The sequence below is a fragment of the Arachis hypogaea genome, chromosome 2 (genome assembly GCF_003086295.3).
Source record: "Arachis hypogaea cultivar Tifrunner chromosome 2, arahy.Tifrunner.gnm2.J5K5, whole genome shotgun sequence".
Classification (NCBI taxonomy): Eukaryota; Viridiplantae; Streptophyta; class Magnoliopsida; order Fabales; family Fabaceae; genus Arachis; species Arachis hypogaea.
Genome location: NC_092037.1, coordinates 53,726,427 through 53,798,515, shown reverse-complemented (window position 1 = coordinate 53,798,515; position 72,089 = coordinate 53,726,427). Strand labels below are relative to the sequence as shown.

Sequence of the window (72,089 nt, the reverse complement as noted above, 5' to 3'; positions counted from 1 at the left end):
AAGGTTTAGACTTTCCGGATCCTCAAGAGTGGCCGCCATCAGTTCTAGCTTATACCACGAAGATTCTGATTAAGGAAGCTAAGAGATGCTCATCATTCAATCTGATGTAGAACGGAGGTGGTTGTCAGGCACACGTTCATGGATTGAGGAAGGTGATGAGTGTCACGGATCATCACCTCCTTCATAATTAAGCGCGAATGAACATCTTAGATAGGAACACACACACGTTTGAATGAAATAGAAATAATTGCATTAATTCATTGAGACGCTGCAGAGCTCCTCACCCCGAACAATGGAGTTTAGAGACTCATGCCGTCAAAGTGTATAAAATTCAGATCTGAAAATGTTATGAGGTACAAGATAAGTCTCTAAAAGTTGTTTAAATAGTAAACTAGTAACCTAGGTTTACAGAATATGAGTAAACTAAGATAATTGGTGCAGAAATCCACTTCTGGGGCCCACTTGGTGTGTGCTGGGGCTGAGACTAAAGCTATCCACGAGCTGAGGCTTTTCTTGGAGTTGAACTTTAGGTTATAACGTGTTTTGGGCGTTCAACTCCGGATCATGACGTGTTTCTGGCGTTTAACTCCAGACAGCAGCATGTACTTGGCGTTCAACGCCAAGTTACGTCGTCTATCTTCGCGCAAAGTATGGACTATTATATATTGCTGGAAATCCCTGGATGTCTACTTTCCAACGCCTTTGAGAGCGCTCCAATTGGACTCCTGTAGCTCCAAAAAATTCATTCCGAGTGCAGGGAGGTCAGGATCCAACAGCATCAGCAGTCCTTTTTCAGCCTAACTCAGATTTTTGCTCAGCTCCCTCAATTTCAGCCAGAAATTACCTGAAATCATAGAAAAACACACAAACTCATAGTAAAGTCTAGAAATATGATTTTTGCCTAAAAACTAATAATATTCTACTAAAAACTAATTAAAACATACTAAAATCTACATGAAATTACCCCAAAAAGCGTATAAAATATCCGCTCATCAATCATAAAGAACACTATGAATGCATGGAATTTTCAAAAATAATGCATAAATGTTAAAAATATGCAATTGACACCAAACTTAAAAATTGACTCAAGACTCAAACAAGAAACACAAAATATTTTTGATTTTTATGATTTTATAATTTTTTTTGTATTTTTATTAATTTTTTTCGAAAATATTCTTTAGAAAAACGAAAAAGAAAAGAAAATTTTGAAAAAGATTTTTGAAAAGAAAATTACCTAATCTGAGCAACAAGATGAACCGTTAGTTGTCCAAACTCGAACAATCCCCGGCAACGGCGCCAAAAACTTGGTGGACGAAATTGTGATTGCTGATGTGTGGAAAACGATCCAACACAAAACTCACCGGCAAGTGTACCGGGTCGCATCAAGTAATAAAACTCACGAGAGTGAGGTTGATCCCACAGGGATTGAAGGATTGAGCAATTTTAGTTTAGTGGTTGATTTAGTCAAGCGAATCAAGTATTGGTTGAGTGATTTTGTATCCAACAGTAAGTAAATAACAGGAAATGTAAAGGGAGAGGGATGAATTGCAGAAATTAAAGAGAACGAAAAGTAAAGGTGCTGAATCTTAAAGAACAAGAAATTAAATGACTGAAACTTAAAGTGCAAGAAATGTAAATTGCAGTAACTTAAAATGCAAGAAATGTAAATTGCTTGAATGAAAAAGGGGAGTTGAGGATTGGGAATTCAGAATTTCAGCAAGGGAAATTAAATTGCAACAATTAATAAAACAGAAGATGAATTGGAATAAACTAGATCTCAAACAGAAATGGAAATTAACTTGCAGCAGGGGTTCACAGAAGAACCAAAAAGGAAAATGGGATCTCAGGACTCAAGAGACTAGATAGCAAAGTCTAGATCTCAATTGCCTTCCCAGATCCAAGTTCACAAAGCAATTGACAAGAAATTAAAGAAGAAGCAGTAAAGGAAATGTAATTGAACTCAATTATGCAGAAGAGAAATTAAAAAGATCTTGAATGGAGATTGAGACAGAAATTCCTCAATTCTTCACACCCAAGACTCAAATAAGAAAAGTAAAAATGCTCCAGCAAGAACGAGGAAGAAGAGAGATCAATTCTCCTCCCCAATTCTCTGAAATCTCAGTTCCTAGCTCTCAATGAAGTCTCCAAATTCCAAAAAGAAGGTTCAAAAATCAAAAGTAAAAGTAAAGGTGAAGGTAAAAGGTCAAAAGTCCTAATTACATCAAACTATCTCCTATTTATACACTTTCTATTCTTGGATCTTGGGATTTGGATAGGCTTTTGATTTGGTGAAGAAATGAATTAAATTGAATTTTTTATCCAATTTTCAGCCCATGAAAATTTGGCTTCTAGGAGGCTGCCCTGCCCTTGTGGAGGGCAGGGCAGGAAATGGTGCGTGCGGCCCTTGTGCGTGCGTGTTGGTGCGTGTGATGCTGCAGGATGCTGCCCTGCCCTTGTGGAGGGCAGGGCAGAGTTTTTTGGTGTGCCAGATTCTGCTGCCCGTGCGTGCTGCTGCTGCCGAGAGTCCTTGGTGCGTGCCAATCTGGTGCGCTGGCTGTGCACCACAAAATGCTGCCCTGCTGGTGGACGAAATTGTGATCAACAATATTGGGTCTTTGGTATGTACACAAAAACTATTGTGAGATGAAGCCTTTATTATGGCACTGGTTGAATCCACAACTCCGTTCAACTAACCAGCAAGTATACTGGGTCGTCCAAGTAATAAACCTTACGTGAGTAAGGGTCGATCCCACAGAGATTGTTGGTATGAAGCAAGCTATGGTCACCTTGTAAATCTCAGTCAGGCAGATTAAATATTGATTTATGGGTTTGAACATTAATAATAAAATAGAAATAATAAAAGGGATAGAATACTTATGTAGATTCATTGGTAGGAATTTCAGTTAAGTATATGAAGATGTTGTATGGCCCAAGGACGCCTGCCCTCCTACTGCTTCAACTCAATCTTTCTTACTCCTTTCCATGGCAAGCTGTGTATAGGGGTTCACCATCAGCGGTGGCTACTTTCAATCCTCTCGGGAAAATGGTCCTCTGCGGCTGTCACTCGCATGGCTAATCGTCTGGAGGCATCACCCATGGTTGATGGCTACATCCCATCCTCGCAGTGAAAACTACGCTCACGCACTCTGTCACAGCACGGCTAATCACTGGTTGGTTCCTGCGCCTACTGGAATAGAATCCCTTGATTCTTTTGCGTCTGTCACTAACGCCCAGCACTTGCAAGTCTGAAGCACGTCACAGTCATTCATTACCGGAATCCTACTCGGAATACCACAGACAAGGTTAGACTTTCCGGATTCCCAGGATCCTACTCGGAATACCACAGACAAGGTGAGACTTTCCGGATCCTCATAAATGCCGCCATCTATCTAGCTTATACCACGAAGATTCTGTTGGGGAATCTAAGAGATACACATTCAAGCTCTGTTGCATGTAGAACGGAAGTGGTTGTCAATCACGTGCGTTCATAAGTGAGAATGATAATGAGGGTTATCTAATCATCGCATTCATCATGTTCTTGGGTGCGAATGAATATCTTGGAATAAGAATAAAAGAGAATTGAATAAAAGAAAATAGAACTGCATTAATACTTGAGGTACAGCAGAGCTCCACACCCTTAATCTATGGTGTGCAGAAACTCCACCGTTGAAAATACATAAGTAAAAGGTTCAGGCATGGCCGAATGGCCAGCCCCCATGATCTGAGAACTATGCGTCCCAAGATGTCAAATACATTAGTTAAATGTTCTATTTATAATAAACTAGCTCCTAGGGTTTACATGAGTAAGTAATTGATGCATAAATCCACTTCCGGGGCCCACTTGGTGTATGTTTGGGCTGAGCTTGATCAATCCACGAGCTGAGGCTTCTCTTGGAGTTGAACTCCGAGTTATGACGTGTTTTGGGCGTTCAACTCCGGATCATGACGTTTTTCTGGCGTTTAACTCCAGACAGCAGCATGTACTTGGCGTTCAACGCCAAGTTACGTCGTTAATTTCCGAATAAAGTATGGACTATTATCTATTGCTGGAAAGCTCTGGATGTCTACTTTCCAACGCCGTTGAGAGCGCGCCATTTGAAGTTCTGTAGCTCCAGAAAATCCATTTCGAGTGCAGGGAGGTCAGAATCCAACAGCATCAGCAGTCCTTTTGTCAGCCTTTTTCAGAGTTTTGCTCAAATCTCTCAATTTCAGCCAGAAATTACCTGAAATCACAGAAAAACACACAAACTCATAGTAAAGTCCAGAAATGTGAATTTAACATAAAAACTAAGGAAAACATCCCTAAAAGTAGCTTGAACTTACTAAAAACTACCTAAAAACAATGCCAAAAAGCGTATAAATTATCCGCTCATCACAACACCAAACTTAAATTGTTGCTTGTCCCCAAGCAACTGAAAATCAAATAGGATAAAAAGAAGAGAATATACTATAAATTTCAGAATATCAAAGAATATTAATTATAATTAGATGAGCGGGACTTGTAGCTTTTTGCTTCTGAACAGTTTTGGCATCTCACTTTTTCCTTTGAAGTTTAGAATGATTGGCTTCTCTAGGAACTTAGAATTTCGGATAGTGTTATTGATTCTCCTAGTTAAGCATGTTGATTCTTGAACACAGCTACTTTTATGAGTCTTGGCCGTGGCCCTAAGCATTTTGTTTTCCAGTATTACCACCGGATACATAAATGCCACAGACACATGACTGGGTGAACCTTTTCAGATTGTGACTTAGCTTTGCTAAGGTCCCCAGTTAGAGGTGTCCAGAGCTCTTAAGCACACTCTTTTGCTTTGGATCACGACTTTAACCACTCAGTCTCAAGCTTCTCACTTGGACCTTCATGACACAAGCACATGGTTAGGGACAGCTTGATTTAGCCGCTTAGGCCTGGATTTAATTTTCTTGGGCCCTCCTATCCATTGATGCTCAAAGCCTTGGATCCTTTTTACCCTTGCCTTTTGGTTTTAAGGGCTATTGGCTTTTTCTACTGCTCCTTCTTTTTCTATATACTCTTTTTTTTTTCGAATGCTTCTTCTTTTTCACTGCTTTTTCTTGCTTCAAGAATCAATTTCATGATTTTTCAGATCCTCAATAACATTTCTCTTTGTTCATCATTCTTTCAAGAGCCAACAATTTTAACATTCATAAACAACAAGATCAAAAGACATATGCACTGTTCAAGCATTCATTCAGAAAACAAAAAGTATTGCCACCACATCAATATAATTAAATTAAATTCAAGGATAAATTTGAAATTCATGTACTTCTTGTTCTTTTGAATTAAAACATTTTTCTTTTAAGAGAGGTGAAGGATTAATGGAATTTATTCATAGCTTTAAGGCATGGTTTCATACTAATGATCATGAAATAAAGACACAAAACATAAATAAACCCAATACTAAAAACCGAAAAGCAGAAAGAAATAAGAACAAGGAATGAATCCACCTGGGTGAAGGTGGCGCCTTCTTGAAGAACCAATGGTGCTCTTTGAGCTCCTTTGTGTCTCTTCCTTGCTTCTGTTGAATGATTCCTAGTAATTTTGGTGTTCCTCCCCTTAGTTGCTTCCAATATTTGTGTGGAGGACAACTTATCCCCTGAGGTATCTCAGGGATCTCTTGATTTGCAGCCACATGTTCTACCACTGAGCTATGACGGCTTATATTTTAGTCTTTCCATCTCCCAAGACTCAGAGGTGGAAGCTTTTGTCTTCCCTTTGAGGTTTCTCTGGCCTTAGGTGCCATTAATGGTAATGGAAAAGCAAAAAAGCTATGCTTTTACCACACCAAACTTAAAAGATTGCTCGCCCTCGAGAAAGAGAAGAAAGAAGAGAAGAAGAAGAAAAATGAAAATGGAGGAGAGTGAGGAGAGATGGACTCGGCTATATGGGTGGGATTGGGTGGGATAGAATTTTGAATTTTGAAGGTGAGTGGGGTTTATGGGAAAGAGTGAGTTGTGAATGAAGAATAGAAGGGATGACCATGAATGAAGAGAGAGAGGGCGAGGTAGGTGGGGATCCTGTGAGGTCCACAGATCCTGAGGTGATCCTGTGGGGGTTCACAGATCCTGAGGTGTCAAGGAATTCCATCCCTGCACCAAATAGGCATGTAAATTGCCTTGGCACACCATTCTGGCGTTTAAACGCCCATTGGTGCACGTTCTGGGCGTTCAACGCCCATGTAAAGTATGTTTCTGGCGTTGAACGCCAGTTTCATGCTTGTTACTGGCGTTCAGCGCCAGTTTTTCCTCTCTGGGCACATTCCTGGCGTTCAGCGCTAGGATGTTGCTTGTTTCTGGCGTTCAGCGCCAGAATGGTGCTCTGTTCTGGCGTTGAACGCCGGCCAGATGCACCTTACTGGCGTTGAACGCTAGCCCGTGCGTCCTCCAGGGTGAAAAATTTTTTTCTTCTGTTTTTGACTCTGTTTTTAATTTTTTTGATTTTTTTGTGACTCCTCATGATCATGTACCTAATTAAACACAAAAATAACAAAGAAACAAAATAGAATAAAAGTTAGATAAATAAAATTGGGTTGCCTCCCAACAAGCGCTTCTTTAATGTCAATAGCTTGACAGTGGCTTTCATGGAGCCACAAGGTGATCAGGTCAATGTTGTATAGTTGTCCACACCAAACTTAGAGTTTGGATATGGGATCTTAACACCAAACTTAGAGTTTGGTTGTGGCCTCACAACACCAAACTTAGAGTTTGACTGTGTGGGCTCTTCTTGACTCTGAACTGAGAGAAGCTCTTCATGCTTAATCTCTTTTGTCACAGAGGGATGGCCATGTGCTTTAAACACAAGGTAGCCTCCATTCAATTGAAGGACTAATTCTCCTCTGTTGACATCTATCACAGCTCCTGCTGTGGCTAGGAAAGGTCTTCCTAGGATGATGCATTCATCATCTTCCTTCCTAGTGTCTAGGATTATGAAATCAGCAGGGATGTAAAGGCCTTCAACCTTTACTAGCATGTCCTCCACTATTCCATAAGCTTGTCTCACTGACTTGTCTGCCAATTGTAATGAGAACAAGGCAGGTTGTACCTCAATGATCCCCAGCTTCTCCATTACAGAGAGTGGCATAAGATTTATCCCTGACCCCAGATCACATAGAGCCTTTTCAAAGCTCATGGTGCCAATGGTACAAGGTATTAAGAATTTGCCAGGATCTTGTTTCTTTTGAGGTAGAGTTTTCTGAATCCAAGCATCTAGTTCACTAATGAGCAAGGGAGGTTCACTTTCCCAAGTCTCATTACCAAACAGCTTGGCATTCAGCTTCATGATAGCTCCTAAATATTGAGCAACTTGCTCTCCAGTCACATCTTCATCCTCTTCAGAGGAAGAATAGTCTTCAGAGCTCATGAATGGCACAAGGAGATTTAATGGAATCTCTATGGTCTCTAGATGAGCCTCAGATTCCTCTGGATCCTTAATAGGAAACTCCTTCTCGTTTGAAGGACGTCCCAGGAGGTCTTCCTCACTAGGATTTTCATCCTCCTCCTCCCTAGTGCATTCGGCCACTTTGATTAAATCAATGGCCTTGCACTCTCCTTTTGGATTCTCTTCTGTATTGCTTGGGAGAATACTGGGAGGAGTTTCAATGACTTTCTTACTCAGCTGGCCCACTTGTGCCTCCAAATTTCTAATGGAGGATCTTGTTTCATTCATGAAACTGAAAGTGGCCTTTGACAGATCAGAGACAATATTGGCTAAATTAGAAGTGTTTTGTTCTGAATTCTCTGTCTGTTGCTGAGAAGATGATGGATATGGCTTACTATTGCTCAGCCTATTGCGTCCACCATTGTTAAAGCCTTGTTGAGGCTTTTGTTGATCCTTCCAGGAGAAATTTGGGTGATTTCTCCATGATGGGTTATAGGTGTTTCCATATGGTTCACCCATGTAATTGACCTCTGCCATGGCAGGGTTCTCAGGATCATAAGCTTCTTCAGAAGCTACCTCTCTAGTACTGTTGGATGCATGTTGCAATCCATTCAGATTTTGAGAGATAATGTTGACCTGTTGAGTCAACATTTTATTCTGAGCTAATATGGCATTCAGAGCATCAATTTTAAGAACTCCTTTCTTCTGAGGTATCCCATTATTCACGGAATTCCTCTCAGAGGTATACATGAATTGGTTGTTTGCAACCATGTCAATGAGTTCTTGAGCCTCTTCAGGCGTTTTCTTCAGGTGAATAGATCCACCTGCAGAATGGTCCAATGACATTTTCAAAAATTCAGAGAGACCATAATAGAATATATCTAATAGGGTCCATTCTGAAAACATGTCAGATGGACATCTTTTGGTCAGCTGCTTGTATCTTTCCCAAGCTTCATAGAGGGATTCACCATCTTTTTGTTTGAAGGTTTGAACATCCACTCTCAGCTTGCTCAGCTTTTGAGGAGGAAAGAATTTATCCAAGAAGGCTGTGACCAGCTTATCCCAGGAGTCCAGGCTATCCTTAGGTTGTGAATCCAACCATATTCTAGCTCTGTCTCTTACAGAAAAAGGGAAAAGCATGAGTCTGTAGACTTCAGGATCAACTCCATTTGTCTTTACAGTCTCACAGATCTGCAAGAACTCAGTTAAAAACTGATAAGGATCTTCAGATGGAAGTCCATAAAACTTGCAGTTTTGTTGCATTAATGCAACTAGTTGAGGCTTAAGCTCAAAGTTATTGGCTCCAATGGCAGGAATGGAGATGCTTCTTCCATCAAACTTGGATGTTGGCTTTGTGAAGTCACCAAGCATTCTCCTTGCATTATTATTATTATTTTCGGCTGCCATCTCCTTCTCCTGTTCGAAAATTTCTGAAAGGTTATTTCTGGATTGTTGTAATTTAGCTTCTCTTAGTTTTCTCTTCAGAGTCCTTTCAGGTTCTGGATCAATTTCAACAAGAGTGCCTTTTTCCCTGTTCCTGCTCATATGAAGGAGAAGAAAACAAGAAAAGAAAGAGGAATCCTCTATGTCACAGTATAGGGATTCCTTTATGTTAGTAGAAGAAGAAGGGGGTAGAAGAATGAAGAAGAATTCGGAATTTTAGATGAAGAGAGGTGAAGAGAAGTGTTAGTAATTAATTAATTAAATAGAATAAGAGAAGAGAAGAGAAATTTTCGAAAATAGTTTTGAAAAAGGGGTTAGTAATTTTCGAAAATTAGAGATAAGATAAGATTAAAATTAAAATTTAAAATAATTAATTAATTAAAAAGAATTTTTGAAAAAGGGAGAGGTGTTTTCGAAAATTAGAGAGGGAAAAGTAGTTAGGTGGTTTTGAAAAAGATAAGAAACAAACAAAAAGTTGGTTAGTTGATTGAAAAAGATTTGAAATCAAATTTTGAAAAAGATAAGAAGATAAGAAGTTAGATAAGATATTTTGAAATCAAATTTTGAAAAAGATAAAATTTTTGAAAAAGATAAGATAAAAGATAAGAAGATATATTTGAAAAAGATATTTTGAAAAAGATTCAATTTTTAAAATTACTTAACTAACAAGAAACTATAAGATAAGATTCTAGAACTTAAAGATTGAATCTTTCTTAACAAGAAAGTAACAAACTTCAAATTTTTGAACCAATCACATTAATTGTTAGCTAATTTTCGAAAATTTGATATAAAGATAAGAAAAAGATTTTGAAAATATTTTGAAAAAGATTTTTGAAATTTTCGAAAAAAAATGAACAAGATATGATTTTTGAAAAAGATTTTGAAAAGATGAGATTTCTTAAAATTGAAATTTTGACTTGACTTGTAAGAAACAACTAATTTTAAAAATTTTTGACCAAGTCAACCCAAAATTTCGAAAATTTGGAGGAAAATAAGGAAAAGATATTTTTTTATTTTTTGAATTTTTAAAGAAAAACACAAAAATGACCCAAAACATGAAAATTTTGGATCAAGACACAAGATGCATGCAAGAATGCTATGAATGTCAAGATGAACACCAAGAACACTTTGAAGATCATGATGAACATCAAGAACATAATTTTGAAAAATTTTTGATGCAAAGAAAACATGCAAGACACCAAACTTAGAAATTTTTAATGCTTGGAAAATATGAATGCAAAAATGCACATGAAAAACAACAAACAACACAAAACAAGAAATCATCAAGATCAAACAAGAAGACTTATCAAGAACAACTTGAAGATCATGAAGAACACTATGAATGCATGGGATTTTCGAAAAATGCAAGAAAAAATTTTAGAAGCATGCAATTGACACCAAACTTTAAAATTAACACAATACTCAAACAAGAAACACAAAATATTTTTGATTTTTATGATTTTCTAATTTTTTTTGTATTTTTATTAAATTTTTCGAAAATAAAATTTAGAAAAACGAAAAAGAAAAGAAAAATTTTAAAAACGATTTTTGAAAAGAAAATTACCTAATCTGAGCAACAAGATGAACCGTCAGTTGTCCATACTCGAACAATCCCCGGCAACGGCGCCAAAAACTTGGTGGACGAAATTGTGATCAACAATATTGGGTCTTTGGTATGTACACAAAAACTATTGTGAGATGAAGCCTTTATTATGGCACTGGTTGAATCCACAACTCCGTTCAACTAACCAGCAAGTATACTGGGTCATCCAAGTAATAAACCTTACGTGAGTAAGGGTCGATCCCACAGAGATTGTTGGTATGAAGCAAGCTATGGTCACCTTGTAAATCTCAGTCAGGCAGATTAAATATTGATTTATGGGTTTGAACATTAATAATAAAATAGAAATAATAAAAGGGATAGAATACTTATGTAGATTCATTGGTAGGAATTTCAGTTAAGTATATGAAGATGCTGTATGGCCCAAGGACGCCTGCCCTCCTACTGCTTCAACTCAATCTTTCTTACTCCTTTCCATGGCAAGCTGTGTATAGGGGTTCACCATCAGCGGTGGCTACTTTCAATCCTCTCGGGAAAATGGTCCTCTGCGGCTGTCACTCGCATGGCTAATCGTCTGGAGGCATCACCCATGGTTGATGGCTACATCCCATCCTCGCAGTGAAAACTACGCTCACGCACTCTGTCACAGCACGGCTAATCACTGGTTGGTTCCTGCGCTTACTGGAATAGAATCCCTTGATTCTTTTGCGTCTGTCACTAACGCCCAGCACTTGCAAGTCTGAAGCACGTCACAGTCATTCATTACCGGAATCCTACTCGGAATACCACAGACAAGGTTAGACTTTCCGGATTCCCAGGATCCTACTCGGAATACCACAGACAAGGTGAGACTTTCCGGATCCTCATAAATGCCGCCATCTATCTAGCTTATACCACGAAGATTCTGTTGGGGAATCTAAGAGATACACATTCAAGCTCTGTTGCATGTAGAACGGAAGTGGTTGTCAATCACGTGCGTTCATAAGTGAGAATGATAATGAGGGTTATCTAATCATCGCATTCATCATGTTCTTGGGTGCGAATGAATATCTTGGAATAAGCATAAAAGAGAATTGAATAAAAGAAAATAGAACTGCATTAATACTTGAGGTACAGCAGAGCTCCACACCCTTAATCTATGGTGTGCAGAAACTCCACCGTTGAAAATACATAAGTAAAAGGTTCAGGCATGGCCGAATGGGCAGCCCCCATGATCTGAGAACTATGCGTCCCAAGATGTCAAATACATTAGTTAAATGTTCTATTTATAATAAACTAGCTCCTAGGGTTTACATGAGTAAGTAATTGATGCATAAATCCACTTCCGGGGCCCACTTGGTGTATGTTTGGGCTGAGCTTGATCAATCCACGAGCTGAGGCTTCTCTTGGAGTTGAACTCCGAGTTATGACGTGTTTTGGGCGTTCAACTCCGGATCATGACGTTTTTCTGGCGTTTAACTTCAGACAGCAGCATGTACTTGGCGTTCAATGCCAAGTTACGTCGTCAATTTCCGAATAAAGTATGGACTATTATATATTGCTGGAAAGCTCTGGATGTCTACTTTCCAACGCCGTTGAGAGCGCGCCATTTGGAGTTCTGTAGCTCCAGAAAATCCATTTCGAGTGCAGGGAGGTCAGAATCCAACAACATCAGCAGTCCTTTTGTCAGCCTTTTTCAGAGTTTTGCTCAAATCCCTCAATTTCAGCCAGAAATTACCTGAAATCACAGAAAAACACACAAACTCATAGTAAAGTCCAGAAATGTGAATTTAACATAAAAACTAAGGAAAACATCCCTAAAAGTAGCTTGAACTTACTAAAAACTACCTAAAAACAATGCCAAAAAGCGTATAAATTATCCGCTCATCACCTGCCCTCGCGGAGGGCAGGGCAATGTTTCCAAAAGTGAAGCCCCACGTTCGAAACTCGGTGGAGGCACACGCTACTTCTTTTCCTTGGTTTTCTTGGCACCAAAGTAAGGCCTAGTTCCTTGCTTCCTCATGGTGCCGAGTTCGATCCTTGTGGCAAGCATTGGTAAGCTTTTTCCTTGAATTTATTTCTTTGATGAGCCTGATATTGCTCTTGAGGAGGGCAGGCAGAGTTTTTGTTCCCTTTGGTCCTTGGCATCAAATTGTGCTCCGCCCTTGTTGTGGGCAGGGCAGTGATGCTTTTCATGGTTTGGCTCATTATGTTGCTCTCCTGGAGGGCAGTGTGCCCTTGTGGAGGGCAATGTTTGCTTCCTCCTTTTATGCGCCAAACTTCTTATCTCTTGGGCCACGCTTTCTTAAGCCACGCTTCCTCTTTTCTTCTTTTCTCCACCTTCAAATAATCAAAACAACCACTCAAAGTATCACTAAATTCACAAGGCTTATAAATCAATTAAAAATCAATTAAATTTAGCTAAAACCTCATGAGTTAGCATCAATTTAATGGTGGTTGTTTGATTTAAAGAAGTTATGCATTTTCATTCCAAATCACTTACTTAAGATGCAAGAAAGTGCATAAAGACTAATAAAACTAGTGAAATTAGCTTGAAAAATGGGTATATGATGACTTGTCATCAATTGCCCTCTTTGTATTTGCATGAGATTTATTTAATGGCTCTTTGGCATATGTGATCACAACTACGTTCAACTTAACCAGCTAGTGTACTGGGTCATCCAAGTAATACCTTACGTGAGTAAGAGTCGATCCCGCAGAGATTGTTGGTATGAAGCAAGCTATGGTCACCTTGTAAATCTCAGTTAGGCAGATTAAATGATTATGAATTTCGAAAATTAATAATAAAAAGAAAATAAAATAGGATAGAAATACTTATGTAAATTAATGGTGGGGATTTCAGATAGGCGTGTGGAGATGCTAGAATCCTCTCGAATCTCTGTTTTCCTATTGCTTTCATCCAATTCTTCTTACTCCTCTCCATGGCAAGCTGTATGTAGGGCATCACCATCGTCAATGGCTACTTTTCATCCTCTCGGGAAAATGGTCCTATGTGCTGTCACTACATGGCTAATCGTCTGGAGGCATCACCTTTGACAATGGCTACATCCCATCCTCTCAGTGAAAATGGTCCAAATGCTCTGTCACAGCACGGCTAATCATCTGTCGGTTCTCAATTAGGTTGGAATAGAATCTATTGATTCTTTTGCGTCTGTCACTAACGCCCAGCCTTCAGGAGTTTGAAGCTCGTCACAGTCATTCAATACCAGAATCTTACTCGGAATACCACAGACAAGGTTAGTCTTTCCAGATTCCCGGAATCCTACTCGGAATACCACAGACAAGGTTAGACTTTCCGGATTCTCATGAATGCCGCCATCTATCTAGCTTATACCACGAAGATTTTGTTGGGGAATCTAAGAGATATGTGCCCGGCCTAAGGTAGAACGGAAGTGGTTGTCAGTCACGCACGTTCATAGGTGAGAATGATGATGAGTGTCACGGATCATCACATTCATCAAGTTAAAGTGCAACGTATATCTTGGAATAAGAATAAAAGAGAATTGAATAGAAAGTAATAGTAATTGTATTGAAACTTGAGGTACAGCAGAGCTCCACACCCTTAATCTATGGTGTGCAGAAACTCCACCGTTGAAAATACATAAGTGAAAGGTTCAGGCATGGCCGAATGGCCAGCCCCCTAAAACGTGATCAATAGCCTCTTAAGATGAAGAATAAAACAAAACTGAAACCAAAGATGAAACGTGGTCAAAAGACCGAATGGTCAAAAGATGACTAATACACTAGTAAAAAGTCTTATTTATACTAAACTAGCTACTAGGGTTTACATGAGTAAGTAATTGATGCATAAATCCACTTCCGGGGCCTACTTGGTGTATGTTTGGGCTGAGCTTGATCTATCCACGAGCTGAGGCTTCTCTTGGAGTTGAACGCCAAGTTATAATGTATTTTGGGCGTTCAACTCCGGGTTCTGACGTGTTTCTGGCGTTTAACTCTAGACAGCAGCATGTACTTGGCGTTGAGCGCCACTTTACGTCGTCAATTCCCGACTAAAGTATGGACTATTATATATTGCTGGAAAGCTCTGGATGTCTACTTTCCAACGCCGTTGAGAGCGCGCCATTTGAAGTTCTGTAGCTCCCGAAAATCCATTTTGAGTGCAGGGAGGTCAGATTCCAACAGCATGAGCAGTCCTTTGTCAGCCTCCTATCAGAGTTTTGCTCAAGTCCCTCAATTTCAGCCAGAAATTACCTGAAATCACAGAAAAACACACAAACTCATAGTAAAGTCCAGAAATGTGAATTTATCATAAAAACTAATGAAAACATCCCTAAAAGTAGCTTGTACTTACTAAAAACTACCTAAAAACAATGCCAAAAAGCGTATAAATTATCCGCTCAGCATCGGCAAAGATGAAAAGTGACAAAATGGATTAAATGCAAGAAATTATCGAAAGTGACCCATAGAAAGGACCTGACGAGGTCTTAATAAAAATGGGTTGCTAAAAAATAACTTAAAAGATGGACCGACATGAAGAAGTCGGACTAGTCGACCATAACAAAGTTATAAAAAGTAAATCCCTAGAAAGAGGCCTGGCCATTCCTAAAAAAGAGGATTACTAGAAATAACCTAGAAGGGACCGACATGATGAAGTCGGCCTCCCAACCTCAAAAAGGTTATAAAAAGTAATCCAAAAAAGAGATCTAACAAAGATCCAAAATGGATTACTAGAAATAACTTAGAAGGGACTGACATGATGAAGTCGGCCTCCCAACCTCAAAAGTTATAAAAAGTAATCCAAAAAAGAGATCTGACAAAGATCCAAAATGGATTACAAGAAATAACTTAGAAAGGACCGACATGATGAAATCGGTCTCCCAACCTCAAAAAGTTATAAAAGTAATCCAAAAAGGAGATCTGACAAAGGTCCAAGCAAATGGATTACTAGAAATAACTTCAAGCCGAGATGAAGAAGTCGGCCGACAAAAGAAACCCAAGAAGATTTCTTTTTGGTGGTCCCAGGTTTGGTCAAAACAAAAAGATATAAAAAGAGAGTCTGAGAAGGTGTAACGTCAAGCTCTTGGCAAAGCAGCTGGAAAATCTTGATAAAACCCCAGGAGTTCGGATGAAGTTGGGACGGAGCTACATTACACGCCCACAACAAGTCGGTCTCAAAAGGAATGAAAGGAAAAGTAATATTCAACTGGCTGAAAAAATACTCATAGGCATAAAAGAAAGGACGCTCCCCCGGTCAGAGCAGGAAAGCAAACCCTCTCCTCAGAATCCGGCGCTACCAATTCATAGTTCTTTTCCTGATCTCTACTCTTACAGAGACGGTGATGTTTCCTAAGTTCCACACAAAACTCAGCATTCTTCACGGAAACACACATTAACACAAGGGAGTCCTACCAGTCGGACATCCCCTCAGGAACCTTAGAAGACATCTCGACAATATTTTTGCAAGAAGACATGGCCAACTAGTCCTACAAACAAGAAAAGAAAATGGATTACTAACCAAAAACAGCTCGGGCATAATCAAAAACCACTCGGACAAACATGACGCAGAGCAATACAAGCAGTAAAAGGAAAATTCCAAGACGCACACCATGGTCCAGGAGCATCTTTTGGAGGCAGAGACAGAGTAAGGAGGACTCAGAAAAAAGAATATGAGGCTACACCCCAACAACTTTCGGCAAAGAAAAATTCCCTTCCAGACAAACAACAACGCAAGAAGAAAATTAAAACTATCCCAACAAAGAAAACCTTCTTTCAAACAATACTCCGAGAAGAAAGCTACAAACCAGATAAGTCATCAATAAGACACCTCTCGAAGTACAGTTTCAGTTTATAAGCAGAGGAACTACCAAGCAACAAAACATGCCAAGTGGAAGTCATCAAAGACGCAACCTTTTTTCAGAATCAAACAAAGCCATTATCCCCAAAAAAGCTACAAAATTAAATAAAAAGGCAACGAACATGCAAAGCCCTAAAAAAGCCTCAATCATCAGGAGATATGCCAAGAGTATACATAAGGTCAAAAAGGAAGCCAGAAAAATACATCACAGTGACAAGCAAGCACAAAAATATGAAAAGGTTCAAGCTTTCCAACATATATTCAAGCAAAATCAAAGCTTTATCAAGAAATAAGAACAATGCAAAGGAAGAACGATGACAGTAATGGAAGGAAGAACCAACCTGAAAAAAGGAGAAAGCTCCGAAAAAGTTGAAGACGGAAAGACAGAATCCGAAGTCGCCTTTCGAGTGAAGAAAGCACCAACATCCACCAAACAGCGTCGCAGAGAAAAATGCGAAAATGCAAGTCTCAGGCAAAACAGAAAGGAAGAAAGAAAAGGGGGAAGTTACAGCAAGTAAAAAACATAGAAGAGGAAACTGTTTTTTGTGTAGAAATTCAAAATGAAAGAGGCAAAAGAAACGGAGCACTAAAAGAATTAATGAGGTTATTAAAACCCTTGCACATTCTCAAGACAAGGGTGCAAGTGCAAAGCGCGCGCTTCCAAAATAAAAGAAAGCAAAAGAAAAACGCTTCACATTCAAAAGCTTCAGCAGAATCAACCAAAGTGCTCGAGCTCGACTTCACCCAAGAAGGATCGAAGTCCTAAAAACAAAGGACTCGACCTCAAGAAGGAGATCGCACTCAATCAGGGGCACTGTTCATACCCTGGGTCGAGCTGTCCGACCCGGGTTGTTTGGCGACAAAGACAACCGACCTCTTCAGGTCAGAACTACCTGACCTCTTCTCAAAGAGCCCGGCCAAAACACTACAGAGGCCCAAGAGGACCCAAACAACAGGAGCACGACCCAAATCCAAAGGCAGCCCAAGCCTATAGAGATAAGGGCGGTTCTCTTGAAAATAAGGTGACTTCACTCAAAGATAAGATAAGATAAGATAAGATAACTATCTTATCTCCGGAAAAGTCACTCCACACTATTATAAATACACTGGAGCACCCAGGTATAACTCATACTCTGATTCTACTAAAAACCTGCTTAATACCCTTGCTAACTTAAGCATCGGAGTCCCTTGCAGGTACCACCACCCTCCGGTGACAAAGGATCAGCAGCATTACTAGTCCAATAGGTTGGACACGTCACCTCCGACCAGCACAGAAGATCTCGTCCGAGATCGACCTTCAGTTTCAGGTTACCCTCGGAACACCTCCTGACATGACTCTATACGATGGCACGATAGACCCCAGCCATTATCTTAGCAACTTCCGAAGCAGAATGTATCTCACCGACGCCTCAGACGCAACTCGGTGCAAAGCCTTCCCTACTACTCTGACAAAGACGGTAATTAAGTGGTTCGACAACCTGCCCCCCAGGTCCATCTCAAGTTTTAATGACCTGGCCAAAAAGTTCCTAGCCAGATTCTCCATCCAGAAGGATAAAACTAAACAAGCCCCAAGTCTACTAGGGATCAAGCAAGGAGATCGGAAAAGCCTTCGCAATTACATGGAAAGATTCAACAAGGCATGTTTGGATATACAAAATCTACCAACAGAAGCAGCCATTGTGGGCCTCATCAATGGCCTACGAGAGAGGCCCTTTAGTCACTCCATATCGAAAAACATCCCACATCTCTAAATGAAGTCCAAGAACGAGCAGAAAAGTACATCAACATGGAGGAAAACTCCCGATTAGGAGAGAACTCAAAATCCGGATTTGCCTATAAAGATAAAGAGACCAAGAAAAAAGAAGATCAGCACAGGGTGAAGATCGAAAAATACCACAATTACACCCTCTTCGGGTGTCTCTTGTGGATGTCTATCAAGAAGTATGCCATACTGAAAAGATACCCCCACCTCGTCCACTCAAAAGCAAGAAAGGAGGAGGAAATTGAACAGAATACTGTGAATACCATTGAATCTATGGACATCCCACCAACGAGTGCTTCGATTTGGAGAACATTATAGAAAAATTGGTAAGAGAGGGGAGGCTAGATCGGTACTTAGCCAACAAAGTAGATGAGCCAAGAAAAAGAAGAAGGGACGAAGAAGTCGACAAAAAGAACGACCACCTCGCACCCCAGAGAGACATGTCCACATGATACATGGAGGATTTGCAGGAGGAGGAGTCTCCAAATCATATCGCAAAAGACATCTAAAAGAGATATATCATGTTGAAGGAGGAGAAGGAGCACCCGAACTCCCCACTATCACCTTCACTAAAGAAGACGCAGCTGGCATCGTCTCAGGGCATGACGATCCCATGGTCATCACTATCATATTAGCCAATGCTAATCTCCACCACACGCTAGTAGACCAGGGAAGCTCGGTGGACATTCTGTTCAAAATGGCCTTCGACAAACTCGGCCTAGATGAAAAAGAGCTCAAAGCATATCCGAACAGCCTTTTTGGGCTGGGAGACACTCCAATCCAACCACTTGGATATATCTCCTTGCACACCACCTTTGGAAAAGGAAATCGGTCAAGGACACTCAGCATAGACTACATAGTGGTCGACATAGGTACAGCCTACAATGCCCTGATAGGTCGGACCACGCTAAATCAGTTCGGCGCGGTAGTCTCAACTCCACATCTGTGCATGAAGTTCCCGACTATAGAAGGAATCGCAACAGTAAGAGCAGACCAGAAGACAGCACGCCGCTGCTATAACGAAAGTCTGAACCTCAAAGGCAAAGGAGAAGAAATCCACACCATTGAGCTCAGGAGAGTTCGAGGACGGGAAGAACTTCATCCACAGCCTGAAGGCGAAACAGAAAAAGTTCAAATCGGAGATACTCCAGATAAAACGACCAATATTGGCACAATCCTAAAAGGGGACAAAAAGGAGTCCCTCGTACAGTTCTTGCGAAACAATGTTGACCTCTTTGCATGGAAGGCCGCAGACATGCCGGGCATAGACCCGGAGTTAATGTGCCATAAGCTGGCAGTTTACCCAGGATCTCGGCCAGTACAGTAGAGACGTAGAAAGCTCAGACCAGAATGATCCCAAGCTGTGGAAGAATAGGTACAAGCTCTACTGGAGGCAGGATTCATAAGGGAAGTCAAATACTCACTATGGCTAGCTAACGTCGTCTTGGTGAAAAAATCAAATGGAAAGTGGCGGATGTGCACCGACTACACTGATCTCAACAAAGCCTGCCCAAAAGATCCTTATCCACTCCCAAGTATCGATGCCCTGGTGGATGCCTCCTCCGGATACAAATACCTCTCGTTTATGGATGCCTACTCGGAATACAATCAAATCCCAATGTACCCTCCTGACAAAAAAAAAACCTCATTCTTAACCCCGAAAGCAAACTACTGCTACAGCTTCATGCCATTCGGACTCAAAAACGCTGGAGCCACTTATCAAAGATTAATGAATAAGGTCTTCGCAGACCACATCGGAAAAGTCATGGAAGTTTACGTGGACGACATGTTAATAAAGACACACAAAGTGAAGAGTTGTTGTCCGACCTCACTCAAGTGTTCGACACTATAAGAAGGCATGGCACGCGACTTAACCCGGCAAAATGCACCTTCGCAGTAGAAGCCGGTAAATTCTTGGATTTTATGCTCACTCAAAGAGGAATCGAGGCAAATCTGGATAAATGTCGGGCTATACTCGACATGAAGAGTCCGACTTGTATCAAAGAGGTACAACAACTCAATGGAAGATTGGCAGCCTTGTCCATATTCCTAGCCGGATCGGCAATAAGATCTCTACCCTTCTACGTCACTCTAAGGAAGGGAAAGAGGTTCGAATAGACAACGGAGTGTGAGCAGGCCTTCCAGGATTTCAAAAGGTTCTTTGGACAACCACCTATTCTAACTTAGCCACAGGAAGGAGATCCACTTGTATTGTACCTTGCAGTAGGAACTGAGCAGTAGCCTCAGCACTGGTCCGAGAAGACAACAACAGACAACAACCTATATACTTCATTAGCAAAGCGCTACAAGGGTCCGAACTGAACTACCAAAAAATAGAGAAGTTTGCCTATGCTCTCATACTAACATCTCGATGACTTCACCCATATTTCCAAGCCCACATCATCAGGGTTCGGACCAACCAGCCCATAAAAGGCATCTTACAGAAAACAGACTTAGCAGGAAGAATTTTGCAATGGGCAGTCGAGTTATCCAAATTCGACCTTCAATATGAAGCTCGGACAGCCATCAAATCACAGTATTTGGCTGACTTCATTGCTGAGTTTACGGACACCCCAGAAATCCCTACAGAATGGAATCTATATGTAGACATTTCTTCAAACAAAACGGGAAGTGGCACAGGCGTGATAATAGAAAGCGATCAGGGAACCCAAATCAAACTTTCCCTCAAATTCGGGTTCCCTGCTTCAAACAATCAAGCCGAATATGAGGCACTACTAGCTGGTTTGAAGCTGGCTAAGGAGGTTGGAGCTCAAAATCTTACCATCTTCAGCGACTCACAAGTAGTCACCTCACAAATAGCAGGGAGCTACCAAGCCAAGGATCCCACCATGAAAAAGTACTTGGACAAAACCAGGGAACAGCTCGGATAACTCGAGAAATATGAGGTCCGTCACATACCTCGGGAACAGAATGCTCGAGCTTATGCACTCTCAAAACTAGCCAGCACCAAACCAGGGGGCAACAATAGAAGCCTCATACAGGAAATGCTATAGAACCCGTCAATCTCAGAAGAAAAGGTCTTAGCCATAACAGGTTTGGATCTAGGATGGATGACTCCCAAAATCAAGTACCTCAAAATAGAAGCACTCCCTGTAGATAAAAAGGAGGCAAAGAAGTTAAAACGGGAGGCACAGTACTACACTATCGTAAACAATACTCTATACAAGAGAGGGATTTCAACACCATTGTTAAAATGTATGCCGACTTCCCACACCAAAGAAGTTTTAGAAGAAGTACACAGTGGCATCTGTGGCAACCATCTCGAAGCACAGGCACTTACCAAAAAAGTACTCCAGGCCGGATTTTATTGGCCGACTTTACAAAAAGAAGCAACAAAATTCGTGAAGACATATCCACCATGTCAGAAACATGCCAACTTTCACATCGCCCCACCAGAGGAGCTTATCAGCATAACCTCACCCTGGCCATTTGCAAAATAGGGACTCGATCTTCTCGGCCCTTTTCCCCAAGGATCCGGACAAGTCAAATTTCTCAACGTGGGAGTAGACTATTTCACAAAATGGATTGAGGCAGAACCTCTAGCTAACGCCACTGATCAAATAAGTCGAAAATTCCTATACAGAAACATTGTCACAAGGTTTAGGGTTCCATACTCCATCACCACAGACAATGGCACTCAATTTACAGATGCAGGCTTCAGAAAATTGGTGGTCGATCTGAACATAAAACACCAATTCACGTCCGTAGAACACCCCCAGGCCAATGGACATGCAGAAGCTGCTAACAAAGTCATATTAGTCAGGTTAAAACAGAGATTACAGGATGCAAAGGGAGTATGGGCTGAAGAGCTCCCACAAGTCCTATGGACATATCGGACAACTCCACATTCCACCACAAAGGAATCACCTTTCCGATTAGCTTACGGAATGGAGGAAATGATCCCGGTGGAGATCGAAGAAGGATCACCCAGAGTGATCCACTACAGTGAAGAGGCCAACTCCCAACTTCAAAGGGAAGAACTCGACCTACTTCCAGAAATCTGAGAAAGAGCAAGAGGCGTTAAAACGTCGAATGGCTTCAAGATACAATCAAAAGGTGGTGCCACGAGGATTTGCTGAGAACGACCTCATCATAATCCGAAATGATATCGGAACAACTCGACCTGGAGAAGAAAAGCTGGCAGCAAACTGGAAGGGACCCTACCGAGTCATAGAAGTACTTGGAAGAGGCTACTACAAGCTATCCGAACTCGAAGGGCGAGAGCTCCCAAGGTCATGGCACACCTGCAACTTAAGGAGGTACTACAGTTAGAAGGTAGAAAAGATCTTAGGATAAGGTGCACTCTTTTTCCTTAAAAAAGGCTTTTTAACGAGGCACCAAGCCAAGATCCATAAAATACCTAACTTAGAGGAGTAAAACTCCCACATGTATATATTTGCATATTCTCTATTTTGAATAAAGTTTTTTAGATTTTTTACAAATCCTTTATCAAGACGCATTAATCTGAAACACAAAATTTCATCGCCCGATTATAAAGCTATAGATCGACCAAAGTGAAAACCATATTCACTGCCCGATCACGATAAAGACCAACAAAGATGAAAACCGAATTCATCAAAGGTCGACAAAGTGAGGATCGAACTCAATTTCTACGAAATTGGCAAAGATGAAAAGCGACAAAACAAATTAAATGCAAGAAGTTATCAAAAGTGATCCATAGAAAAGGACCTGACGAGGTCTTAATAAAAATGGATTGCTAAAAATAACTTAAAAGACGGACCGACATAAAGAAGTCAGACCAGTCAACTATGACAAAAGTTATAAAAAGTAAATCCCTATGAAAGAAGCCTGGTCAGCCCTAAAAAAGAGGATTACTAGAAATAACTTAGAAGGGACCGACATGATAAAGTCGTCCAACAAAATCACACAAGTTATAAAAAGTAATCCATAAAGAAGAGACCTAACAAAAGTACAAATAAATGGATTACTTGAAATAACTTAGAAGGGACCGACATGATGAAGTCATCCCAACGAAATCACACAAGTTATAAAAAGTAATCCATAAAGAAGAGACTTAACAAAAGTCCAAATAAATGGATTACTAGAAATAACTTAGAAGGGACCGACATGATGAAGTCGGCCTCCAACCAACTACAAGAAAGTAATCCATAAAGAGAGACCTAACAAAGGTCCAAATAAATGGATTACTAGGAATAACTCAGAAAAGACCAATATAATGAAGTCGGCCCGACCAAGACGCCAAAAGTTATAAAAAAGGTAGATCAATAGAAAAAGACCTAATAAGGCCTAAACAAAATGGATTACTAGAAATAACTTCAGGCCGAGATGAAGAAGTCGGCCGACAGAAGGCACGCAAGTTGGACCCAGAAATCCACGACCTCAAAAGAATCAAGCTACAAGTATGAAAGTACGAAGGCAATCAAAAGAGGTCGAACAACAAGGTTCCAACACTCCCAAAAACCTAGAAGGTGTCAGATAGGCGCAGACAAGCATATCACGAAAGAAACAAGTTATAATAATAACAAGACTCAAGAGGCCACCTAAAGTCGACCCCAAAAGCCTGAGAAAATACTTTGTTTTTCAAAAAATAAAGTTGCTAACAGAAAAGCAACTATGAGTATCCAGCAGATAAAAACAACAAACCAAAAAGAGTTCAAGGCCCACAGACTAGGCTATACACATCAAATATTTATAAACAAAAAACTACAATGGATTCAAAGATTCTCCAGTGGAAGCATCCCGGGGTGAAGGAGGACGAGTCTGAAGAGGCACCGCATCTACCGTCCTATTATCCCGGTTCAGAATTTGAACATTTGGATCAGACTCCGGCTGACCGACTTCAGCTGAAGTGGAGGAGGGCAGAATAACAGAAGTTTTGGCAGAGGATACAGCAGGAGGGCTGACGTCATCGTCATCATCATCAGGATCATCAGGGACAATCTTATCATCCTTAACAATATTGTCCAAACTAAAGAGGGAAAGGTCAAGCTCGGGCGCAAGAACTCGAACTTGCTCCTTCAAATTCTCATAAGCAGCATTAACACTGCCTACAAGATGACCTTGAAGTTCGGCATAATCAGCTCAGACAGATTCCAAACTCTCCCTGAGATCCATCATCTCCTTATAAGTAGTGACATAGCTCTCCTTATGCTTCAACGCCGTATCCTCAGCCAACTTCGCAGAGGCCGCCAAGGTAATAGCTCTAGTCTTTTCACCTTCCAACTCTTTCTCCAACCTGGTCACTTTCACCTCGAGCTCCTCCTTCAAACCCTTAATCCGGTCAAACTCTGATTTAGCCTCCTCCATAAAGGCCTTCGTTGCATGGATAGGAAGATCTTGGGCGGTTCGGTACAGAGCTGCCCCCATATGTGCCATCTTGATGCTGCTCCAAGTTATAAAATCCAAATGACAAAGAAGAGAAACATCGTCAGTAGAAATGACACCATAGGAACCGATCTGCTGGTCGACAAACCCAACAGCGTCAAAGTCAGGAGCATCTATATTGAAGGGCTCAAGAGTCCGGGTCTTTTTGAAGGAGGAACGGCCGTAGGAGAAGAAACAGCAGCAGAAGCTTGGGGAGGATCGAGCACATGGACCTGAGGGGTACTGATGGTGTTTTTGTGGAAAAACAAATTTCCAACACACATATCCAACCGGCAAGTATACCGGGTCGCATCAAGTAATAATAACTCACAAGAGTGAGGTCGATCCCACAGGGATTGATGGATCAAGCAACTTTAGTGGGTGATTAGTTTAGTCAAGCTAACATTTAAGTGAATTGTGTGAAGTTGATCATCAGAAAGTAAAATTGCAATGAATTTAAAGTGCAGAAAGTAAAAATGGACAGAAGCTTAAAGAGCAAGAAATGTAAATTAACGGAATCTTAAATGACAAGAAATGTAAATTGCAGGAAATGTAAAAGGGAGTGGGTGCAGGGAAATTAAAACTTCAACAAGAAAATGTAAAGTGCAATCAAGCAAAGAAGTAAAAGATGAAGTAAGTGCAGCAGATTCAAACAGAAATAAAAAATTGCTTGAAGAACAAACAGAAAGAAACTTAGCTCAATTGTAAAATATAAAAGAGAATTTGAGGATCCAAGAAGAGCAATGAACTCAGGAAGCAAATCTGGATCTCAATTCTTCTTTGCTTAATCAGAAAATATATTGCAGAAGAAACTGAGGTTTAAAAAATAGCAGAGAAGATTAAAACCCAATCCTTAGATCAATTGAGAGGAAGAGTGGAAGATGATTCTCAGAATTTGAATCAATGGAGCTCTTCAACCTCAATTCAAGATCCAAACAGAAAAGCTAGAGTTGCAGAAGAAACAGAGTTAAAACAGCAAATGAATTTTGAATTATGCAGAAAGATTAACAAGAGATCTCAAGGTGGAATTGAAACAGAAGTTCTTCAATTCTCCACCCAAGATCCAAAACGAAAATGAAAACTAAGAGAGCTTTCTAATGGAGCTGCACTCCAATATTCTCTAATGAGGCTCCTCCTTTCCGAGCTCTAATTGATGCCTTTATATAGGCTTTACAAAATAAAAAATGAAAATGAAATTAAAACAAATTACAAAAATGAAAATCCTAATTTAATTGATCCATGTGCCTTTGAGTGATGATGTGGGCTTTGCTTGCTTTGGATTTGAGGAGAAGTGGGTTTGGTTGGCTTTGATTCAATTTGGTGAGGAATTGAATTAAATTGAATTTTGGCCCATATGTTGCTCCCAGGAGGCTGCCCTGCCCTTGTGGAGGGCAGGGCAGAAAATGGTGTGTGTGGCCCTCGTGCGTGCGTGTGGTGCGTGTTGGTGCTGCAGGATGCTGCCCTGCCCTCGTGGAGGGCAGGGCAGAACTTTTTGGTGCGCCAGAATGATGCCTGTGCGTGCTGCTGGTGCTGCCGAGTGATGCCTGTGCGTGCTGCTGGTGCTGCCAAGCCTTCCCTTGGTGCGCCAGAATGGTGAGCGTGTGTGCATCACCAAAATGCTGCCCTGCCCTTGAGGAGGGCAGGGCAATGTTTCCAAAAGTGAAGCTCCGTGTTCGAAACTCGGTGGATGCACACGCTACTTCTTTTCCTTGGTTTATTTTTGCTTATTTTTGGCCCTTAAAGATGCCTTCTGTTCCTACCTCAATTATATGCCAAATATGGATTGCTATATATCGTTGGAAAGCTCTAAATGTCAGCTTTCCAACGCAACTGAAAGCACATCAATTGGACGTCTGTAGCTCAAGTTATAGCCCTTTGAAGGAGGCATGGTCATGCTGTGAGCGGCCAGATTTTAACTTAAGCGAAAATTTGCTCCAACCCCACTTTGTTTCATCATGATTCTGCCCTGCCCTTGGCAAGAGCAGGGCAGTGTGCGTGTTGGTTGCTTCCTCCTTTAACTGCTTAGGTCATAACTGCTTTTACTTTATATCATCATTGTAAAATAATAGTAGTCTAGGTCATAACTGCTTTTACTTTATATCATCATCATTTTTCAAACCACCATAATAGTATACCCTAAGGTTGACAATTTCTTCATTTTTCTTCAACAAAGTTGGTGTGGTAACTCTTCCATCACATCGCACTCCCCTGGCCTTCTCTTTCCCAAATATGGATTGGAAAGCTCTAATTGCTGATTCTTTAGACTTTTCATTCTCAGCTTGCAAATGTGCCTATATTAATTTGAAAAAAAATAAGAATAATTTAAAAAATAACTACACAATTGGACTAAAAACATATATCATTTGACAATATCAAAGTAAATAGTAGAAATTAAAAATAATACCAGGAGTCTTTAACTCAACTGTAAACGTAAAAGTAACAACAATCGATGGACATTTATAAACCACCAAGAAACCTCATCTTTGAATGATGTTGGATTTGTAATACTGGCAATGTTCATTACCTCACAAAAGTCACCAGAAATCTGCTTAGATTTTGCTTGTAAAGTCGTATGGTACTCATGCAACAAGCACTGGTCAAGAGTTTAAAATATACCCTCTCGTATCTGCATCAGTTAGACGGTTTACATTATAGTAAGCTGCTTTTTGTATGGAAGGAAGAAAGCATAGTAATCAAGAACTCAAATGAGTTTTGACAAGAAAAAGTTAGACGGTTTACATTATAGTAAGTAGCTTCTCGTATGGAAGGAAGAAAGCATAGTAATCAAGAACTCAAATGAGTTTTGACAAGAAAAAGAAACTCACTGATCTCAGGGAAACCTTCAAGTTCAATGGCAAAGCTTCTTTAAGTCTATTTAGGGTAGAAATGCACCATGCATCATTTGTTTCACTTGCCACTCTTTCCTAATGGAAATTTAAGTAATTAGATGGAAAAAGAAACCGTAAACTGTTACCAGAAAGTTAAGCCACTCACAATAGATAGATGTTAATCAAGACTAGCTGGTACAAATAGAGTTAACGAGATAAGAGACTACAACTAAGAGCAACACTAAAGACATTTTAGCAGCAGAATAAATGAAATTCTAAGATAAAGTTGTGCTGGAGGTACTTAAATTTAATGGAAGATGTAAAGCTCACCAAAGAATCAACAATCCGTTCCATTGTGTCATGGCAAAAGCATTTATCTACAATTTCAATCCTGAAGAAAATGAAACGTAGAAAAAAGTGCTATCTTAAACTGTGAATCAGAATATAAGAAACAAAGTTAGTAAAGAGAGCATCTAAACAGCTATAGGAATTTTTCATTTTCAGAGAACTAGTTTCCAAATCAAAATCAGAACAACATTAGACATGTATCTTCTCAACACACTCTTGCAGACTACAGCATACACATATCAACATGTTCTACCTTACTATCGTAAAATGAACAAGAGGCACAACCAGTCACACATTTAATCTACAACCAAAATCCATTACATATGAAGCATTCAACTATTCATAATAATCCAGTAAACTTTTCAGGCATTCAAAGTTTAAAATATTTAGTTTAATAAAATATTCCCTACCTCAGATGTCACAACTCGCGAAAATCACTAAACGCAGTAGCTCCATCAGTGGTTCCAATACCAGCTCCCATGGCAGCAGCAGTAGTGATTCTGGGCAGCTCCAGTGCTGGTTCCCGGCGGCTGAGGACTCTGACAACTTGCAGAACCTAGAGGCGAGGCAGAACAGAGCCGTTTTCCTCAAATCCCAAGTAGCAGCTTCCCTATTTCCTTTTCCATTCACGTTCCTCTCCATGGCCACGGTGAAACAACGGCGGCACCCAGTGGCTCTCCATCCTCCACGTGACCTTTTCTCCTTACAGAACATGAGCAAGAGTGTTACAGTTTCAAGAATGGAATTGGGAACACAGGGGAAGCTGCTGTCGGGCAATAGCAGTTTAGCTTCCCTTCAGGCTTGATGGTGATTGAACTGTGACGGCGAGGTTTCCTTCGACGGCAATAGTGACAATGGCGTGCGGCGTTGGCGTCGAAGACTCCAGTGCGGCGACGAGAACGAAGCTTCTTCTCGGTCAGTGGCTCACAGCTCGCGGTTCCCTCTCAACGTCTCTCTCTCATCTTTGTTCCACAGCAGCGGCCTCAACTGGCGCCAACGGCGGACTTCACCCACGGCGATGGGGACGGCTCGAACAACAGCGACGGCACACGACGGCGCGCAACGACAACAGCAAATCCCTCTCTGCGCGACGTTGACTCTATGCCTCCCTCTTTCTTCGACTCGGACCTGACGACGGACTCCAAGGCGGCGGCAAGAAGCTCGACGGCGTTTGGTCTCCATAGTGACAGCGGTGAGACACCGGTGATGGCGAGCCGGACAGCGACTGGACGGCGACGTGGCGCAACTCCCTCTCTTCCTCTCTGTGGCTGGTGTGGGTGTGTTGTGCGTTGAGTGGGTGAAGGAGAAAGGGGGGTGAAGGCTGCGTGTTTCAGCCTCTAGGAAAAGGGGAAAACGAGGGTTCGGTTCCAATTTGGGAATTAGGGTTTCTGATTGAATTTGGGGATTTTGAGATTTAGGGTTAGAAATTAGGATTTTAGAAAAGAATATGAATAGATATGAATAGATATTTTGATAAAATTGGAGGGTAGAATAATTTTAAAATTAAATATGCTCTATTAAAAATATTTAGGAATATTATGTATCAATATATTTTTAAACTCAATCAATTATTTTTAATTTAAAATATAAAATGAATATATTAATCACATTTTTATAAAATATAGTTAAAACTCAATATTAATTATTCAAATTGAATGATATAATTTTCCATTATTTTTCTATCACCGAAACTTTAATTTCAATTTATAAAATTACTAATTATAATAAAAATTATACATAAATATTAATTGACTTAAACTTAAAGTATTTATAAAAATTAATCTAATCATTTCTAGTAAATTAATTCCTAAGAATTCAAATTAATAACATAATTCATTCAAAATAAAATTTATTTAAATTAAATTATACAATTCTTTTTTATTTTTTAATTACTAAAATTATAATTTTAATTATATCAAATATCTAATAAAATTTATATAAAAATTCTAATTAATTTAAACTTCAATTATTATGAAACTCTATTTAATTATCTTTAGCAAAATAATTTTCTTAAAATACATATTTTGATAAAAATAGGTGGATAGAATAATAATTTTAAAATCTAATATACTATATTAAAATTATTTAAAAATATTATTTATCAATAAATTCAAATAATTATTTCTAACAAAAAATATATATTTGTTATAACAAAATAATTATTTATAATAAAAATATATAATATTTATTATAAATTTATTTTAATTTTATTTCTTTATATTAATATTTATTATATATTTATAATAAAAATATATAATATTTATTATAAATTTATTTTAGCTTTATGTGTTCAAAATATAATATTTTTTATATATTTATAATAATATATAATATTTATAATAAATTTATTTTAATTTTATTTTTTTAAAATAATATTTGTTATTTATTTATAACAATAGTTTTTGAGTATTTTATAAATTCAGTATTTATAGAAAAAATAGTTTCAATTTATATAATTATCTGAAATTAATTTTATTAGTATTGTTTAATTTGTATAATTATTTAAATAATATTAGAAAATGGTTGTTTCATAAATAATTGTTGTAATGGTTATAAAACCGTTCTTTAAAATAGTCAAAGAGAACGGTTTTATTTTGTTACTATAGCATAATGAAAAAATGAACTTCAACAACAACACTGTAAAAACCGTTGTCTAAGACCATCTAATGGAACGGTTTTAAAGTGTAGCATTTCGGCAACGGTTTTAGTGCATTTCTTTTGTACAATTCTTTAAACAACAATAAAAAACCGTTGCTTAAAGCCAAATCATGGTAACGATTATAAAATCGTTCTTTAAAATAGTCAAAGAGAACGGTTTTAATTTGTTGCTAGAAATTGATGAAAAACTGAATTCAACAGTAACACTTTAAAAAACCGTTGTCTAAACCTATCTAAGAGAACGGTTTTAAGGCGTTGCAAAATTTGGCGTTGCTAAAGGCCATATTTGTTGTAGTGAAAGCTACGACTTCTAAATGCTTTGTTTTCAAGTATTACCACTTGATACATAAGTACCACAAGCATTTAATTAGAGGACTTCATTAAGCTCATTTTTCTTTTCTTTTCTTGACTCTCTAATCATTGATGCTCAGAACCTTGAGCTTTGAGGGAGTGCTTTTTCACTTGAGCCTAGCCTTGACTTCTAAGTATTTTGTTTTCAAGCATTTGGCTTGATACATAAACACCACAAGCACTTAGCAAATAAATTGCCATTGGTACTCAGAGCCTTTAGCTTTCTCATTCTTTCCCTTTTTCTTTTCTTGCTTTAATTGTATTTGCTTCTTCAAGGTTTTCATGATTTCAAAAGATTTCACAAAATGTACTAGATGAAAAACCTCAATAAAATCCAATGCAATTGAGCAACAATCAATCATACTAGCTTTCCAATACTTGTATGCACATGCTAAATTCTTCTTTAATTCCTTGTTTGTTTATGATCATGATGTTTTTTTTTGCTTTTGAACCCACAGGATTCAAGTTGGTAGTCATAATGGTACAGCACCATGTTATAATTCAAAATTCAAGCTATGCTTTATTCATACACACATGTAAACAGAAAAGATGAAGACAATCATGCAATTTAAGTGTTGGAAACAAATGAGAAGAAAAGGAACTCTACAACCTTGTAGTTCATCTTCATTATTGTTGTCCTTTTTCCTCTATTCTTCCTCTTTCCCTTGCCAAACTCAGAATGCTTGCTCATCCTCAAGCAACAATTAGAATAATGGCTATGGGGCTAAGATGGATCATGAATGTCTTACACAATGAAATGTTAGCATTACATGTGTTGCAAGCAAAATTAAAGATAACAATCAAGGCACGGAGAAACAAAAACACTATGATTGCAAACATAAGATGGTGTGCATGATACATTGCATAAAAAAAATAAGTGGCACACCAAACTTAATGTGACACTCTCACTTGGAATTGATGCAAGTATCTAGTAAACATTGAACCAAATTTTGTTGCATAGCAACACCAAACTTAGAATGCAACCATATGTCAATTTTATTTGAACTAAAACTAAACAAAAGAAACTGTTATATGTTAAATACAATCACCAAATGAAGAGTCTGTCATGAATAAGGATGTTTTGGTGATGTATTAACAAAAACAGATAATGAAAGAAAGCATTAAAAATAAGTAAATAAATGAAACAAAGAGAAAACAGAAATTATCCAACTAAGAAGAAGAAAAATAACACTGCAAAAGGCAATATGATTATGCAGACAAGTGATGTTGCTTGAATGATTTGCATAGAACATAAGTGGCACACCAAACTTAGAATCTTGGTGTGTCACTTTCATTTTTGATTTGATGCAATCATCCAAAAAGATTGAAAATAATTTGTTGCAAGGCAACACCAAACTTATAATGTAATGATATGCCAATTTATTGAAATTTAAACAAAGCATGGAGAAGAAATGTACCTACTGTCTACCTGTTCTTCACTTTCTTCCTCTTCTTCCAGTTTGTTAAGAGGAATGACCTCAAAGGAGGAGAAGTTCTAGCTATTGTCCCCTTTCTTGGTTTCCTCTCAGCAAGCTTTCTTTTGAAATTGGCTTGATTAAGCTTGCTTGCTTGATCAGGGGGAGGATTGTTTGCAGTTGACCTTCTCATGAATGTTGTCCTTGATATCTTGGTCACAATCCTCTTCTTGGTGTTTTTGTTAATTGCCTTCACTTCTTTGGATTCAAGTTTTGGTTGCTGTGTGATTGTTGGAGTGATTTCTTTATCAAGAGCCTCTTGCATTGGTGGTTCCATGAGCTTTTTGACAAACCCCATTTGTAGGGTTTATCTTGTATTAACTTTAAGGGATTTTATCACCTTTCACCCACATTTATTCAATGAAATAGCATGGTTTTATAACTTCTCCTTTAATTGTGCTTAAGAGTGAAAACATGTTTTTTAGGTCTTAAAATAGATAAATATAATTTACCTTGATCCCATTAGATGCCTTGATATGTTTGTTAAGTGATTTCAGATGTAGGAGGCAAAGATTGGATCAAGAGAATGAAGAAAAAGCATGTAAAGTTGGAGAACTCATGAAGAAATGAAAGAACCGGAAAGCTGTCAAGCCGACCTCTTCGCACTTAATTGACCATAACTTGAGCTACAGAGGTCCAAATGATGCGGTTCCAGTTGGGTTGGAAAGCTAACATCCGGGGCTTCGAAATGATATAAATTTTGCCATATGTTGCTTCGCGTTCAGGGGCGCGCACGCGCACTTTGCGCGCGCGCGCCGATTCTGTCCGTGGCCCACTATTATGAAATCGTCCCCAGCGGTTTTAGGAGCCATGTGGGCCCAATCCAACTCATTTCTGATGCTATTTAAGTCAAGTATTGAAGGGAAATCAAGATACTTTAGATATTTTTGATCATTAGCTTAGTTTTAGGAGTTAGAGTTAGTTTTAGAGAGAGAAGCTCTCACTTCTCTCTAGAATTAGGAATTAGGGTTAGATTAGGATCTCATAATTCTAGGTTTAATTCAAGTCTCCTTCTAGTTCTACCTTCAAGTGGTGATTGCTACACTTTGGTTCTTCTCTCTATCCCTATTATCTTGTTGTAGTTTCTCTTATTTTGTTTCTAGGTTTTGTAATTGAGATATTTTGTTCTTTTGTTTTCCTTTAATAATGCAATTTGAGATAATTCATGTCATTGTGATGTTGTTGATTGTTGTTTTGTTAATTCTTTGTAATTGTTGGTTGTTGATTCCTTTTATTCTTACAAATAAAAATGCTTTCTTTCATTACCCTCCAAGTGTTTGATGAAATGCTTGAGAGGATGTTAGAGTAGGATTTTATGTTCTTGGCTTGAGAAGGTAACTTAGGATTTCTTGAGTCACTAGTGTCCAATTGATTGCTAGTTGATAGCCATTAACTCTAGCCTTCATTAATCCAATTAGTGGAAAGCTAGGACTTATGAACTAGGATTGATATAACTCACTTGACTTTCCTTTGTTAATTGATTTAAGGATGACTAAGTGGGATTAATCCTTGCAACTACCATACTTGTGGCTAGTGATAATGATGAAAACCCTTGACAACCAAATCTTGCCAAGACCATTTTGTTAATAAAGTTTTCTTACCATTTACTATTCATTTTTCTCCTCTAAAACCCCAAATATAACTCACAACCAATAACAAAACACTTTATTGTAAATCCTAGGGAGAACGATCCGAGGTTTAAATACTTCGGTTTATAGATTTTAGGGGTTTGTACTTGTGACAAACAAATTTTTGTATGAGAGGATTATTGTTGGTTTAGAGACTATACTTCGACGAGATTTCATTTGTAAAATTCTATACCGTCAAAAATCAAATCGTCAAAATGGCGCCGTTGCCGGGGATTTGCAATGGTGTTGTGTTATTGGTTATTGTACATATGTGAATATTGTGAATAGGTTTATCTTTTGTTTGTTTCTTAATTTTTGTTAGCTTTATTTTGTTTTTCCATAATGAATTCTCACTTTGGCTATGAGTTTGGCTCTAATTGTGTTGTAGGGAATGTGAACTTCAATGCTAACATGTACCAAGGATGGAACACTCCAAGATGGGAGGAGCCTCAAGGAATTGATCACTCCCATTGGCATCAACCTCTGGACACTTATAGGTATAATTCTCATCCTAATGCATGTCAATTCAATGGTTATGGTGATTCCTTTTATGACAATCAACCACCACCATATACCTATGAATCTTATCCTCAACATGATGCTCAACCATACTCACAAGCCCCATATCACCAAAACCCTCCATATGACCCCAATCCTTATCCACCATACCCACCACCTTATGAGCCATATGAACCATACATGGAACCACCACCATTCCAACACAATTACTCTCAAGAACCACCTCAATGCACACCATCTCCATACCCTTACCAAGAAGAACCACCTTCCTACTATAAACCCTCTCTCCAAAATAATGAACCCTCTTATCCACCTCAAGCCCCATTAGATGACTCTCTCACATTGCTACTTCAAGGACAAGCGGATATGCAAAGGAACACCTTAGAGTTTGTGACTAACGTGACCAAGGTAGTGCATACTTTAGCCTACAAATGTTTGAACACTCAAGGTGCTTCCATAGCCACATATGGAGAATCAATTGAAGAGCAAAGCATGAAGGAGAGATTGAAAACTCCGGTGGGGGATGAGGGATGCTATTTTGTGTTGGAACAATTGGAGGAGCCTATGATCATTGAAGAAAAGGAAGAAGTGGTTGAAGATCTAGGGGATGTTGAAAGTCCATGGGAACGAAGCATCATGGAGAACTCTTCTAAGAAGCTTGACATTGATGTTGAGGAGGGTGCGCAACCTCCAAAGCACATCACGGTTGAAGACTTTGAAGAGGTTGATCAAGAGATGGATTCAATTATTGATGAGTTCCTATCCACAATTGAATCCTCTCCCATTGAGCTTGACATAGAGGGTAAGGAAGAAGATACCTCACCTCCCATACCCTTGGTAAGCCACGAATAAAATATTAAATTGGAAGGAAGCTACCAAGAGGAAGAGGTTGAGGTTAATATAAGTTGTCAAGAGGTGGAAGTTACAAGGAAAGAGCACAAGAGCGTAGACATCGCAATGGCTAAGTGTGGGGAGGCCCCCCTTCCCAAGCCACCATCACCTAACATAACATTCAAGTGGGTAAAATTTCTATCCCTAAGCTTCACTTTCTCACTTGAATATGGTTTGATTGAAAATGATGGGCAACTTAGAGCTCTTTGTGGAGTTAAGAGTAAGAGGGAGTGGTGTAATGGTTGGAAAGAGAATGTTAGGCTCATTAAGGTTAAACCCTCAAGGCATAAATACTATGGTTGGAGGAATGCTAAATTGTATGGGTCTAGAAGGAGAATTTGGTGCATAAAGGAGAATTCTATATGCCTACCACCCAAGTTGAATCATGATGATCAACTAGAAGTTGGGTGTGAAAATAAGATATGGGATCCCGGATCACAACATGAAGACCAATTTTGGGAGCTCATATCTTGGGTAGAACTTTGCCCAAGTTTGGTGAAGATGGTTGGAAATTCTGTCAACCAATTGAGAAGCAAAGATCCTTGGAGATTCAAGGATGAGTACAAACATAAGCCACCATGACAATAAGCTTCTCAAATGTCCAACTTAAGGACTTAAACTAAAAGTGCTAGGTGGGAGACACCCCACCATGGTAAACTCTTTCCATCCTCTTTTAGTTTTGTTTAATAAGTGATTTGAGTTGCCATTGTAGGTAGATTTTCATTTCATATTGATTTGTTTGTAAAGATTGGTTGTTAGTATGTTGTATTCATTAGTAGTAGATGAATAAATCCTAAAATTGAATTGTATTTTTGTGAATTGTTTGATATTTGATTGAATAAAGAAGAGTTTTGGACATTATAGGGAGCTTTTGGGCATTTTTTTTCTGCTTTTTGAAAAAAAAACGAAAAAAAAAACAGCCATGGGCGCCCAAGCACGCTGTGCGCGCGCGCGCACATTGTACTTCTGCAACTTCTGGTACAAAAACCAGAGAGTTGTGCGCGCATTGTGCCAGCATTGTGCTGGGAGCACAAGCTCATCTACGCGTAAGCGCGCTGTGCGCGCGCGCGCGGATCGTCCCAACCTCATCCACGCGTAAGCGCGCTGTGCGCGCGCGCGCGGATTGTCCCTGCTGCATCCACGCGTAAGCGCGCTGTGCGCGCGCGCGCGGATTTGCACCCTGCTTTTCTCTCTCCTCCTTTCTCCTTCTTTCCTCTTCTCTTCTTCTTTCTTTCTCATTTTTTTCTTCTTCCTCTCTTGAAAGATTTTTTTTCTTTTCTCTTTTAATATAAAAAAAATATTTTTTTAATAATAAAAAAAAAAGAAAAAAAATATAATAATAAATAAATAAATAAATAAATAAAATACTAAAAAAATAAAAAAAAAATTTAAAAATAAAAAAAAAAGTTTTTTTTCTCTTCTTCCATTTTCTTTTGTCTATTACATTTGCATACTTTTATTCTTTGCATTTCAATTTTGTTTCTATAATCCGTTCTCATTTTATTTTCTAAATTTCTCATTTTAATAATGGTGTTGAATTCTCTCACTCAATTGTTGAGAATTTCTTGCATTTGTTTTGGTGCTTCATGACTTGTTACATTAATTGCAATATTTGTCAACACACAAGATTAGTGCTTTAGTCCTTCCTAATTCATTACCCTTTGTTTTTTTTCTTGTACCGCTTCATCATTGAATTAGGATAGAATCAAATGCTTTCATGCGTATCACTAATCTTGTTTGTGTCACTCCTTATTTGATCTTGATGCTCCATATACTCTCCATGCTTTAACTTTACTCTTGCATCAAGTATTAGTTGATATGCCCTTTGCTTAAATTGTTTTCTTACTCACATGTTGTAGCTACCATGTAGTAGAGAACCATACTCTTATTTGGCATTAGCCCCCGCCTATGTTCTAATTGCTTTGATGTCTTTGTTATAGGCTTAATTTTCTTTCTTTTTCTCTCCTTCTAGGTTGGCCACCAAGAAGGAAAGGAATGAGAAAGCTTTCGTAGGGGGCAACAAACAAGTCATCCGCACAACCTTTTGAAGGAGCTCATCAATTGTAGCAACCCGTCCACCTTGCTCTTCTTTGCATGCACCGAGGACGGTGCAATCTTCAAGTGTGGGGAGGTCGTTCGACCGATCTCCATGGGTAAAAATTTCCTTTTTCAACACCAATGTTAATTAGTTATTGCATGGCATGATAGGTTGCATGTTAGTTAGAATTTGTACATATTTTTACCACTTCTTTCTTATTAGGACTAATTGGTTATGGTGATGATTTCTTTCCCAAGAAACCGTTTTAGGGCAACCTACCAATTTGAAAACTTTTTGTTGAACTTGCTTGAAAGAATGTATTTTGGAACATGGTTCTTGAGCTAAGAACACAAGCTTGTGAGATTTGAGCCTAATAGTGTGGTTACATCTTATAACCACTTATTTTCCCTTCTTGTGTGCATTATTCTCTTTCTATGAATGTAATCTTTGATTTGTTTGATTCTTTATGTCCATTATTTTGTGTATTCATGCATTTATATGATTGAGGCCATCATTTCATTTAGCTCACTTATCCAAATAGCCAACCTTTTATCTTCCTTTGTTAGCCAAATTTGAGCCTACGATTAACCCACTTGTTCTTAATTTTAGCACATTACAAGCTTAAAGCGGAAAACAATAAATTTCCTTATTTGGATCTTTGATTAGCTTAGGCTAGAGTGTGTGAGTATCATTCAAGTGTGGGAATCTTGGGACATTGGGTGAATAAAAAGGGTAATTTTGTATTGTTATTGAAAAATATTGGGAATTGGGTACATACTCATGTATTGATTAAATGTATAGACCTTATGCATTGATGTTCGTGTGTATAGTTTGAAAGAAAAAGAAAAATGAAAAGAAAAAAAAAAGAAATAAAAGTGAAAAAGAAAAAGAAAAGAAAAGAAAAGAAAAAAATGTATATAGAAAAAGAAAGAAAAGAAAAGCAATAAAGGGGACAAAATGCCCCAAAGTGAAGCTCAAACAATAAAGAATCAATGCATATGGAATGTGAATCAAAAAGGAAATGCATGAGTATGTGAAAAAGTGAGGAATGGGTAGTTAGATTAGTACTTAATTGTATAGGTCATTATATAGGTTAGGTGGGAAAGTTTAAGTTAATCAAAGATTCAAATCCTAAGTCCACTAGCCATATGTGATCCTACCTTGACCCTAACCCCATTACAACCTAAAGAAAAGACCTCATGATACATGTATGCGTGCATTGAATAATTGTTGATTGTTAGATGAAAAACAAATCTTGGAAAGCATGATTAGGAGAGAATTGAGAGAATCAACCCCAAACACCGAGCGACTAGAGTGCAAACACTCCCGGTGAGGGTTCGATGCTCAATTCCTTGATTCCCGGCTTTCATGAGCGTTCTTCTTGCAAGTCTACTTGAACTTCATTTCATACTTAAATTGGTAGGATTCATGAATCGTCATATGACCTTAGCCCTACCCGTTTATACATGCTCTTGGAGGATTGATTTATTTTTAACCAAGTAGGTAAAACCATTTTGCATTTAGTTGCATATAGTTTAGGTTGCATATAGCTCATTTACATAGAATAGATATTGATGCCCTTTGCTTTCTCTTGGCTTAAGCATGAGGACATGCTTGGTTTAAGTGTGGGGAGGTTGACAAACCCCATTTGTAGGGTTTATCTTGTATTAACTTTAAGGGATTTTATCACCTTTCACCCACATTTATTCAATGAAATAGCATGGTTTTATAACTTCTCCTTTAATTGTGCTTAAGAGTGAAAACATGTTTTTTAGGTCTTAAAATAGATAAATATAATTTACCTTGATCCCATTAGATGCCTTGATATGTTTGTTAAGTGATTTCAGATGTAGGAGGCAAAGATTGGATCAAGGGAATGAAGAAAAAGCATGTAAAGTTGGAGAACTCATGAAGAAATGAAAGAACCGGAAAGCTGTCAAGCCGACCTCTTCGCACTTAATTGACCATAACTTGAGCTACAGAGGTCCAAATGATGCGGTTCCAGTTGGGTTGGAAAGCTAACATCCGGGGCTTCAAAATGATATAAATTTTGCCATATGTTGCTTCGCGTTCAGGGGCGCGCACGCGCACTTTGCGCGCGCGCGCCGATTCTGTCCGTGGCCCACTATTATGAAATCGTCCCCAGCGGTTTTAGGAGCCATGTGGGCCCAATCCAACTCATTTCTGATGCTATTTAAGTCAAGTATTGAAGGGAAATCAAGATACTTTAGATATTTTTTATCATTAGCTTAGTTTTAGGAGTTAGAGTTAGTTTTAGAGAGAGAAGCTCTCACTTCTCTCTAGAATTAGGAATTAGGGTTAGATTAGGATCTCATAATTCTAGGTTTAATTCAAGTCTCCTTCTAGTTCTACCTTCAAGTGGTGATTGCTACACTTTGGTTCTTCTCTCTATCCCTATTATCTTGTTGTAGTTTCTCTTATTTTGTTTCTAGGTTTTGTAATTGAGATATTTTGTTCTTTTGTTTTCCTTTAATAATGCAATTTGAGATAATTCATGTCATTGTGATGTTGTTGATTGTTGTTTTGTTAATTCTTTGTAATTGTTGGTTGTTGATTCCTTTTATTCTTACAAATAAAAATGCTTTCTTTCATTACCCTCCAAGTGTTTGATGAAATGCTTGAGAGGATGTTAGAGTAGGATTTTATGTTCTTGGCTTGAGAAGGTAACTTAAGATTTCTTGAGTCACTAGTGTCCAATTGATTGCTAGTTGATAGCCATTAACGCTAGCCTTCATTAATCCAATTAGTGGAAAGCTAGGACTTATGAACTAGGATTGATATAACTCACTTGACTTTCCTTTGTTAATTGATTTAAGGATGACTAAGTGGGATTAATCCTTGCAACTACCATACTTGTGGCTAGTGATAATGATGAAAACCCTTGACAACCAAATCTTGCCAAGACCATTTTGTTAATAAAGTTTTCTTACCATTTACTATTCATTTTTCTCATCTAAAACCCCAAAATAAATAAATCCATAACCAATAACAAGAACACTACCCTGCAAGTCCTTTGAGAGACGACCCGAGGTTTAAATACTTCGGTTTATAGATTTTAGGGGTTTGTACTTGTGACAAACAAATTTTTGTATGAGAGGATTATTGTTGGTTTAGAGACTATACTTCGACGAGATTTCATTTGTAAAATTCTAAACCGTCAAAAATCCAATCGTCACTTTTCCTTCATGTACTTCTCTACTTCAGTTGAGTGTGACTTCTCTTGAATGTCTTCCTCCCTTTCTTCTTCATGATTTTCAATTAATTCCTCTGGGAGGGAATCTTTGTGTTTCATTGTCACCTCAAGTGGCTCTTGTGAATGTAGAATCCTTGGCTCATGTCCAAATACTTCCACCACCTCTTCCTTTTTCACTGAAATTTCACTTGACACAAAGGCTTCCTCATCTTGCTTTTCCACTTCCTCACCCACAAATTGGTCTTCATCCTCTCTGTTTGATGGTTCTAAGTTCCTCCTTGTTTGCTCTAAGGGCTCATTCATCTTCTTGAGGATGATTTCTTTCCAGGATTGGGGTTGTGTGTATCTTTCCACGAGTTTTCTATGTATTTCAATGGCTTGAAGGTAATCCTCATCTGGTGGTTCAAGAGATGAAAGTTGAGAGTAATTTTGGTGACGTGGATATGTTGTGGTGAAGTTGTGTTGAGGGGTGTGGAATGAGTTGTGTGATTGATGGGGTGACTTGTATGGATTTTGGTGGAAACTTTGTGTTGAGGCATAATTAAGTGATGAAGAACTTTCAAATGAGAAACTGGGACGTGAGGGTGGATGCTCTTTCATTCCTTGGTGATACTCCCATCCATCATGAGGATAATAGTATGAATCATTTTGTGGTGGTGAGAAATATCCCATATGATTATCTTGTTCATCTTGTGGCTTTGAAGTGCATCTCCATGGATTGGAGTGCTTAGAATCTGTAAATTCTTGGTGATATTCCCAACCACCATTAGAGATTTGTGATGGTGGGTGATATCCCAGAAAATTTGTTTGATCACAAGATGAGTTGAACTCTATTTGAATTTTGTAAAACACAACACCAATGAAAATTGAAATTACTCATATCAGATATGAGTTTTGCTTAGTGAGGCAAAAACACAAACACCTTGGTTTCAACCTTTAAAACAGAGAACAAAAAAAAGAAAATGCTTGATCTAGACTTCTCACCCACTTAATCATTGTTGATCTAATCAATCCCCGGCAACGGCGCCAAAAACTCGATGGTGTTTTTGTGGAAAAACAAATTTCCAACACACATATCCAACCGGCAAGTATACCGGGTCGCATCAAGTAATAATAACTCACAAGAGTGAGGTCGATCCCACAGGGATTGATGGATCAAGCAACTTTAGTGGGTGATTAGTTTAGTCAAGCTAACATTTAAGTGAATTGTGTGAAGTTGATCATCAGAAAGTAAAATTGCAATGAATTTAAAGTGCAGAAAGTAAAAATGGACAGAAGCTTAAAGAGCAAGAAATGTAAATTAACGGAATCTTAAATGACAAGAAATGTAAATTGCAGGAAATGTAAAAGGGAGTGGGTGCAGGGAAATTAAAACTTCAACAAGAAAATGTAAAGTGCAATCAAGCAAAGAAGTAAAAGATGAAGTAAGTGCAGCAGATTCAAACAGAAATAAAAAATTGCTTGAAGAACAAACAGAAAGAAACTTAGCTCAATTGTAAAATATAAAAGAGAATTTGAGGATCCAAGAAGAGCAATGAACTCAGGAAGCAAATCTGGATCTCAATTCTTCTTTGCTTAATCAGAAAATATATTGCAGAAGAAACTGAGGTTTAAAAAATAGCAGAGAAGATTAAAACCCAATCCTTAGATCAATTGAGAGGAAGAGTGGAAGATGATTCTCAGAATTTGAATCAATGGAGCTCTTCAACCTCAATTCAAGATCCAAAACAGAAAAGCTAGAGTTGCAGAAGAAACAGAGTTAAAACAGCAAATGAATTTTGAATTATGCAGAAAGATTAACAAGAGATCTCAAGGTGGAATTGAAACAGAAGTTCTTCAATTCTCCACCCAAGATCCAAAACGAAAATGAAAACTAAGAGAGCTTTCTAATGGAGCTGGACTCCAATATTCTCTAATGAGGCTCCTCCTTTCCGAGCTCTAATTGATGCCTTTATATAGGCTTTACAAAATAAAAAATGAAAATGAAATTAAAACAAATTACAAAAATAAAAATCCTAATTTAATTGATCCATGTGCCTTTGAGTGATGATGTGGGCTTTGCTTGCTTTGAATTTGAGGAGAAGTGGGTTTGGTTGGCTTTGATTCAATTTGGTGAGGAATTGAATTAAATTGAATTTTGGCCCATATGTTGCTCCCAGGAGGCTGCCCTGCCCTTGTAGAGGGCAGGGCAGAAAATGGTGTGTGTGGCCCTCGTGCGTGCGTGTGGTGCGTGTTGGTGCTGCAGGATGCTGCCCTGCCCTCGTGGAGGGCAGGGCAGAACTTTTTGGTGCGCCAGAATGATGCCTGTGCGTGCTGCTGGTGCTGCCGAGTGATGCCTGTGCGTGCTGCTGGTGCTGCCGAGCCTTCCCTTGGTGCGCCAGAATGGTGAGCGTGTGTGCATCACCAAAATGCTGCCCTGCCCTTGCGGAGGGCAGGGCAATGTTTCCAAAAGTGAAGCTCCGTGTTCGAAACTCGGTGGATGCACACGCTACTTCTTTTCCTTGGTTTATTTTTGCTTATTTTTGGCCCTTAAAGATGCCTTCCGTTCCTACCTCAATTGTACGCCAAATATGGATTGCTATATATCGTTGGAAAGCTCTGAATGTCAGCTTTCCAACGCAACTAAAAGCACATCAATTGGACGTCTGTAGCTCAAGTTATAGCCCTTTGAAGGAGGCATGGTCATGCTGTGAGCGGCCAGATTTTAACTTAGCGAAAATTTGCTCCAACCCCACTTTGTTTCATCATGATTCTGCCCTGCCCTTGGCAAGAGCAGGGCAGTGTGCGTGTTGGTTGCTTCCTCCTTTGATTTGGTCATGGGCCACGCTTTTAAAAGCGTGGCCTAAGGCTCCAAAGTGTACTCCAACTTCAAAGTGTGTCCCAAAGCTCTTTTTTTCTCCCTTTTTTGTCCTTCTTTGCTTCTTTTTCTTCTTATTTCCTACAAGATTTATAAAATTAAAATATCAAGAAAATATATCATTTAAGTACAAAAGCATTCAATATTTAAGCACAAATCATCAATTTCTTGTATGAAAAAGCATAGAAAAATAGGTATATGATGACATGTCATCAGGTACGAATCATCTTCCTCGGTCCAGGAGAGCCCGGCACCAGCTGTTTGGGAGGAACACGAGAAGACCCTTCCCCAGCCACTCTGATCGATATGTTTTGGGCCGCAGTAGCCTTCCTCGCCTTTTTAAAGGCTTTCATAGAGTCATTGTTCTCTGCCATCTCTGAAAAACAAAATCAACCATAGAAGCAGATTACAAACTGGAAAAAGAAGGAAGCAAAGTAAAAATATAGCAAAATATATTGATCAATACCCAGCACAGTTCGGACACGGGATGGATCCCCCAAAAACTTCTTGGTATCAAGATGGGGAGGTTCCCCCCAAATATCCTCCAAGACATTTACAAAAGCCTGCTCGACCTCGTCAAGCATCTCCCACGTGTATCGAGACACTACCACATTCTTTTGCCAACACAAGGGGAAGGCAGGTTCATTATTTGCTTCTAAGAAAAATGGTCGAGCTCCCTCAACAGCTCAGACCTTAAAAAAGTAATTCTTAAAGTCCCTAAAGGACTCATCATACATAGCAAAAACTTTATGCCCCTGGGCAAATCTAAAGAAAATCTAAAAGGCTTTCTTTTTCAAGGAAATCACGGGCTTAGTCAAAACAAAAAGATAAAGAAAGAGAGTCTGAGAAGGTATGATGTCCAGCTCTTGCTAAAGCAACTGAAAAATCTTGATAAAACTCCAGGAGTTCGGATGGAGTTGGGATGGAGCTACGTTACACGACCACAACAAGTCGGTCTCAAAGGAAGTGAAAGGAAAAGTAATATTCAACTGGCTAAAAAAATAGTCATAAGCATAAAAGAAAGGGCGTTCCCCCCGAGTCAGAGCTGGAAAGCAAACCCTCTCCTCAGAATCAGACGCTACCAATTCATAGTTCTTTTCCTGATCTCGATTCTTACAGAGTCGGTGATGTTTTCTAAGCTCTGCACAGAATTCAGAATTAACTACAGATACGCACATCAAGACAAGGGAGTCCAGCCAATCAGACATGCCCTCGAGGACTTTGGAGGAGGTCTCGACAATATTTTTGCGAGAAGACATGGTCAACTAATCCTACAGCAAAGAAAAGAGAGAGGAATTACTAAATAAATAGCTCGGGTACAACAAAGAAAATAGCTCAGACAAAATAGATATAACTCAATCTAGGGCACACATGACAAAAAGGAAATCCCAAGACACAACCCACTGGTCCAGGGGCATCCTTTTGGAGGCAATAACAGAGCGACAGAACAAAGACTTAAGGAAATTATCAAAGTTATCCCAACAAGAAAAACCTTCTTTCAATCAACACTCCGAGAAGAAAATTACAAACCAAATAAGTCATCAATAGCCACCTCTCAAACTACAATTTCAGTCTATCAGCAAAAGGAACTACCAAGCAAGAAAACATGCCAAGTGGAAATCATCAAAGACGCAACCTTTCTTCAGAATCAAACAAGCCATTATCCCAAAAAGCTATAAAATCAAATAAATAACAAACATGCAAAGCCCTAAAAAGCTTCAACCATCAGGAGAAACGCCAAGAGTATACATAAGGTCGAAAGAAAGCCAGAAAAAATACATCACAGTGACAAACAAGCACAAGAATATAAAAAGGTTCAAGCTTTCCAACATACACTCAAGCAAAATTAAAACTTTACCAAGAAATAAGAACAGTGCAAAGGAAGTACAAACGAAACGGAAGAATAAGAAAGAAAAGTGGGAAAGTTACAGCGAGCAACAGTGAAGAGAAAACAGAAAAGAGAAAGTTTTGATGCAATTCAAAAAATAAAACAAGAAAGCGGGAGACAAAGAAACAGAACGTTAAGAAATTAATGGGGCATTAAAAACCCTTGCATGTTCCCAAGACAGGGAACACCTATTTTTAAAATCAAAGAAAAAGAAGAAACGCTCCGTATTCAGAAGAGGGTCTCTACATAAAAAGAAGTCGACAAATGCTCGAGTTCGGCTTCCCCAGAGAAGGACTGAAGTCCTCAAAAAGGAAGACCACGCTCGAGCAGGGGCACCGTCATACCCTGGGTCGAGATGTCTGACCTGGGATGATCGACGACAAGCCGACTGACCTCTTCAGGTCAGGACTATCCGACCTCTTCTCAAAGAGCTCGGCCAAATCACCAGGAAAAGCCCAAAAGGGCCCAAACAGAGGAACACGACCCAAATCCAAAGGCATCCCAAGCCTATAGAGATAAGGGCGGTTTTCTTGAAGATAAGATGACTTCACTCAAAGATAAGATAACATAAGATAACTATCTTATCTCCAGAAAGGTCACTCCTCATCATTATAAATACACTGGAACACCCAGGTATAACTCACACTCTGATTCTACTAAAAACCTGCTTAATACCCTTGCTAACTTAAGCATCGGAGTCCCTTGCAGGTACCACCATCCTCCGGTGACAAAGGATCAGCAGCATTACCAGTCCAACAAGTCGGATGTGACTGCTCCGGCCACCACCCATACGCCGGACACTTCATCGTCGATCAATACAGAAAATTTCATCCGAGATCGACCTACAGTTCAGGTAACCCTCGGAACAATGGCCATCTATGATGAATATCATAAGCAAAAATTCTCCACATTGATTCAGACGGTGATAAATAATGACAGTCGTAATATTGTTTGATCTCATCAACCACCTGAAAAGATTCACCAACATCATATGTTTCTCCAACAGTTGCAGTCACCCGATCCGGACCCTTATTGACATACTTAAAAAGATACTTAATGATGTTTGACTTGTTACAAAACTCAATATTTATGTGAGCTTGATATTTCATTAACAGCAATGGATTATAGGGCACAACAAATCTGTTGTGAATATCAACGTCATTGATCTTCACTGTCACACCCATATTACGACGTCTATATATTGGATAGCCATCTTCATCAAAGCTCATTTGGTCAACAAATCTTTTCGGATAAAATTTTGAGCACTTACCATCTTTCATGGATCATGTACTTGGTGACGACATTATAAAAAGATGGAAATTTCTAGGGATTGGGTAACTCGGCACAGATGAATTCATCAACAATTTCAACACTTTGTAAGTTGCTTTCCCCGTTAAGCCAAAGTAACTTGTGTGCATGTGGTAGACCTCTTTTTTGGAACTCAATTGTATACATACTTAAAAAATACAAAAACATCCTAAAGAAGCCAGACAACTACATGTACGAAGACAACAGACAGAAATTGAAATGCTAAGCGAGAAAATAACATACCTGCATTAAGTGGACCAAAAAAAAACACCTTCCTTGAGATCGCTAAGGAGGCACTTCAACTTAGCATGAAAGACACGACAAGAGATATCAGGACGATCAGTGATGGAAATTCGATCTCGCTCTGTGAATCGCTGAAATTCAGGCCAATTTGGATTACATGTAATAGTGAGGAATAAATCTAGATAGCTAAAAATGTTTACAAATTGCCATGGCATTGGTAGCGCGAAATTGTGAACAATACTTTTCACAACTCTCATAATCCCCGGTCATGAACCCCAAAAACTTGGTGTTCAATACCATGGCATTAACACAACTTCGCACAACTAACCAGCAAGTGCACTGGGTCGTCCAAGTAATAAACCTTACGCGAGTAAGGGTCGATCCCACGGAGATTGTTAGTATGAAGCAAGCTATGGTCATCTTGTAAATCTTAGTCAGGCAAACTCAAATGGATATGGTGATGAACGAAATAAACATAAAGATAAAGATAGAGGTACTTATGTAATTCATTGGTAGGAGCTTCAGATAAGCGCATGAAGATGCCTTCCCTTCCGTCTCTCTGCTTTCCTACTGTCTTCATCCAATCCTTCTTACTCCTTTCCATGGCAAGCTTATGTAGGGTTTCACCGTTGTCAGTGGCTACCTCCCATCCTCTCAGTGAAAATGTTCCTATGCTCTGTCACAGCATGGCTAATCATCTGTCGGTTCTCGGTCAGGCCGGAATAGAATCTAGCGATTCTTTTGCGTCTGTCACTAACGCCCCGCCTGCTAGGAGTTTGAAGCACGTCACAGTCATTCAATCATTGAATCCTACTCAGAATACCACAGACAAGGTTAGACCTTCCGGATTCTCTTGAATGCCGCCATCAGTTCTGGCCTATACCACGAAGACTCTGATCTCACGGAATGGTTGGCTCGTTTGTCAGACGAGCACTCGGTTGTCAGGCGATCAACCATGCATCGTGCAATCAGGAATCCAAGAGATATTCACTCAATCTAAGGTAGAACGGAGGTGGTTGTCAGTCACACGTTCATAGGTGAGAATGATGATGAGTGTCACGGATCATCACATTCATCAAGTTGAAGAACAAGTGATATCTTAGAACAAGAACAAGCGGAATTGAATGGAAGAACAATAGTAATTGCATTAATACTCGAGGTACAGCAGAGCTCCACACCTTAATCTATGGTGTGTAGAAACTCCACCGTTGAAAATACATAAGAACAAGGTCTAGGCATGGCCGAATGGCCAGCCTCCCAAAGTGATCAAAAGATCTAGAGAAAAAGGTTCCAAAGATCCCAAGATGAAAATACAATAGTCAAAAGGTCCTACTTATAGAAAACTAGTAGCCTGGGGTGTACAGAGATGAGTAAATGACATAAAAATCCACTTCCGGGCCCACTTGGTGTGTGCTTGGGCTGAGCAATGAAGCATTTTCGTGTAGAGACTCTTCTTGGAGTTAAACGCCAGCTTTTATGCCAGTTTGGGCGTTTAACTCCCATTTGGGTGCCAGTTCCGGCGTTTAACGCTGGAAATCTTGAAGGTGACTTTGAACGCCGGTTTGGGCCATCAAATCTTGGGCAAAGTATGGACTATCATATATTGCTGGAAAGCCCAGGATGTCTACTTTCCAACGCCGTTGAGAGTGCGCCAATTGGGCTTCTGTATCTCCAGAAAATCCACTTTGAGTGCAGGGAGGTCAGAATCCAACAGCATCTGCAGTCCTTTTTGGTCTCTGAATCAGATTTTTGCTCAGGTCCCTCAATTTCAGCCAGAAAATACCTGAAATCACAGAAAAACACACAAACTCATAGTAAAGTCCAGAAAAGTGAATTTTAACTAAAAACTAATAAAAATATACTAAAAACTAACTATATCATACCAAAAACATACTAAAAACAATGCCAAAAAGCGTACAAATTATCCGCTCATCACAACACCAAACTTAAATTTTTGCTTGTCCTCAAGCAACTGAAAATCAAATAAGATAAAAAGAAGAGAATATGCAATGAATCCCAAAAACATCTGTGAAGATCAGTATTAATTAGATGAGCGGGGCTTTTAGCTTTTTGCCTCTGAATAGTTTTGGCATCTCACTCTCTCCCTTGAAATTCAGAATGGTTGGCTTCTTTAGGAACTTAGAATCCAGATAGTGTTATTGATTCTCCTAGTAGAGTATGATGATTCTTGAACATAGCTACTTATTGAGTCTTGGCCGTGGCCCAAAGCACTCTGTCTTCCAGTATTACCACCGGATACATACATGCCACAGACACATAATTGGGTGAACCTTTTCAGATTGTGACTCAGCTTTGCTAGAGTCCCCAACTAGAGGTGTCCAGGGTTCTTAAGCACAATCTTATTGCCTTGGATCACAACTTTATTTCTCTTTTTCTTTTTCTCTTTTTTTTTCGAAATTTTTTTTTTGAATAGAAATGCTTTTTCTTGCTTTAAGAATCATTTTAATGATTTTTCAGATCCTCAGTAACATGTCTCCTTTTTCATCATTCTTTCAAGAGCCAACATTCATGAACCACAAATTCAAGATACATATGCACTGTTTAAGCATACATTCAGAAAACAAAAATATTGCCACCACATCAAAATAATTAAACTGTTATAAAATTCAAAATTCATGCAATTCTTTTCTTTTTCAATTGAGCACGTTTTTATTTAAGAGAGGTGATGGATTCATAGGACATTCATAACTTTAAGGCATAGACACTAAGACACTAATGATCACAAGACACAAACATGGATAAACATAAGCACATAAAATTCGAAAAACAGAAGAATAAAGAACAAGGAAATCAAAGAACGGGTCCACCTTAGTGATGGCGGCTCTTTCTTCCTCTTGAAGATCCTATGGAGTGCTTGAGCTCCTCAATGTCTCTTCCTTGTCTTTGTTGCTCCTCCCTCATGATTCTTTGATCTTCTCTAATTTCATGGAGGATGATGGAGTGTTCTTGGTGCTCCATCCTTAGTTGTCCCATGTTGGAACTCAATTCTCCTAGGGAGGTGTTCAGTTGCTCCCAATAGTTTTGTGGAGGAAAGTGCATCCCTTGAGGAATCTCAGGGATCTCGTGATGAGTGGGGTCTCTTGTGTGCTCCATCCTCTTCTTAGTGATGGGCTTGTCCTCATCAATGGGGGTGTCTCCCTCTATGTCAACTCCCACTGAATAACAGAGGTGACAAATGAGATGAGGAAAGGCTAACCTTGCCAAGGTAGAGGACTTGGTCCAACCTTTGATCAAAGTTGACCCTTCTAGTGTAAGGATGTTCATCTCCTTGCATCATAGGCAAATTGAATGCCAACCTTACACTTTCCGGACTAAAATCCAAGTATTTCCCCCGAACCATAGTAAGATAATTCTTTGGATTCGGGTTCACACTTTGATCATGGTTCTTAGTGATCCATGCATTGGCATAGAACTCTTGAACCATCAAGATTCTGACTTGTTGAATGGGGTTGGTAAGAACTTCCCAACCTCTTCTTTGGATCTCATGTCGGATCTCCGGATATTCACCCTTTTTGAGTGAAAAAGGGACCTCGGGGATCACCTTCTTCAAGGCCACAACTTCATAGAAATGGTCTTGATGCACCCTTGAGATGAATCTATCCATCTCTCATGACTCGGAGGTGAAAGCTTTTGCCTTCCCTTTCCTCTTTCTAGAGGGTTCTCCGGCCTTGGATGCCATAAATGGTTATGGAAAAACAAAAAGCAATGCTTTTACCACACCAAACTTAAAATGTTTGCTCGTCCTCGAGCAAAAGAAGAAAGAAGAGAGTAGAAGAAGAAGAAATGAAGGAGAAGGGAATGGCTTTTATTTTCGGCCAAGAAGGGGAGAAGTGGTGTGTATGTTGTGTGAAAATGAAGGAGTGAAGGAGGGTTTATATAGGGAAGGGGGAAGGATAGGGTTCAGCCATTTGAGGGTGGGTTTGGGTGGGAAAGTGGTTTGAATTTGAATGGTGAGGTAGGTGGGGTTTTATGAAGGATGGATGTGAGTGGTGAAGAGAAAGATGGGATTTGATAGGTGAAGGGTTTTTGGGGAAGAGGTGTTGAGGTGATTGGTGAATGGGTGAAGAAGAGAGAGAGAGTGGTAGGGTAGGTGGGGATCCTGTGGGGTCCACAGATCCTGAGGTGTCAAGGAAAAGTCATCCCTGCACCAAATGGCAAGCAAAATCTCGTTTTGTGCCAATTCTGGCGTTAAACGCCGGGCTGGTGCCCATTTCTGGCGTTTAACGCCAGCTTCTTGCCCATTTCTGGCGTTTAACGCCAGTCTGGTGCCCCTTTTTGGCGTTAAACGCCCAGAATGGTGCCAGACTGGGCGTTAAACGCCCAACAGCTAACCCACTGGCGTTTAAACGCCAGTGGGTGCGTCCTCCAGGGTGTGCTATTTTTCTTCCTGTTTTTCATTCTGTTTTTGCTTTTTTCATTAATTTTGTGACTTCTCATGATCATCAACCTACAAAAAAGATAAAATAACAAAAGAAAATAGTTAATCATAAAACATTGGGTTGCCTCCCAACAAGCGCTTCTTTAATGTCATTAGCTTGACACAGGACTCTCATGGAGCCTCAGAAATGCTCAGAGCCATGTTGGAACCTCCCAACACCAAACTTAGAGTTTGAATGTGGGGGTTCAACACCAAACTTAGAGTTTGGTTGCGGCCTTCCAACACCAAACTTAGAGTTTGACTGTGGGGGCTCTGTTTGGCTCTGTTTTGAGAGAAGTTCTTCATGCTTCTTCTCCATGGTGACAGAGGGATATCCTTGGGCCTTAAACACCAAGGATTCTTCATTCACTTGAATGATCATCTCTCCTCTATCAACATCAATCACAGCCCTTGCTGTGGCTAGGAAGGGTCTGCTAAGGATGATGGATTCATCCATGCACTTCCCAGTCTCTAGGACTATGAAATCAGTAGGGATGTAATGGTCTTCAACTTTAACCAGAACATCCTCTACAAGTCCATGGGCTTGTTTTCTTGAATTGTCTGCCATCTCTAGTGAGATTTTTGCAGCTTGCACCTCAGAGATCCCTAACTTCTCCATTACAGAGAGAGGCATGAGGTTTACACTTGACCCTAAGTCACACAAGGCCTTCTTGAAGGTCATGGTGCCTATAGTACAAGGTATTGAAAACTTCCTAAGATCCTGTCTCTTTTGAGGTAATTTCTGCCTAGACAAGTCATCCAGTTCTTTGGTGAGCAAAGGGGGTTCATCCTCCCAAGTCTCATTTCCAAATAACTTGTCATTTAGCTTCATGATTGCTCCAAGGTATTTAGCAACTTGCTCTTCAGTGACATACTCATCCTCTTTAGAGGAAGAATACTCATCAGAGCTCATGAACGGCAGAAGTAAGTCCAATGGAATCTCTATGATCTCAGTTTGAGCCTCAGATTCCCATGGTTCCTCATTTGGGAACTCATTGGAGGCCAGTGGACGTCCAGTGTGGCCTTCCTCAGTGGCGTTCACTGCCTCTTCTTCCTCCCAAAATTCGGCCATGTTGATGGCCTTGCACTCTCCTTTTGGATTTTCTTCTGTATTGCTTGGAAGAGTACTAGGAGGGAGTTCAGTAATTTTCTTGCTCAGCTGACCCACTTGTCCTTCCAAATTTCTAATGGAGGACCTTGTTTCAGTCATGAAACTTTGAGTGGTTTTGATTAGATCAGAGACCATGGTTGCTAAGTCAGAGGTATTCTGCTTAGAACTCTCTGTCTGTTGCTGAGAAGATGATGGAAAAGGCTTGCTATTGCTAAACCTGTTTCTTCCACCATTATTGTTGTTGAAACCTTGTTGAGGTCTCTGTTGATCCTTCCATGAGAATTTTGGATGATTTCTCCATGAAGGATTATAGGTGTTTCCATAGGGTTCTCCCATGTAATTCACCTCTTCCATTGAAGGGTTCTCAGGATCATAGGCTTCTTCCTCAGATGAAGCCTCCTTAGTACTGCTTGGTGCATTTTGCATTCCAGACAGACTTTGAGAAATCATATTGATTTGTTGAGTCAATATTTTATTCTGAGCCAATATGGCATTCAGAGTGTCAATCTCAAGAACTCCTTTCTTCTGACTAGTCTCATTGTTCACAGGATTTCTTTCAGAAATGTACATGAATTGGTTATTTGCAACCATTTCAATCAGTTCTTGAGCTTCAGTAGGCGTCTTCTTCAGATGAAGAGATCCTCCTGCAGAGCTATCCAAAGACATCTTGGATAGTTCAGAGAGACCATCATAGAAAATACCTATGATGCTCCATTCAGAAAGCATGTCAGAGGGGCACTTTATGATTAATTGTTTGTATCTTTCCCAAGCTTCATAGAGGGATTCTCCATCCTTCTGTCTGAAGGTTTGGACTTCCACTCTAAGCTTACTCAATTTTTGAGGTGGAAAGAACTTTGCCAAGAAGGCATTGACTAGCTTTTCCCAAGAGTCCAGGCTTTCTTTAGGTTGAGAGTCCAACCATGTCCTAGCTCTGTCTCTTACAGCAAAAGGGAATAGCATAAGTCTGTAGACCTCAGGGTCAACCCCATTAGTCTTGACAGTATCACAGATTTGCAAGAATTCAGCTAAAAACTGATGAGGATCTTCCAATGGAAGTCCATGGAACTTGCAATTCTGTTGCATTAGAGAAACTAATTGAGGCTTAAGCTCAAAGTTGTTTGCTCCAATGGCAGGGATAGAGATGCTTCTCCCATAGAAGTCGGGAGTAGGTGCAGTAAAGTCACCCAGCACCTTCCTTGCATTGTTGGCATTGTTGTTGTTTTCGGCTGCCATGAGTTCTTCTTCTTTGAAGAATTCGGTCAGATCCTCTAAAGAGAGTTGTGCTTTGGCTTCTCTTAGCTTTCTTTTCAAGGTCCTTTCAGGTTCAGGGTCAGCTTCAACAAGAATGCTTTTGTCTTTGCTCCTGCTCATAAGAAAGAGAAAAGAACAAGAAAATGTGGAATCCTCTATGTCACAGTATAGAGATTCCTTGAAGTGTCAGAGGAAAAGAAAAGTAGAAGACAGAAGTAGAAAATTCGAACTTATCAAAGAAGATGGAGTTCGAATTTTGCATTAAGGGATAGTGTTAGTCCATAAATAGAAGGATGTGAGAAGGAGGGAAGTGATTTTCGAAAATTAACTAAAAAATATTTGAAAACATTTTTGAAAAACATTACTTAATTTTCGAAAATGAAAGTAGAAAAGAAATCAAGTGATTTTTGAAAAAGATTTTGAAATTAGAAGTCAAAAAGATTTGATTGAAAACTATTTTGAAAAAGATGTGGTTAAGAAGATATGGTTGGTTTAAAAAAAGATGTGATTGAGAAGATATGATTTGAAAAACATTTAAAAAGATTTGATTTTGAAAATTAGAAACTTGGCTAACAAGAAAAGATATGATTCAAATATTAAACCTTTCTCAACAGAAAAGGCAACATACTTGAATTGTTGAATCAAATCATTAATTGATAGTAAGTATCTTTGAAAATGGAAAGAAATTGATTTTGAAAACACATGATTGATAAGATATGATTTGAAAAAGATTTGATTTTGAAAAACTTTGAAAACCTGAAAAAAAATTGATTTGAAAACAGAATCTTCCCCCTTGTGCCATCCTGGCGTTAAACGCCCAGAATGGTGCACATTCTGGCGTTTAACGCCCAAAACTATACCCTTTTGGGCGTTAAACGCCCAACCAGGTACCCTGGCTGGCGTTTAAACGCCAGTCTGTCCTTCTTCACTGGGCGTTTTGAACGCCCAGCTTTTTCTGTGCAATTCCTCTGCTGAATGTTCTGAATCTTCAATTCTTCTGTATTATTGACTTGAAAAGACACAAATTACAAATATTTTTGGATTTTTAATAATAAGGAAAAATGCAACAAGAATCAAATAACAATGCATGCACGACACCAAACTTAGCAGTTTGTATACTACTGACACTAACAAAATGGAAATGCATATGAGACACACAAAACACTCAAGTCAATTGAATTTAAAGATCAGAGCACGAAAATCATCAAGAATTACTTGAAGATCCTTAAGACACGTGAATGAATGCATGCAATTGACACCAAACTTAAGATGAGACACTAGACTCAAGCAAGAAATTTTTGGATTTTATGAATTTTTTTTTGATTTTTTTTTTGTGTTTTTCGAAAATTAAATGGAAAAAATATCAAAATTCTTAATGAGAATTCCAGGAATCAGTGCAATGCTAGTCTAAGACTCCGGTCCAGGAATTAGACATGGCTTCACAGCCAGCCAAGCTTTCAAAGAAAGCTTCGGTCCAAAACACTAGACATGGCCAAAGGCCAGCCAAGCCTTAGCAGATCACTGCTCCAAAAGCAAGATTGATAGAAATCAACAAGCTCTTGTGATGATAAGTTGAAACCTCGGTCCAATGAGATTAGACATGGCATCTCAGCCAGCCAGATTTCAACAAATCATCATGAAACTCTAGAATTCTTCTTCAAGAATTTCGAAAAAAATAAATACCTAATCTAAGCAACAAGATGAACCGTCAGTTGTCCAAACTGAACAATCCCCGGCAACGGCGCCAAAAACTTGGTAGCGCGAAATTGTGAACAATACTTTTCACAACTCTCATAATCCCCGGTCATGAACCCCAAAAACTTGGTGTTCAATACCATGGCATTAACACAACTTCGCACAACTAACCAGCAAGTGCACTGGGTCGTCCAAGTAATAAACCTTACGCGAGTAAGGGTCGATCCCACGGAGATTGTTAGTATGAAGCAAGCTATGGTCATCTTGTAAATCTTATTCAGGCAAACTCAAATGGATATGGTGATGAACGAAATAAACATAAAGATAAAGATAGAGGTACTTATGTAATTCATTGGTAGGAGCTTCAGATAAGCGCATGAAGATGCCTTCCCTTCCGTCTCTCTGCTTTCCTACTGTCTTCATCCAATCCTTCTTACTCCTTTCCATGGCAAGCTTATGTAGGATTTCACCGTTGTCAGTGGCTACCTCCCATCCTCTCAGTGAAAATGTTCCTATGCTCTGTCACAGCATGGCTAATCATCTGTCGGTTCTCGGTCAGGCCGGAATAGAATCCAGCGATTCTTTTGCGTCTGTCACTAACGCCCCGCCTGCTAGGAGTTTGAAGCACGTCACAGTCATTCAATCATTGAATCCTACTCAGAATACCACAGACAAGGTTAGACCTTCCGGATTCTCTTGAATGCCATCATCAGTTCTGGCCTATACCACGAAGACTCTGATCTCATGGAATGGTTGGCTCGTTTGTCAGACGAGCACTCGGTTGTCAGGCGATCAACCATGCATCGTGAAATCAGGAATCCAAGAGATATTCACTCAATCTAAGGTAGAACGGAGGTGGTTGTCAGTCACACGTTCATAGGTGAGAATGATGATGAGTGTCACGGATCATCACATTCATCAAGTTGAAGAACAAGTGATATCTTAGAACAAGAACAAGCGGAATTGAATGGAAGAACAATAGTAATTGCATTAATACTCGAGGTACAGCAGAGCTCCACACCTTAATCTATGGTGTGTAGAAACTCCACCGTTGAAAATACATAAGAACAAGGTCTAGGCATGGCCGAATGGCCAGCCTCCCAAAGTGATCAAAAGATCTAGAGAAAAAGGTTCCAAAGATCCCAAGATGAAAATACAATAGTCAAAAGGTCCTACTTATAGAAAACTAGTAGCCTAGGGTGTACAGAGATGAGTAAATGACATAAAAATCCACTTCCGGGCCCACTTGGTGTGTGCTTGGGCTGAGCAATGAAGCATTTTCGTGTAGAGACTCTTCTTGGAGTTAAACGCCAGCTTTTATGCCAGTTTGGGCGTTTAACTCCCATTTGGGTGCCAGTTCCGGCGTTTAACGCTGGAAATCTTGAAGGTGACTTTGAACGCCGGTTTGGGCCATCAAATCTTGGGCAAAGTATGGATTATCATATATTGCTGGAAAGCCCAGGATGTCTACTTTCCAACGCCGTTGAGAGCGCGCCAATTGGGCTTCTGTAGCTCCAGCAAATCCACTTCGAGTGCAGGGAGGTCAGAATCCAACAGCATCTGCAGTCCTTTTTGGTCTCTGAATCAGATTTTTGCTCAGGTCCCTCAATTTCAGTCAGAAAATACCTGAAATCACAGAAAAACACACAAACTCATAGTAAAGTCCAGAAAAGTGAATTTTAACTAAAAACTAATAAAAATATACTAAAAACTAACTATATCATACCAAAAACATACTAAAAACAATGCCAAAAAGCGTACAAATTATCCGCTCATCAGGCATCCTGACAAAGGTTAAACATATAACGTCTACCATCAGTGAAGGAAGAAGGCAAAATGATTCGTGTCCCAATTAAAGAAGCTTCATCATCGCCTCGACCCATAGCCTCCTCTATTCCTTGAAGGACTTCTCCTCTAATTGTACTTTGCTTCATTCTAATCTCATACAACCTTTAGGACTCAATCACGGTGAAACAATCAATAACAAATTGTTCAAATAATCACCTACACTTGTGAATAATTGCATCTTTGTGCTCCCTAATCTGGAGATGAAAACATATGAATTCCCTGAGGGAAACCCTTGTTCTCCTTCTAGGAACATATCCAGGCTGTTCACCTCGATAAGCAATGTTCAGCTGGTAACCATTCTCGCCGTATGGAAACAACAAAGGATACTGTAAGGGCCAATACAGAGCATGAGTTTCATAAATACGTTGCAACTGACCACCAGTAGATTGAACAATAATGTCCCGACCATGATCCGACGAATCAAAATCTCCAACAATCAAAGCAGCAACTTCATCACAAGAGGGAGCACTGTAAATTCTTCGATCAACCTTCCTTTGCGAATACAACTTCAAAGAGAAAATTTCAGATCGATGACACTGATAGAATTCTCTGACTCTTCGAAATGACTGTGCTATAACATTATGAGTATCGATCATTTGCAACAACTCAGTTATCAATTCTTTATCTATCTCAGATGTTTGCCTAAAAGAAATATACATTAACCACAAAAATATATTTAAAAACAACACAGAATTATCATATATTTTGATAAATCATTATTAGCAAAAAATTATTAATAACACATTATAACGGGAACAATTCACAGTATAACTATGAAATCACGGCTATAAACCTGTTTTCCAATACAAATAACACTAAAACATCAGGAAAATATAATAAAAAGACTGAACAACAAAATTTCAAACACACATACCCAAAGATTCGCTGCCTATGCATTATCTCATGCTGAGTGTTGTATATATATAACTGCGCAAATTTAGGCTTTTGACCAATATTTGGGAGCAAACTTCCAATCCAATGATAATTTTGGCCAGTTGTTATAAACTACAGTGGACCCCTCCCATCATTCACTGAATCCAATACCTTACCGCCAAGAGACGTGAAGGCAAACATACTGTTATAAGATCGAATAATTTTTTGGAAGTACAAACTCTTACTATCATGTCTGTTAATCAAATTATATAACAGATCCGGGGGCTTTCGGAGATAAGGTAACTGAATTTTTCCTTTTGAGCAACAAACAGTAAAAATAGGATGATTAACTGTAAAGTCTCTTTTAACACGTTCTAATAACCAGAAACACACACCACAGATTGAACATTCATAGTTAGGATTACCAACATCAAGGCAACCTGGTAAAGATAAAACGGAAAAAAATATGCACAACAATAAAAAAATTTCATCTCAATTATATGACACCAAATAGATTCAACATAAAATGAATAAACCATGAGCATACAGATATAATATAGACTAAATACTTGACTCCTTTAAATTTTGTCAAAAAAATATATCACAAAACACTACTTCTATTTTACACTGACTGAATAATATCTCATCACAGAAGCACAATGGAATCTTTTAGCACTAAGTAAATAAGAATTCTATTTTACTATTCTTGAATAATATATGATTTAAGAAAGAGAGCGTACTGATGAGTGGATAATTTGTACGCTTTTTGGCATTGTTTTTAGTATGTTTCTAGTAGGATTTAGTTAGTTTTTAGTATATTTTTATTAGTTTTTAGTTAAAATTCACTTTTCTGGACTTTACTATGAGTTTGTGTGTTTTTCTGTGATTTCAGGTATTTTCTGGCTGAAATTGAGGGACCTGAGCAAAAATCTGATTCAGAGGCTGAAAAGGACTGCAGATGTTGTTGGATTCTGACCTCCCTGCACTCGAAGTGGATTTTTCTGGAGCTACAGAAGCCCAATTGGCGCGCTCTCAACGGCGTTGGAAAGTAGACATCATGGGCTTTCCAGCAATGTATAATAGTTTATACTTTGCCCAAGATTTGATGGCCCAAATCGGCCTTCCAAATCAGCTCAAGAATGCCCCGCGTTAAACGCCAGAACTGGCACAAGAATGGGAGTTAAACGCCCAAACTGGTACAAAAGCTGGCATTTAACTCCAAGAAAAGTCTCTACACATGAAAGCTTCAATGCTCAGCCCAAGCACACACCAAATGGGCCCGGAAGTGGATTTTTATGTCATTTACTCATCTCTGTAAACCCTAGGCTACTAGTTCTCTACAAATAGGACCTTTTGCTATTGTATTTTCATCTTGGTAGCTATCTTTGAATAGTCTTATGCTATCTTAGATCATGGGGCTGGCCATTCGGCCATGCCTAGACCTTGTTCTTATGTATTTTTAACGGTGGAGTTTCTACACACCATAGATTAAGGTGTGGAGCTCTGCTGTACCTCGAGTATTAATGCAAGTACTATTGTTCTTCTATTCAATTCAGCTTGTTCTTATTCCAAGATATTCATTCGCACTCAAGAACTTGATGAATGTGATGATTATATGACGCTTATCAACATTCTCACTTATGAACGCATGCCTGACAACCACTCCCGTTTTACAAGCAAACAAGGCTTGAATGTTTATCTCTTGGATTCCTTAATCGGAATCTTCGTGGTATAAGCTAGAATTGATGGCGGCATTCAAGAGAATCCGGAAGGTCTAAACCTTGTCTGTGGTATTCTGAGTAGGATTCAATGATTGAATGACTGTGACGAGCTTCAAACTCCTGAAGGCTGGGCGTTAGTGACAGACGCAAAAGAATCAATGGATTCTATTCCAACCTGATTGAGAACTGACAGATGATTAGCCGTGCCGTGACAGGGTGCGTTGAACATTTTCACTGAGAGGACGGGACTGTAGCCACTGACAACGGTGATGCCCAACATACAGCTTGCCATGGAAAGGAGTATGAAGGATTGGATGAAGACAGTAGGAAAGCAGAGAGACGGAAGGGACAAAGCATCTCCATTCGCTTATCTGAAATTCTCACCAATGAATTACATAAGTATCTCTATCTTGTTTTATGCTTTATTCATAAATCATCCATAACCATTTGAATCTGCCTGACTAAGATTTACAAGGTGACCATAGCTTGCTTCATACCAACAATCTCCGTGGGATCGACCCTTACTCGCGTAAGGTTTATTACTTGGACGACCCAGTGCACTTGCTGGTTAGTTGTGCGAAGTTGTGATAAAGAGTTGAGATTGCAATTGAGCGTACCATGTTGATGGCGCCATTGATGATCACAATTTCGTGCACCAAGTTTTTGGCGCCGTTGCCGGGGATTGTTGAGTTTGGACAACTGACGGTTCTTCTTGTTGCTTAGATTAGGCATTTTTCTTCAGAGTTCTTAAGAATGAATTCTAGTGTTTCAAGGTGATGTTCTTATCATCACCAAAGCTGATTGATTCTCATCAATTTGGCTCTTGAATGTAATGTCCTGCTGAAACTTGGCTAGCCATGTCTAATTACTTTAGACTAAAGCTTTAGACTAACGTTGCATGATTCCTGGAATTCTCATTAAGAATTTTGATACCTTTATTTTCTTTTCCACTTACTTTTCGAAAAATCCAAAAAAAAAATTTACAAAATCATAAAATCCAAAAAATATTTCTTGTTTGAGTCTAGTGTCTCATGTTAAGTTTGGTGTCAATTGCATGTTTCTATTCTTCTTGCATTCATTCATATGTCTTAAGTGATCTTCAAGATGTTCTTGATGATTTCCTTGCTCTGATCTTTAAATTCTCTTGTCTTGAGTGTCTTGTTGTTTCTCATATGCATTCTCATTTTGTTAGTGTCAGTAGTATACAAACTTCTAAGTTTGGTGTCTTGCATGCATTGTTTATTTGATTTTAGTTGCATTTTGATTATTCCTCATTATTAAAAATCTAAAATTTTTTTATTTGTGTCTTTTCAAGTCAATAATACAGAGAATCGAAGATTCAGAATATACAGCAGAGGAGTTACACAGAAAAAGCTGGGCGTTCAAAACGCCCAGTGAGGAAGGCAAACTAGCGTTTAAACGCCAGCCAGGGTGCCTGGCTGGGCTTTTAACGCCCAAAAGGGTAGTGCTTTGGGCGTTAAATGCCAGAATGGATACCATTCTGGGCGTTTAACGCCAGGATGGCACAAAAAGGAAGATTCTGTTTTTAATTCAAATTTTTTTCAAGTTTTCAAAATTTTTCAAAATCAAATCTTTTTCAAATCATATCTTTTCAATCATATGTTTTCAAAATCAATTTCTTTCTTTTTCAAAGATACTTACTAACAATTAATGACTTGATTCAACATTTCAAGTATGTTGCCTTTTCTATTGAGAAAGGTTTAATGTCTGAATCATATCTTTCTTGTTAGGCAGGTTATTAATTTTTTTAAAAAAATCAAATCTTTTCAAATTGTTTTTCAAATCATATCTTCTCAATCACATCTTTTTTTTAAAACCATAACTTTTCAATCATATCTCCTTAATCATATCTTTTTCAAAATAGTTTTCAATCATATCTTTTTTATTTCTAATTTCAAAATCTTTTTCAAAAATCACTTGATTTCTTTTCCACTCTTAGTTTTCAAAAATCAATTAGTATTTTTCAAAATGTTTTTAAAATCTTTTACTTAATTTTCGAAAATTTCTTCCCCTCTTCTCACATCCTTCTATTTATGGACTAACACTATTCCTCAATGAACAATTCGAACTCCATCTCTCTTGATAAGTTCGAATTCTTCTACTTCTTCCTTCTATTTTTCTTTTCCTCTGACACCTCAAGGAATCTCTATACTGTGACATAGAGGATTCCATATTTTCTTGTTCTCTTCTCTTTCATATGAGCAGGAGCAAAGACAAAAGCATTCTTGTTGAGGCTGATCCTGAACCTGAAAGGACCTTGAAGCGAAAGCTAAGAGAAGCTAAGGCACAAGTCTCTGTAGAGGACCTAACAGAAATCTTCAAAGAAGAAGAACCCATGGCAGCCGAAAACAACAACAATGCCAACAATGCAAATAAGGTGCTGGGTGACTTTACTGCACCTACTCCTGACTTCTATGGGAGAAGCATCTCTATCCCTGCCATTGGAGCAAACAACTTTGAGCTTAAGCCTCAATTAGTTTCTCTAATGCAACAGAATTGCAAGTCCCATGGACTTCCATTGGAAGATCCTCATCAGTTTTTAGCTGAATTCTTGCAAATCTGTGACACTGTCAAGACTAATGGGGTTGACCCTGAGGTCTACAGACTTATGTTATTCCCTTTTGCTGTAAGAGATAGAGCTAGGATATGGTTGGACTCACAACTTAAAGAAAGCCTGAACTCTTGGGAAAAGCTAGTCAATGCCTTCTAGGCAAAGTTCTTTCTGATGTGTGGAAAGCGATCCAACACAAAACTCACCGGCAAGTGTACCGGGTCGCATCAAGTAATAATAACTCACATGAGTGAGGTCGATCCCACAGGGATTGAAGGATTGAGCAATTTTAGTTCAGTGGGTGATTTAGTCAAGCGAATCAAGCTTTGGTTGAGTGATTTGTGTTTAACAGAAAGTAAATGACAGTAAATGTAAAGGGGAGAGGGAAAATTGCAGTAAAATAAAGAACAGAAGAGTAAAAGTGCAGAAACTTAAAGAGCAAGAAAGTAAATGACTGAAACTTAAAGTGCAAGAAACTTAAATTGCAGTAACTTAAATGGCAAGAAAGATAAATTGCTAGAAGATAAAAGGGAATTAAGGAGTGGGATTGCAAGATCTTAACAAAAGAAAAGTAAATTGCAGTAATGAAGATAGCAGAAATTGAATTGGATGCAAACAGAAATTTAAACAGCAAGGAAATTAAAGTGCAGTAAAGGTTCACAGAAGAACCAAAAGTGATCTCAGGATCCCCAGGGCTTAGGTAGCAGAGCCTAAAACCCAATTTCCTTCCCAGATCTAGATTCACTAAGCAATTGACAGAAAATTAAAGAAGAAGCAATTGAATAACAGAATTTGGATTGAATTATGCAGAAAATTAAAGGCAAAGAGCTTGAATGGGAATTGGGACAGAATTTCCCCAATTTCACACACCCAATACTCAGAAAACAGAAGAGTAGAATTGCCCAAGAGAAGTGAGGAAGGAGACTCTCCTTTGATCCTCTTAGTTCTCGGTCAAGTCTCTCAAGGAAGCTCGAAAGCAAGATGAAAGTAAAATTGCAAAGCCAAGGTAAAAGTGAAAATTCAAAAATGAGCATAAAGGTAGCAAAAGGTAAAAATCCAAAAGTCCTAATTACATCAAACTAAGTCCTATTTATACACTTTCTATTCTTGGATTTTGGGATTTGGATGGGCTTTTGGATTGGTGAAGAAATGAGTTCAAATTAATTTTTAATTTGAATTTTGGCCCAAAATCCACTTCCAGGAGGCTGCCCTGCCCTTGTGGAGGGCAGGGCAGAGAATTGATGCATGGTGGTGTGATTTGGTGCGGCCTTGGTGCGTGTGGTGCGAAAGTTGGTGCGCCAGAGGCTGCCCTGCCCGTGCCAAGGGCAGGGCGGGAATGGATTGACGCGCCAGGGAGCGTTGAGCGCTCGGATGGTGCTGCCAGGGGGCGTTTGGCGTGCCAGGATGCGTGGGAGGCTGCCCTGCTTGACCTACTCCTTGATGTTAGGGCTTAACTAGGCGAGATGGACTCATCATAATTATCATAGTTGTGGTTATGACGATGATAGGATTCCTTGGATTCTCATTCCCAAGTCAAGGCTTCTTTATGCATTTTATACCATTTTCACTAGTTTTGATCTTGTTTTCTTTTTTACTTGCATTCATATCAATTTTTATCATTTCTTAAATTTTTTATATCTTAGTTCTTTTAATCTTTTGTTTCTTGATTCAAAACCCCTTTTTGTCCTAACAACCGAAAGCGTAACACTTCAATTGCATTCCTAGGGAGAACGACCTGAGGTTTAACTACTCTAGGTTTAATATTTGATTTGAATTTAAACTTTGATTTAGAGAGTTACTTGTCGGTTCGGACTATGCTATCAATGAAGAAATTGTTTTGCTAAATTTCTGAACCGTCGTAATTCTCTCTCATCAAGTTTTTGGCACCGTTGCCGGGGAATGCAATTGAGTGCCATCTTTTGGTTGTTGTAAATATGTTGATATTGTAAATATCCTACTTTTTGGTTATTTGGTTGTTTTTGCTAATATTTAGGTATTTGTTTTTCTTGTTTATTAATGTCCTTTGTTTTTATTTTCTACTTTCTCTATGAGCTATCACCCTTATTGCTTGGAGCATGGTTGTGAGTATTTTGTAGGGTATGATGAATTCAAATTGGGATTGCATCATGGAGTGGGAGAATCGATAGAGGGAGGAGCAATCTTCCCCATACTACAACGAGCCAAATCCTCCCCCAAACTGTCCCCTATGTGAATATCAAATCCAAAGATATGAAAGATACCCCATACACAACCCTCAACCACAAAACCTTCAAGTACCACACCATCCACCTCCATGGAATCAAGATGTCTATACACCTTGCTACCAACCATATGAACCATCACCCCCTTATACACCACCTCAATATCCCCACCCACATGACACACCTTCCAACTACACAACCTTTCACCCAACCTTTGAACCTTCTTTTCCACATAAATGTGAAGTTTTCCAAACTTTGCCCCAAGAACAACAAGACATTTAAGCATTCTTTCAAGAGCAAGAATGGTTCCGAAGGAAGCAAGGGAGTTCATGGCCACCATAGCTGAAGCGGTGAATCGCTTGACCCTACTACGCTCAAGCAATTAAGACATTGCCTTAGAGGAATATGGAGGAGCAATGGAAGAGTGTAGAGAGGAGGAGAACACGAAGCCTCAAGGAAAAGAAGAAGAGCTAGAACAAGAATAGCAACAAGAGGAGAAAGGTAACACAAGTGAACCGGAAGAGGTGAATGGAGAATTGAGGGAGTTTGATCAAGAAGTGGATTGCATCATCAATGATTTTTTGTCCACCTTGGTCAACCCCCTCAATGATCTTGAGGAACCTTCTCCTTTTAAGTTTGAGAGAGATATGGACGGGCTTGAAAAGGGTGGTGAGGAAGAGTTAGACATCCAAGAAGTGTAAGCATTCATGCAAGAGTCCAAGAGAGTAATTCCAATCCAACGGCAATTTGAATGGATAACAATTTCCTCCATGAGCTTCATAGGCCCATACCAATATGCTCTATTGAAAACGGATCACCAACTTAAAGTGCTTCTTGGAGTGTTAAATGGTGAAAGATTGGTTGTTGGTTGTCAAAAGAATTCAAAGTACAAGTAGTGCAAGGTTCAATTAGGAGGAGTCCAACAATCAAGTGGGTGCTTCAAGGAAAATTTGGGAGGTTGTTCATCCAAATACAAGAATGAAAATCAACAAGAGGATGATAGAGAAACCAAAGTGTGAGATCTGGGAATACAACTTTACAACCCGCAATTTTGGATCCAAATTGCTTGCTTGAGGATTCTTAAGAGCTTGATGTATTTTGTTTGGAATCCCAGAGGATCTTGGAAGAGCAAGCATGGTTGGCAACTCAAGGATGGATGGAAGCACAAGCCTCCTTGATGTGAGCTTCAACCAAAAGTCCAACTTGAAGACTTTAAACCAAAGTGCTAGGTGAGAAACACTCCACCATGATAATATCCTTCTAACTTTCTCTCCTTTAGCTTTTATTTCTTGAATAATTGGTTATGTTGCTTAGTTGGTTAATTGCATTTTGATGTTTGTTAGGTAATTTTAGTAGAATAATATGTTTTTGGAGTTTTGACATGTTTTGGGATTTGAAAACCTGTTTTGGATGTCATGATTGATGGCGTAGACAGTGAGACTGGATTAATCTAGAAGAACAAAGCACCTCTGAAGCCTTAACAATCTTTTTATCATTAGATTCACAACCACTGAGTAACGTTATCTTTACTTTATTTTTATGCACTTAATTAATCAAACAACTTTTCTATCTGCCGGACTAAGATTTACAAAATAACCACTATTTGATCCAAGCCAACAATCCTCGTGGGATCGACCTTGACTCACCTCAGGTATTACTTGGACAAATCAGTGCACTTGCTGGTTCAGTTGTACGGAGCGTGGAAATCCATGCACCAGCATGCGTACGCACAAAGTGGCAAAATTCCAGGTCATGCGTACACATGAGGCATGCATACGCACAACGGGGCAGATTTTCAAAATTTCATTTCTTCATGATTTCTAAACTTTTACATGCTTTTTCTTCACTTTTTCAAGCCATCCTTGCCTTTTAAGCCTAAAATCACTTAACAAACACATCAAGGCATTGAATGGAATTAAAGTGAATTAAATTTAGCAATTTAAGAGCCTAAAAAGCATGTTTTTACTCTTAAGCACAATTTAGGAAGAAATCATGAAACTATGCTATTTCAATGAATAAGTGCAAGGTAAGTTGATAAAGTCCACCCAATTCAATACAAAATAAATAATAAAATAGTGGTTTATCAAAGCCTAGAATAGGGCGTGCCACGCCCTGAGACAAAATCAAGCTGGCGTGCCATGCATGAAGGAGCGTGCAACGCCCCTAATGCTAAATAAAGAAGGCGTGTCACGCTAAAGAAAGCATGAAATGCCCATGAAGAAAGCAATGAGCTGGCATGACACATTATGAAGAAGGCGTGCCACGCCTTGTAAGCAACCAAGCCTTGGGAGCAGCCCAAGCAAGGGCGTGTAACGCCCTTAATGAGGCGTGAAACGCCCTGCCAACCCAAGAAAGTGCCATGTAATTCCACTGCTTGGCATTACATGCCCTAGCCTAAGAAGCTAAGTGGTGCACGAAATTGCAATCACACTTTTGCAACTCCGCACAACTAACCAGCAAGTGTACTGGGTCGTCCAAGTAATACCTTGCGTGAGCAAGGGTCGATCCCACAGAGATTGTCGGCTTGGAGCAAGCTATGGTTATCTTGTAAATCTTAGTCAGGATATCAGAAATTATCAGGATTGATTGTGAAAGACAAAAGAACATGAAATGATTACTTGTTTTGCAGTAATGGAGAATAGGTTGAGGTTTGGAGATGCTCCATCTTCTGAATCTCTGCTTTCCTACTGTCTTCTTCTTCAAACACGCAAGTCTCCTTCCATGGCAAGCTGTATGTAGGGTTTCACTGTTGTCAATGGCTACCTCCCATCCTCTCAGTGAAAATACGTCCCTGATGCTCTGTCACAGCATAGGCTAATCATCTGTCGGTTCTCAATCAGGCCGGAATAGAATCCAGTGATTCTTTTGCGTCTGTCACTAACGCCCCGCCTTCAGGAGTTTGAAGCACGTCACAGTCATTCAGTCATTGAATCCTACTCAAAATACCACAGACAAGGTTTAGACCTTCCGGATTCTCTTGAATGCCGCCATCAATTCTAGCTTATACCACGAAGATTCCGATTAAAGAATCCAAGAGATAACTACTTAATCTAAGGTAGAATGGAGGTGGTTGTCAGGCACACGTTCATAGTTGAGAATGATGATGATTGTCACGGATCATCACATTCATCCGGATTAAGAACAAGTATTATCTTAGAATGGAAGCAAGCATGATTGAATGAGAAACAGTAGTATTTGCATTAATCCATCAAGACACAGCAGAGCTCCTCACCCCCAACCATGGGGTTTAGAGACTCATGCTGTGGAAAGTACACAAAGAAGGGTGTAAAAATGTCATGAGGTCATAAGGTCCTGATAAAAATGTCAAAAGATCCTATTAATAGTAAACTAGTAGCCTAGGGTGTACAGAAATGAGTAAATGACGTAAAAATCCACTTCTGGGTCCACTTGGTGTGTGCTTGGGCTGAGCAATGAAGCTTTTATGTGTAGAGACGTTTTCTGGAGTTAAACGCCAGCTTTCATGCCAGTTTGGGCGTTTAACTCCAAGTTTTATGCCAGTTCCGGCGTTTAACGCTGGAATTTCTTAGGGAGACTTTGGGCGCCGGTTTGGGCCATCAAATCTCGGGCAAAGTATGGACTATCATATATTGCTGGAAAGCCCAGGATGTCTACTTTCCAATGCCGTTGAGAGCGCGCAATTGGACTTCTGTAGCTCCAGAAAATCCACTTCGAGTGCAGGGAGGTCAGAATCCAACAGCATCTGCAGTCCTTTTTGGTCTCGGAATCAGATTTTTGCTCAGGACCCTCAATTTCAGCCAGAAAATACCTGAAATCACAGAAAAACACACAAACTCATAGTAAAGTCCAGAAAAGTGAATTTTAGCTAAAAACTAATAAAAGTATACTAAAAACTAACTAGATCATACCAAAAACATACTAAAAACAATGCCAAAAAGCATACAAATTATCCGCTCATCACAACACCAAACTTAAATTGTTGCTTGTCCCCAAGCAACTGAAAATCAAAATAGGATAAAAAGAAGAGAATATACTATAGACTCCAAAATATCAAGGAAACATAGCTCCAACTAGATGAGCGGGACTAGTAGCTTTTTGCCTCCGAACAGTTTTGGCATCTCACTCTATCCCTTGAAGTTCAGAATGATTGGCATCTATAAGAACTCAGAACTCAGATAGTGTTATTGATTCTCTTAGTTAAGCATAATGATTCTTGAACATAGCTAGTGTATGAGTCTTGGCTGTGGCCCAAAGCACTCTGTCTTCCAGTATTACCACCGGATACATACATGCCACAGACACATAATTGGGTGAACCCTTTCAGATTGTGACTCAGCTTTGCTAAAGTCCCCAATTAGAGGTGTCCAAGGTTCTTAAGCACACTCTTGTTGCCTTGGATCACAACTTTATTTCTTTCTTTTTCTTTTTCTTTTCTTTCTTTCTCTTTTTTTTTTCGAAAAAAATATTTTTTTTTGTATCACTGCTTTTTCTTGCTTCAAGAATCAATCTAATGATTTTCAGATCCTCAATAACAGTTCTCTTTTTCCTCATTCTTTCAAGAGCCAACAATTTTTAACATTCTCAAAACAACAAATTCAAGAGACATATGCACTGTTCAAGCATTCATTCAGAGAGCAAAAAGTATTGTCACCACATCAAACTAATTCAACTAGTTTCAATGATAAATTTTGAAACCCTGTACTTCTTGTTCTTTTGTGATTAAAGCATTTTTCATTTAAGAGAGGTGATGGATTCATAGGACATTCATATCTTTAAGGCATAAAATTTCAATTTTATTAATTATGAATTAAAACAAGACTCAAAAAAATAGATATAAAATGAAACTAAAAAATGAAAAATAAAAACAAAACAAAGGAAAAAAAAAACGCAAACATAGGCTCCTAAGGATAGAGGTTTTCACAGAGTTAGGACTCAACAACCTTGATTTTGAGAAGTGGATGCTCCCTCAGCTTGAGAGGAGAACTTTTGGCGTTTCAACTTTTGGAGTTCACGCCCCTGCTTCTCTTGTTCCTTCCATTGACTTCTTGGTGATTGGCCGTTCAATGGGTATGAATTCATCTACTCCCATCTTCACCCCAGCCTCTTTACAGAGCAAGGAGATCAAGCTTGGGTAAGCCAATTTGGCTTCAGTGGAATTCTTATTTGCAATTGTGTAGATCTCACAAGCAATCACATGATGGACCTCCACTTCTTTTCCAAGCATAATGCAATGAATCATCACTGCTCTCTTGATGGTGACCTCAGAACGGTTGCTAGTGGGCAATATGGAACGCCCAATAAAGTCTAGCCAACCTCTTGCAATTGGTTTGAGGTCTCCCCTCTTGAGTTGGTTTGGGACACCCTTTGAATTGGTTATCCACTTAGTTCCAGGGAGGCATATGTCCTCTAGAACTTGATCCAACCCTTTATCTACTCTCACCATCCTCCTATTGAAGGAGTCAGGATCATCTTGCAGTTGAGGTAGTTTGAAGATTTCTCTTATTTTGTCCAGATGGAAGTACATAACTTTCCCTCTGACCATGGTTCTGTAGGTATGGTAAGCAGTTCCAGTCATTCTCTGCTTATCTGTTAGCCACAGATTAGAGTAGAATTCCTGAACCATGTTCCTTCCAACCTTTATTTCAGGATTGGTCAGAACTTCCCATCCTCTGTTTCGAATTTGCTCTTGGATCTCCGGATATTCATCTTCTTTCAGATCAAATTTAACTTCCGGGATCACTGACCTCAGACCCATTATTTTGTGATAATGGTCCTCATGTTCTTTGGTTAAGAACTTCTCTTGATTCCAAAGATTCTTTGGATTATTCTCTTTCTTGCCTCTTAAATTGGTTTGTTTTCCTTTAGGAGCCATGATATTGATGAATCTTGGCTTAGTGATCACGGAAAAGCACACCAAACTTAGAGGTTTTGCTTGTCCTCAAGCAAAAAGAGAAGAAAGAAGAGAAGAGAGAGAGAGAGAGGAAGAGAAAATTCGAATGGTGTGGGTAAAGGGGGTTCCAAACGTGAATTTATAAGGGTGGGGAGAAGAGATTTCGAAAAAAAAAATAAAAGTTTGAAAGGAGATTTGAGAAGATATGGAGAAAAATTGAGAAAAGGGTGAGTTTTTGAAGAAGATTTGGGATTAATTTGAAATAGATTTGAAGAATGGTTTTGATTTGTGAAGATTTGAAAGTGAATGATGAAAGGTTGAAGTGCATTTATGTAGAAGAGTATGGGTAAAAAGAGGAAAGTTTGAAAAAATTTGAGTTGAAAACAAAAATGCGGTCCCCCCACCTTTCTGGCGTTAAACGCCCAGAATGGCACTCATTCTGGCGTTTAACGCCCAATTGGCACCCCTTTTGGGCGTTTAACGCCCAGCCAGGTGCCCTGGCTGGCGTTAAACGCCAGAAAGCCTTTGTCACTGGGCGTTTTTCAAAACGCCCAGGATGCTGCACACCTGGCGTTAAACGCCCAGAATGGTGCCCATTCTGGCGTTTAACGCCCAAAATGGCACCATTCCTGGCGTTAAACACCCAGAATGGTACCCATTCTGGCGTTTAACGCCCAAAATGCCCCTTACTGGTGTTTTTTTGCCAGTAAGCTCATTTTCTCTGCTTTTTGAGCTGAATCCTTCTGTAACTCTGTGAATTCCTTCATTTTTGATACTTGCCTCTGTAAGAACAATTCTTACAACCTCCTAATGACTGGGTTGCCTCCCAGCAAGCGCTTCTTTACTGTCTTTAGCTGGACTTTCACTGAGAATCACTCAAGCCTCAGTTTTGAGCATTCCTGCTCAAAGTTTCCTTCAAGATAGTGTTTGATTCTCTGTCCATTAACAATGAACTTCTTGTCAGAATCAATATCCTGAAGCTCAACATATCCATATGGTGACACTCCTGTAATCACATACAGACCCCTCCAACGGGATTTGAGTTTTCCTGGAAACAGTCTGAGCCTAGAGTTGAAGAGCAGAACTTTTTGTCCTGGCTCAAAGACTCTGGTTGACAACTTCTTGTCATGCCATTTCTTTGCCTTTTCCTTATAAATTTTTGCATTTTCAAAGGCATTGAGTCTGAACTCCTCTAGCTCATTTAGCTGGAGCAATCTTTTTTCACCAGCTAATTGTGCATCCATGTTTAGGAATCTGGTTGCCCAGTAGGCTTTATGTTCCAGTTCCACAGGCAAATGACAGGCCTTGCCATACACCAATTGGTATGGAGAGGTTCCTATAGGAGTCTTGAATGCTGTTCTGTATGCCCACAGAGCATCATCCAAGCTCTTTGCCCAATCCTTTCTTCGGGCCATCACAGTCCGTTCTAGGATTCTTTTTAGTTCTCTGTTAGAGACCTCAGCTTGCCCATTTGTCTGTGGATGATACGGAGTTGCCACTTTGTGGCTAATTCCATATCTAACCATAGCAAGGTGTAGCTGTTTATTGCAGAAATGAGTGCCCCCGTCACTGATTAGGACTCTGGGCACTCCAAACCTGCTGAAAATATTTTTCTGGAGGAATTTCAGTACAGTCTTTGTATCATTAGTGGGTGTAGCAATCGCTTCTACCCACTTAGATACATAGTCCACTGCCACCAGAATGTAAGTGTTTGAGTATGATGGTGGGAATGGCCCCATGAAGTCAATTCCCCATACATCAAACAATTCTATCTCTAATATCCCTTGTTGAGGCATGGCATATCCATGAGGCAGGTTACCAGCTCTTTGGCAACTGTCACAGTTACGCACAAACTCTCGGGAATCTTTATAGAGAGTAGGCCAGTAGAAGCCACATTGGAGGACTTTAGTGGCTGTTCGCTCAC

General features: G+C 39.2%; 1 non-coding gene across 1 annotated transcript; it reads left to right on the top strand.

The window, feature by feature from the left end:
- The first annotated feature begins 52,855 nt into the window (after positions 1–52,855).
- LOC112768372 (small nucleolar RNA R71) lies at positions 52,856–52,963 on the top strand. Its single transcript, XR_003185813.1, has one exon. It is a non-coding gene; the product is annotated as a small nucleolar RNA R71 (small nucleolar RNA).
- The last annotated feature ends 19,126 nt before the right edge of the window (positions 52,964–72,089 follow it).